Source organism: Echiichthys vipera, assembly GCF_963691815.1.
Source record: "Echiichthys vipera genome assembly, chromosome: 7".
NCBI lineage: Eukaryota > Metazoa > Chordata > Actinopteri > Perciformes > Trachinidae > Echiichthys > Echiichthys vipera.
Window position 1 is genome coordinate 28015947 of NC_139832.1, and position 67500 is coordinate 28083446.

General features: G+C 41.9%; 4 protein-coding genes across 4 annotated transcripts in view; 3 read left to right on the plus strand and 1 right to left on the minus strand.

The window, feature by feature from the left end:
* Positions 1-2728: 2728 nt before the first annotated feature.
* LOC310949476 (putative E3 ubiquitin-protein ligase HERC4) lies at positions 2729-12855 on the plus strand (the record flags this gene model as incomplete). Its single annotated transcript, XM_083916950.1, has 23 exons — positions 2729-2945; positions 3382-3499; positions 4043-4119; positions 4674-4895; positions 5088-5179; positions 6738-6868; positions 7035-7159; positions 7296-7372; positions 7458-7576; positions 7707-7766; positions 8126-8231; positions 8451-8649; positions 9191-9339; positions 9487-9603; positions 9749-9847; positions 10002-10166; positions 10282-10428; positions 11136-11302; positions 11494-11560; positions 11682-11752; positions 12072-12255; positions 12366-12474; positions 12638-12855. The coding sequence occupies 23 exons, from the start codon at positions 2729-2731 to the stop codon at positions 12853-12855; spliced, it is 3036 nt and encodes a 1011-aa protein (XP_083773076.1).
* Positions 12856-15682: 2827 nt separating this feature from the next.
* LOC310949477 (putative E3 ubiquitin-protein ligase HERC3) lies at positions 15683-30360 on the plus strand (the record flags this gene model as incomplete). The annotated part of the gene is made up of 23 exons (XM_083916951.1): positions 15683-15899; positions 16052-16169; positions 18191-18267; positions 20040-20261; positions 20354-20445; positions 21372-21502; positions 21914-22038; positions 23097-23173; positions 23264-23382; positions 23506-23565; positions 23646-23751; positions 23881-24070; positions 25726-25877; positions 25991-26107; positions 26242-26340; positions 26853-27005; positions 27730-27870; positions 28032-28201; positions 28353-28413; positions 28515-28585; positions 28686-28869; positions 28986-29079; positions 30140-30360. The coding sequence occupies 23 exons, from the start codon at positions 15683-15685 to the stop codon at positions 30358-30360; spliced, it is 2997 nt and encodes a 998-aa protein (XP_083773077.1).
* Positions 30361-36928: 6568 nt separating this feature from the next.
* Positions 36929-55602, plus strand: snrkb (SNF related kinase b). The gene is made up of 5 exons (XM_083917151.1): positions 36929-37110; positions 38140-38547; positions 39532-39926; positions 48970-49111; positions 52218-55602. The coding sequence occupies exons 2-5, from the start codon at positions 38312-38314 to the stop codon at positions 53311-53313; spliced, it is 1869 nt and encodes a 622-aa protein (XP_083773277.1). The 5' UTR covers positions 36929-37110; positions 38140-38311; the 3' UTR covers positions 53314-55602.
* A 1299-nt stretch (positions 55603-56901) lies between these two features.
* Positions 56902-67500, minus strand: part of ano10b (anoctamin 10b) — an 18140-nt gene continuing 7541 nt past the window's right edge. The window contains exons 8-16 of the mRNA XM_083916681.1: positions 65796-66131; positions 63073-63255; positions 62787-62842; positions 62621-62695; positions 61422-61586; positions 61154-61345; positions 60921-61058; positions 60725-60841; positions 56902-60638 (exon numbers count right to left, since the gene is read on the minus strand). Of these exons, the coding sequence (XP_083772807.1) occupies positions 60618-60638; positions 60725-60841; positions 60921-61058; positions 61154-61345; positions 61422-61586; positions 62621-62695; positions 62787-62842; positions 63073-63255; positions 65796-66131 (1283 nt within the window). The 3' untranslated portion in view covers positions 56902-60617. The remainder of the gene's footprint in view (positions 60639-60724; positions 60842-60920; positions 61059-61153; positions 61346-61421; positions 61587-62620; positions 62696-62786; positions 62843-63072; positions 63256-65795; positions 66132-67500) is intronic.

Here is a 67500-nt window from a genome sequence, read left to right on the forward strand (position 1 = left end):
AAGTGCCCTCTCGGATCAAAGATAACAAGCTAAAGTGTCCTCTAGGATCCAAAACGCAAGCTAAAGTGCCCTCTAGGATCCAAAGCGTGTGCTAAAGTGTCCTCTAGGATCAAAAAACATGAGGTTAAGTGCCCTCTAGGACCCAAAACGGGTGCTAAAGTGCCCTCTAGGATCCAAAATGCATGCTTAAGTGCCCTCTAGGATCCAAAACACAAGCTACAGTGTCTTCTAGGGGCTAAAACACAAGCTAAAGTGCTCTATTCAGCGGCAAGGACGCACTATATGTGCCCTTTTTTTGCTTTTAGCCCCCCCAAAAAGTCTGCGCACGCCACTGAATGACACCTCTAAGATCAAAAACACGTGCTAAAGTGTCTTCTAGAATCCAAAACACAAGCTAAAGTGCCCTCTAGGATCCAAAGCGCGTGCTAAAGTGCCCTCTAGGATCAAAAAACATGAGCTAAAGTTCCATCTAGGATCCAAAGCGTGTGCTAAAGTGCCCTCTAGGATCAGAAAATTTGAGCTAAAGTGCCATCTAGGATCCAAAGCGCGTGCTAAAGTGCCCTCTAGGATCAAAAAACATGAGCTAAAGTGCCCACTAGGATCCAAAACGCGTGCTAAAGTGCCCTCTAGGATCAAAAAACCTGAGCTAAAGTTCCCTCTAGGATCCAAAACGCAAGCTAAAGTGCCCTCTGGGATCAAAAAACGCGTGCTAAAGTGCTCTCTAGGATCAAAAAACGCAAGCTAAAGTGCCCTCTAGGATCCAAAGCGTGTGCTAAAGTGCCCTCTAGGATCCAAAGCATATGCTAAAGTGCCCTCTAGGATCCAAAACGCATGCTAAAGTGCTCTCTGGGATCAAAAAACACAAGCTAAAGTGCCCTCAAGGATCAAAAAACACAAGCTAAAGTGTCCTTAAGGATCAAAAACACAAGCAAAAGTGCCCTCTAGAATCAAAAAACGCGTGCTAAAGTGCCCTCTAGGATCAAAAAACGTGAGCTAAAGTGCCCTCTAGGATCCAAAGCGTGTGCTAAAGTGCCCTCTAGGATCCAAAACATATGCTAAAGTGCCCTCTAGGATCCAAATTGCATGCTAACGTGCCCTCTAGGATCCAAAAATACAAGCTAAAGTGTCCTCTAGGATCCAAAAACACACGAGCTAAAGCCCCCTCTAGGATCAAAAATCACAAGCTAAAGTGCCCTCTCGGATCCAAAACGCGTGCTAAAGTGCTTTCTAGGATAAAAAAACACAAGCTAAAGTGCCCTTTAGGATCCAAAAACATGAGCTAAAGCACCCTCTAGGATCCAAAACACGTGCTAAAGTGCCCTCTAGGATCCAAAACCCGAGCTAAAGTGGCCTCTAGGATCCAAAACGTGAGCTAAAGCGCCCTCTAGGATCCAAAACACAAGCTAAAGTGCCCTCTGGGATGCAAAACACAAGCTAAAGTACCCTCTATAATCCAAAACAAGACCTAAAGTGCCCTCTAGGATCCAAAATGCATGCTAAAGTGCCCTCTAGGATCCAAAACGTGTGCTAAAGTGCCCTCTAGGATCCAAAAACATGAGCTAAAGCACCCTCTAGGATCCAATGAACGTGCTAAAGTGCCCTCTAGGATCCAAAGCGTGAGCTAAAGCGCCCTCTAGGATCCAAAACACAAGCTAAAGTGCCCTATAGGATTCAAAACGCGAGCTAAAGTACCCTCTAGAATCCAAAACAAGACCTAAAGTGCCCTCTAGGATCCAAAACGTGAGCTAAAGCGCCCTCTAGGATCCAAAACACAAGCTAAAGTGCCCTCTAGGATCCAAAACACGACCTAAAGTGCCCTCTAGGATCCAAAATGCATGCTCAAGTGCCCTCTAGGATCCAAAACACGACCTAAAGTGCCCTATAGGATCCAAAATGCGTGCTCAAGTGCCCTCTAGGATCCAAAACACGACCTAAAGTGCCCTCTAGGATCCAAAACACGCTAAAGTACCCTCTAGGATCCAAAATGCGTGCTAAAGTACCCTCTAGGATCCAAAATGCGTGCTAAAGTGCCCTCTAGGATCCAAAACACGACCTAAAGTGCCCTCTAGGATCCAAAACACGCTAAAGTACCCTCTAGGATCCAAAATGCGTGCTAAAGTACCCTCTAGGATCCAAAATGCGTGCTAAAGTGCCCTCTAGGATCCAAAACACGACCTGAAGTGCCCTCTAGGATAAAAAAACATGAGGTTAAGTGCCCTCTAGGATCCAAAACACGACCTAAAGTGCCCTCTAGGATCCAAAATGCATGCTTAAGTGCCCTATAGGATTCAAAACACAAGCTACAGTGTCTTCTAGGGGCTAAAACACAAGCTAAAGTGCTCTATTCAGCGGCAAAGACGCACTATATGTGCCCTTTCTTTCCTTTTAGCCCCTGCCCTTCAAGAAGTCTGCGCACGCCACTGAATGAACCTATGGATAAATGAAAGCATACAGTATATGAATAAATGTAAATAATATGTAATTCTATACTTAGTTTCGGGTCTTAAAACCCTCCACATCAAAGAGCAATCCGTAGTTTCACTTTCATTTCCCTCCTTTTAAAGGGAAAGGCTCAGGTGTCACCATGACACCGGGTGTGGTGTCGTTTCGTTTCACTCCGCTGTTTCATAGGTTTTGTTCTTCCGTTGCCGAGTCTAAGTTTCGTTTCTGACAAACGTTCGTTTCTGATAAAAACGAGCTGTCGGTCCTGCAGAGGCACTTTCGCAGCATGTTTTCATGGGGAGAGGACAGCCAGCGGGGCTTTTGGGTCAAAGAGGGCTCGAACCTCCCCACAGGTGATGGAGTTGACTTTTTAAATGTCAGTTATCACATCAGGGACCTGTCTGCGGGTCACAGTGTGCTCGCTTTTGTCAAAAGTAATGGAAACTCGTTCATCATCCGCACAAATGAGAGCAAAGATGGAAGAAGAGTCAGAGGGAAACAGAGTGAGTACCAGTCATGTGGGGTTCCTGCCTGTATTCATCATTACTGAGATGTAATAATAATAATAATAATAATAATAATAATAATAAGTCCTTTATTTATCCCGCAAGGGGAGAGTCAATTTTGTCACTCTGTTATTATTATTATTCAGGTTACACACACACAGACACAGACCCGAAATACACACACATGCACATACAGGTTCGGTGCCTTGCACAACAGCACATCGGCAGTGGAGAGGAACCTGCACCTCTCCAGCCACCAGTCCACGCTCCATTCATGGTCCACACAGGGACTCTAACCGGCGACCCTATAGTTCCCAGCAGAGTCACCAATGGACTGAGCTACTGCCGCACACCATAAGTTAGGAGTAAGTAAGGTGGGTTTCTTCTGTGCACTCATGTGACACATGTGCTCCTGTGTCCTGTGTCCCTTCAGAGTTTGTCAAGTGTAAAGAGAAGATGGAGGCTGTGAGTTGTGCTGATGATGTGGTCACACTGCTGTCTGAGGGAGGAAGAGTTCTGTGTGTGGACACGACTCACGACAACATCCCCAAGTAAGGAGAGACTCCACTCAAGTTTTACTGGCACTCACACTGAAGTTGGGACTAAATGTGTGTAGTCAAGGACACTATGTTCACACCAATTTGTTCCTTCAATTTTTGGTGGGATTTGTAAAACTCTATATTTCTGGAATCCTTACAGACCGAAGAATCAGAAAATCTCTGATTGACATTTCATTACTATGATACATTTGGCTCCTGGAAATGGTGGACTATCACACTAAAAACGCCAGAGGCTAATTTGCTGTCGTCTTGCCTTAGAGTTCATTAAAGTGAATCTGAGAGAAGAAAGAAGAAAAGTTGTCATGCAGCATTTTTAGATGGTTCAAAGGGTTCTAAATGCAAATCCACCATATAACACTGAAACAAGGTCCTCAGTTTCTCACAGTTTTCATTCAAAAATGGACGCCTTGCTCTCAGGCGAGAAAATACTGGTAGATAGGGTAAAAAAATGTAGAATGATTTTGAGCAGTGTGAGTTTTTAAACACAGTCACCTCTGATAACTAAAAATCTGAGCTGTGTTCTTGTTCTTTCAGGCCGCTGGAAGCTTTGTGTAACATACCAGTATCCCAGGTTGCTTGTGGGAGCCAGCATTCAGTTGCCCTGACCAAAGGTACTGTAAACGGATGCAGATGTTCACGCTGAAAGGAAGAATATATCTATGCTGTGCTGCTGGTATCTAGTCATTCAGACAGGTTTGGTTTTGTATTTGGAGATAACTATGTATGGCATGAATCCTATTTTATGTGTGGTACTAATCATACATATGTGCTAGGATTATCCAGAGTTAGGATATTGTTTTTAGAAAGACATGTTGCTCTATATTTTTCATTTAAAATGAAACTTTTAATTGTTCCAGGTTGTATTGTTTATGTGTGCGGTTTTGTGTGAACCAACCCTCTATGAGTTTATTAGGATCCTCCTTATCACTGCAGCAGGACTGTTAGTAATAATTCTTGGGCCCTTACTCATAGGCAAAATAATAAGCCTAAGATTAAATGAGTCAGTGCTTTGACAAAGTGAAAAACGAAATACTGTAAAAGAAAGTGAAGAAGGTGTAGTAGTGGTTGAGACCAGTCCAAGTAGATAAAGTCAGTTTGAGAAAGTAGATCACGGTGTTGTAGACTGTACCATGGAGCCCACAAAGTCCTGGTGATTTCCCCACAGATGGTCAGGTGTATTCATGGGGCCAGGACTCCAGAGGCCAGCTGGGTCTGGGGAGGAGCAAGCCCGGTGCCAGTTCCCCCCAACACCTCCGATCTCTGTCAGCGATGCCCCTGGTCCAGATCGCTGCAGGGGGGGAGCAGAGCTTCGCCCTCTCTGTCTCTGGAGGTGTGTTCAGCTGGGGCAGAAATGACTGTGGACAGCTGGGACTGGGACACACAACAGGTACTGTGGCAACAATTTAAGATTTCTATTCGCTTCACTTGAATTTTTATTCAGCTTGTCTGTTTTGATATACCTTTTAAGTTATTTTTTTAAACATCACAGTAACATATCAGTGTAGTAGTAGTATTAAACATATCTATAAGCTACTATTTCTATGAAGTGCAAACTCAAATGCTAATTTCTTTTCTATAGACAGACATACACCTACTCCTGTTCATTACCTGAACATGAAGAAAACTATTCACATTTCCTGTGGAAAGGACCACACTGCCATTTTGACAAAGGTCAGACTCTTGCTCTGTACTCCTCACTTGTAACTTTTACTTATTGCTGGAAATTCTAATGTATTCATCAAATAACAGCCATACAAACATTTTTGTGCAGTGAGACTGAACCAAAACAGTGACGGTAAAGGCCATAAAACAAAACAAAATGAGCTGAAAGCCACTAAAACGCTCCATAGACCTGAGAAGAACTGTAGACTCGTATGAAAGGACTCAGTGGGTCCATCGCTAAAGACACTTTTCATGTACAAGTAGTCTTTGGATCCCTGAGAGGATAAGATTTACAATGGGATTTTATAGCCAAAATGAAGAAAATAAAAAAACTAACAGATTCCTTTGTGAATACAACATAATCTAAATTCTTAGATTCCCACAGATATGTAAACTAGAGATGGTATCAGCTGCAATGTCAAATTTGGCCAGGGGCAATGGTCTCCTCCCTACTTTGTACCCCCTACTTCCGCCGCCCTTACTCAGACCACACACATCTTTGAACTCTTTCATTTCCATCCCAACTACACACCTGTAAAGTTTGGTGACTGTTCTGCAAACCTGTCCACAGACAGACAGACAGACAGACAGACAGACAGACAGGCAGACAGACAGACAGACAGACAGACAGGCAGACATATACACATGAGCGCTGTGGTCAGTCTAAGAAAATCTTAGTTGATTGATATTCAACCTACTCTTCAACCAGTTGTTTGGGGGGGAAAAGTCTGCACACAGTGATGAGGTGCCGAGCATCTTTTCTGCACTTTTGGAGTCTTCTATGGTCACAGAGAGAAGAACATGTTTCAACTTCGAAGCTGTCCTAAGCTGTCCAATCACAGTGGAGGAGGCACGGGACAAATGGGCTACCACCTCCACTTCCTAATAATAATAATAATAATAATAATAATAATAATGGTAATAATACATTTTATTTGTATAGCGCTTTTCAAAGGTACTCAAAGACACAAAGCAGCAGTTTTTACATGAAGCAATAAAAACCAATACATCAAAACAATGGCAAACAACAACAAGCAGGCTACAAGTGATCACATTAAAAACAAGCAGGCTGCACTTAAGAAGTATATTACAGTAAAAGGATGCAGAATGATAAAACGGCTAAAAAGCAGGCACATTTAAAAACAAGAAGTGATGCAGAGATTAAAGGAAATAGTGGGTCACTGGGGGTTGAAGGCAGTTCTGAAGAGATGGGTTTTGATGAGTGATTTGAAGGTGTGCTGGTCGGTGCACTCACCGTGGGTAGTGAGTTCCAGAGGGAGGGGGCCGCACTGTCCTACCATAATACATGCTCACATTTATAAATGCTGAACAACGACAACAACAACAACAACAACGGGTGATAAATGAATCCCGCTGGACTGTATATATATCTGTCTATGCATATATGTCTATGAAAGAAACACCAGCGATTGTCCGACGAAGAGCAGTAGGTGTCTCCAGGAGGCACACACACACACACACACGAACACACACACACACACACACACACACACTTGTCATGGCTGGTAATAAGAAGGTAACTTTGGTTGTCTGGTTGCTTTCTCAGGGTGGTGCAGTGTTCACATTTGGCTCTGGTCATTATGGACAGCTTGGACACAATTCATTCAGAGATGAACTACGACCTCGACTTGTTGCAGAGCTCTGGGGGGCAAAGGTCACCAAGATCGCTTGTGGACGGTAAAGTATATCACCTCTCATCATAAGGCACTAATCCTGAGAATCGAATTTCACTTATCAAATATCACAAGCGGCCTTGAAGCTGCTCCAATGAAAAGTACAATCTAAGTATATTTACCTTTCTGATGACATTAAAGATGTTGTTTGTAATTTATCACCTCTTCAGAAATCACACGTTAGTGATGACAGACTCAAAGAGGGTCTACTCCTTTGGCTGTGGAGAGCAGGGGCAGCTGGGACATGGAGAGGAGAGTCATCCGTCTGTGCCGCTACCTGTCCAACTGCCACAGGGTAACTACATTTCTGTAGTTGTCATGAACGTTGCGGGGAAATAACACAAAGACAGTAGTGGGTGAATGAAATAATGTGAATGCAAAGACTGGTTTTTACAAAGGAGATTACAGTTATTCGATTATTATTATTCCAGACTTCGCTGAGGATCCTCAAGTTGAAAACATCTTTGCAGGAGGAAACTGTTCATTTGCAACATGCACGCCTAATGAGGTATCAACACAAAATCATACAACACAGGCCGTAATGCTTGGGGGTATAAACATGTGAACATCACCTCAACTCGTTTATTTCACAGGACGTTCATAAGGAGGCAAACACTGACGGTGTCAACAAAGTCACGCGACATTGCCTTGATGACAAGATTGACAAATGGACCTCTGAATGTGATCCGAAGTCATGGAAAAAGATCAAACAGTAAGTATGTTACATGATCTCATGTATGTGTGGAATCCTGATGTTTTAGGACAGAAATTATGAATTTGAATCCAAAGCTTTTTACACTGTTTTCTCAGTGCAATGGACTAAAAATGTTCAACCCTCACAGGGAGATTCACAGGATGTTTTCCTCTGCATCCGGTGCGAATACAAGCTTCCTTGAGCAAAGGTCTGTGCATGATCATGGCTTCTTTTCAGAATTATAACATTCATAGTCGTAGGCATGCTAGTGGCATGGCTCTGGGGATGGCAAAGTCGCTCTGTTGGTTAGTCAGTGACTGTGATGATCCTCTGACCTCTGTCCATGTAACCATCCTCAGGTCCAAATTTCAGTTTATCCAATAATGTGGCTTATGACCATCAGCCTCAGCTATACCTTGTGTTTAGTGCTAATTGCTAGCATGGTCAATGTGAGCATGTTAGCATGCTAATGTTAGCATTTAGCTCAAAGCACCACTGTGCCTGAGTACAGTTTCACAGAGCAGATGGATGGACGTAATCTCAGTCTTTTTCTCTTTGTGTTTTTAGCAAAGATAAACATTTCCAGACTTCACCAAAGTACTCCGGCTTGAACTTGTCACTTGCACGGCTCGCTTTCAAGAAACTGGTAAAGAAGGACAATGTTTTTGCAGAGGTATGTAACTAAAATGTACTGTATGGAATGTGCCGTTACATCATAAACTAATTGAATAGTAGTAATAAACAGTATGTCTTACTGTTTGAAATGGCATCGTGAGATAACCTCTATAATTTCAAAACTTGTCTACCATAACCTGCTAACTTGTCTGGGGTATTTAAAAAATGACCAGATGGTCCAGTTATATTTCCCTTACGGTCCTTTTCAAACCAACAGGTTGAGGCTGCTGTCCTGCACTTGCTCTCCTCTCTTGATAAGAAGCCAGCAGGAGTGGAGGGGCTGAGGATCTTCCTGCTTCTCAATGAGCTCCTGCATGTGATCCAGAGACGCAAGCGGCCACAAACGAGCACAAAGTTGGCTGAGGCGGTTGCTGCTGCTGTGCTAAACTTGTCTGCTGATAGTCTCCAGGTCATAGGTACTGTCACCAACACATGCAACATCAGCAAAATATCTTGTTTATTTAATTGTATTGCTTGTGAAAATACATCATATACACTTTACATTAAAGTGAATTTTTATGAAATGCAAATGCCATGTTTGACACTATTTATTATGTGCATATTTTCTGCGACAGTCATTCAATGTTACGTTCAGCAATAACCTCTCCATAGGGCAGTTTTTATTCATAGTGACAGAGTTTGCCATTTCCGCGCCGGATTCAGATTGCATACCTATTCAGGAGGGATTCACAGGAACCGATGCATGCATTTAATCCAATTTTATCTCATGTAACAGCCTCACTCTTTACACTGCACATGTACAGGGAATATTTCGTACTGCTCTGTCTTCACACTAAAAGCATTCCACAGTAAAAACTCAGTGAGGCTTTTATTGTGAAGCTGTCACAGGAAACAATATTTTCATGCGTTATACCTTGAGTTTTAAGGTACAGTATGTCCTTGGCATCTGCTCACTGACATAAATTTCGCCATATATCTGTCTACTGTCTTCTCCAGGGGACTGGTGGTCCTCACTGTCGCCCTCCACCATGGTCAGACATGTAAATGTGTGGAAGCAGGCCCTCTCAGTGATCCTGTCCCTTCAACCTGTTCCTCGCAACTCAGGAGTCAGAAACCTGCTACTAGTCCTCCAGTATATGTACAACGTTAGTATCAGTTAGAGGCTGTATTTTCAATGAATATGAATGCCACAGCATAATCCAGAACTAGACATCCTACTTATTCTTACTACAGAATAAAACCTTTTGCTTTGTTAAACTTTTCCCCTAATAAATGTAAAATTTGTTCTCAAGGCCAACAGCAGGACTGCAGGACCACAAAAGATGCCAGACAGCAATTTTTGTTTGTCGATTGACAAAAAGTTTTTGCATGAGGATCTGCAGCTTTGGCATTTACGGTCACAACGCAGGGTAAAAAACGACAACACATTGTTAAATAGTTTATGAACTAAAGCCATTACTACAAAAAAATAAAAACACGATTGTCTGTGATATTGAATGGTTGTTAAAAGCATGCAAGCACTTAACGTGAAGGACCTGCTTTTCTCTCTTTCAGAATGTGCACAGTGAGCCCCTTATCCTTTGTAGCTTTCCAACTGTGATGGATCTGGAGTCCAAGAAATTTGTTTTTGACCTGAATGCTGAATCCACCAAGGTAGCTGAAGCCCTGACCTGTGTCTCATAGCCTTTACACACAATACTGTCAGGGTCAAGAAATCTGCAGGAAATTCGTTTTGTTTTTCAGTGCGTGTTCACACACAAATGTCAGAATAAGATATGAGAAATTCAATCTTGGAACTGTATTCCAGATGGCAGCAAGGCGTAACGTCTTCTCAGAAATGCTGATGGTATTTGGATGCTGTCCCCAGCAAGACCTGGTCTTTCAACTGGATTTGAGGCGAGCATCAGTTTTGGAAGATACCTTTGAACTACTGGCTGCTTCTCACTACAGTGACTACATGTTGCCACTTTTGGTAAACACGGTTTTGATTTGATAGTCAAAGTCTTACTAAAAATACTAGTTACTCTTTTATAAGCTAGCCTACTGTAGCAGGAGGAAAACTTAGCGTGTGCCCTTTCGTCCTCTAGGTTGTTTTTGATGAAAACTTTATAAGCGATGATGAGCCGATGTACAGGAAAGACTTTTTTCACCAAGTGTTTCATGAAATGATGTCAGCTGAATCTGGGATGTTCATGTTCAACGACTCCAAAACTCTGGCATGGTTCCCCTCCAATGTAAGACTTTAGATCCTCATACAGTGACATCAGAAATCACTTTGTTGAACGTATCCCCTTCTGATGGTGTAATAAAAATGAAGACAATATTACATTCAGATCTTAAAGTCTAATTCCGGCGCAAAATCAACCCATGCTCTTTGTCGACATTTACATACATCAAATAAGCCATCGAGACAGTTTTTTCCTGTATGAACTATTAATGGGAAAATACAGTAGAGTCGCTAACAGCCGGACGTGGCTAACACTGATTAGTTCGGGGAAGCACGTGAAGGCGTTAAAACATCTTTTTTAAGCACTAATACTGCTCAAAATAACAGCAAACCTCTGCAGCAGCATGAAAAGAGTCCCTACACAGAAAACAAAGCACCAATAGGCTCCTTCCTTTTGGATTGCATTTGGTAATCCACTTGAATGGACTTTACTATGAGAGGAGCTGGTACCTGGGCCACTTGGTAAGTCTTTTAAAACACTCTTTTCTCATTCTGATGCTGCTGCAGAGGTTTGCTGTTATTTTGAGCAGTATTAGTGCTTAAAAAAGATGTTTTAATGCGTACACCTTAATGCCCGGAGCTAATCAATGGCTTATTTGATGTATGTAAGTGCTGAAAAAAGATGATGGGATGATTTTGCTTTAAGGTCCTGCCTATTGCCATCGTATCTCTGTCTGTTTTTCTGATATAAATGATCTCTTTCATTGACACTAGGCAACACAGGAGGACCACAGATACTTCATGTTTGGGGTTCTGTGTGGACTGGCTTTGTTCAACAACTGCATCATACACTTACCCTTCCCACTGGCTCTGTTCAAGAAGCTGCTCGATGTAAAGCCTTCACTGGGGGATATGATGGAATTCAGCCCATGCGTTGGAGAGTAAGAGCAAATTAATGTACATTTATGATTCATAAAAGCTTGTGCTGTTGGTCAGTGTTCACTTAGATGAATAGAATCATGTGAACATCATACAGTGGTCATGTTGACTTTTACATAACTTCTCATGTCGTACTGTAACCATCGTACAGCATCTTTAATATTAAGTTTTATTCCTTTTATTATGTTTCAAGGAGTCTGCTGAACATCTTGCAAGACTACAAAGATGACATCATAGAAATCCTCTACATGGATTTTTTAGTATGCGTTTTACAGATGGTCCATGACTTGCCCTTTTTTATCTTCAACTTACAATCTATTATCATTTCCCAAAGCAGTGACATTAGTCACCATCTTCTTCTTTCTTATAACTGATCAACAGATCAACTGGGATGGGGCAGAGGTCGACCTTGATCCTAAAAATCCTAAAAAGCCCTTGACAGGTCAAAATAAGTAAGTACCATGAAAGATTTTTGACTTTATTATAATATGGACTGAATTAATATGTTTTGTTATTTGACAAATAAAATACAGAAACCATTAATACATGAGCTCACAATAAACTGTAAAAACACATGCACTTTTAATACGTATTGCACAGAACGTAAAGCACAGAATTGGGGTATCGCATATAAATTTCACTACTGGAAAATGGCTCTCAGAGAGACAGGGTTTCAATCACACGTGTTTGTGATGAGTTGAACAGAGCAGTTAATAATTTCACAGATGTCTGGAACTTTCTGTTGACTTCAAATGTTAATATGACCAACAGGAAGGAGTTTGTGGATGCCTACGTGAATCATGCCTTCAACGCATCAGTGGAGAGTGTGTTTCAGGACTTCAAGCGAGGCTTCTTCCAGGTGTGCGACCGGGATTTGGTGAAGCTGTTCCGACCAGAGGAGCTGCAGGAAGTGCTGGTGGGGAAAGACTTCTATGACTGGGCAAAGCTGAAACAGGTACAGTCCCAAAACAAGAACTCTGCGCGGATGTATCCCATTCTCATGGTTGGTTTGAATACTACAGATGATGATAACAGTAACTGTAACAGTCTGTTCACTGTTATCAGAACACAGGTTATGAGGGGGAGTACAAAACCACCCAGCCTCACCCTACCATAAAGATGTTTTGGGAGGTTTTTGATGAACTAAGTGAGGATAAGAGGAAAGCTTTCCTTTGTAAGTATTGTACCTGGTTTTATCATAATAAAGGGCAGGCATCTAAAAACTGGAATCTAATTAAGTTAGATTCCAATATCACTGATTATATTACTATTGTTTTAGCACCCAGAGCTATTTCACAACAAGAAACGCACTGATTACTACTTCTCCCCTCCACTAGGGTTTGTGACTGGTTTTGAAAGGGTGCCTGCTCTGGGCATGGAGGACATCAAGATGACCGTCAAAGTTAAACAGGTGAAGGACCTCTCCTCCGACCAGCACTACCCAGAGACACATACATGTTTCTCAACCCTGGAGCTGCCATTATACTCAACCAAGGAGGTCATGCAAACCAAGCTGACAGAGGCCCTGAGTTACAATAAAAAAACCTACAAGTGAGGGTTGGACTGCACCGTGTCCGCATCCGTACTGAACAGAGGACTTAACACTCTGATAGATCACTTTGTAAATGGCTGACTGAAGAGCAGCCTTTGTAGCTTCTGCTAGTTTATCTGTGTATTAGCAAGGTTGAAGGGTTTACAATTTTATATGGTATATGGTATTTTCTGGGCCAAATTGAACCATGTGTTCCATACATAATAAATGTGTACAGCAGGGCTTATATATCTTTATTTTTGAGACTGTGCATTTTGTTGTCTTTTAACATGAGAGATGATCCAAAACTAACATTTCAATTTATTCATGTTGGAGCAATGAAAGGTATACTTCTATGCGTCTCATCTGTGCAATGACTAATAAAACTTGATAGTGATAATCACTGCACTGTGAAGCTGGTTTAGTTAAACTGCAGCTAGTTGAGGTGAAATGAGATGTGCATAGAGCCAATGAGATGTGTCCGTATATTTGGTAAGAAAAATCCTCCATCTTTGATGGTAGGTAAAAACACCACCTGCCCTTATACTGTTCAGTGGTTTACTCACCTTGGATGTATGGCAGTATTTCATAATTTGGCATTGTTATGGGTTAAAGTGTTAAATGACAATTATAGTGATGGGCCACACCAATATGAGTCAATCTTCTTGAACTGCCTGTTTTTAAATACTTCCAGTCCACTTATTATTTTTCAACCGTGAAACTATCCAGCTCCCTTTTCTTTCACATTTTTAGAATAAAAAATGGTTGCATCAATGAACTATTGATGCTCTCTTAGGTGGAAGATACTAAAAAGAATAACTAACCAAATAAAATGTTATTTTTGAACAACTGAAAATAATACAATGTATTAATTTTATATTAGCAATTGCAGACTTGGAGCTGTCATTTTTTTTGATCAAACACAATGTAAATATTAAATATGTAAAAATGCTTAAAATGCTTTCCCCCCAGTATCTCATTGGTAAACAGAAAAAATATATATTTTTATATGTATTTTTTGTTTGTAATTATTGTTTTCTAAATAGTAAGTGTCATAACATAAATAAAAAAATGGCTGAATGCATTGCTTGAGAGACTTAACTGTTTAATAGTGGAGGTTGTCTGAGGGCCCTCTTATCCCTTACAAACGGCACAAAATGGTTGAGGCCGCCCATCACGACTCAGCATGAGAATCTGTCAGCTAATCTACTGACCAGTGAGTTAGTAATGTCTCCCCTCAAGAAAATAAAGCTTGGGTCCCGGAATAGAAAAGAGAGAGAAAAGAAAGTGAGGACAAACAAACCAAGGGAAAACAACTTCTTTCAAAAGAAAGGTGGCTAGCTATGTTCCCCGGGTCCTATGTTCCGGTTATGGTGAAGCCTATTTGCCTATTACATTCATTTATGAACAAAAAAACTAATTAAATTGGCCATTTTATATTTGTTGTCATGAAAGTTATGTAACGTCTGAATAAAGATAATTAGATCAAGATAGGAGGCCAAACAAAAATCAGTTGGCCGGATTAATGAGAGTGAGTGTGACACTGTAGCAACCATGAGTGAGATGTAGAGACACAACAAGTGTTATAAATAGTGGTTGGACTCTGCATGTATGGTTTAGAGAAATCTTGGAGATCATCCCGATGGCCACTCCGCCCCTGGTGTGTGTGGAGGTGGGGGCCCGCAGAGACTGCTTATGTATAGCACCCGGAATTCTGTGCTACACCCCTGCATGATGCTCACAAATAATAAATGATCAATTCACCATGTGGTTTTTTCACACTCAGCTCATCATCATTTAAGGAATGGTTACTCGCGGGTACTTCAAAGGTCATTGTATTGTAATAGTGAAATGAGCTGGAACCCTGTATAAAAGTGGATTTCAGCTCCATGCAGCCCAGCCTCTCTAACTGCTCCATGCTGAGTATGTGAACCTTTCACCAGACTGCCCTGATGTGAGTGTTGTAGTTGTTCAGTATTGCTATTTACTCTGTCATCAAACACAGTCTACACCAGGGCTACTCAACTGGTGGCCCCTGGACCGGATCCGGCCTGTGTGAAAAAGTCATTCATGACCGCTGTCCTTTCTCGTATCCCTGAGAATGGACAGGGAAGTTTTAGTTTCTGTCTCTGTGAAGCCTGTGTTTACTCTGCAGCCATATCTGAGTGTGAAGAGGAATAGGTAATAAGGCATTTTCAAAACAATCATTCTACTCTGCATTTATGTTACGTTCATTGATGTTTCATATATGCTTGTCAGCCTAGTAAAGTAACTATAACTGAAGTAATCAGATAAATGCAGTGCAGTAAAAGTAGAATATTTCCACTGATTTGTAGTGGAGTAAAAGAATAAAGGAGCATGTAAATAAAATACTTAAGTAAAGGAGAAGAGCCTCAAGCTTGTGAAAACCTCTGGTTCACAGGTTTGTTCATTTAACAAGGATTGTTTTTGACAAGTTGTTGCACTTTGAGGCCTTTTATACTATTTACATTGATAAAAAAGACAATATATGCACCTCTATGTCGCTGTAGTGTTGTACAATATCCATTAAAGTGATGCTCAGATTTTTACAGCCCCTCATTTTGGATCAGTTTCGATTTCATTGAGCAGCCCTGCTCTACACTGTCTGCCGTCATGCTTCAACATCAACTCCACTTTCACTTTCGTTTTTCTTTTCACCTGACTCACTGGCCGTGTCATTTTCGTTTCATCATGGCTCTATTGTGTTGTAAGTTTTCTTTTCCCGTGCGCGTGGCCAAGTTTGTTTTCATAACCAATCAAGTTTCGTTTCTGACAAACGTTCGTTTCTGATAAAAACGAGCTGTCGGTCCTGCAGAGGCACTTTCGCAGCATGTTTTCATGGGGAGAGGACAGCCAGCGGGGCTTTCGGGTCAAAGAGGGCTCGAACCTCCCCACAGGTGATGGAGTTGACTTTTTAAATGTCAGTTATCACATCAGGGACCTGTCTGCGGGTCACAGTGTGCTCGCTTTTGTCAAAAGTGATGGAAACTCGTATATCATCCGCACACATGAGAGCAAAGATGGAAGAAGAGTCAGAGGGAAACAGAGTGAGTACCAGTCATGTGGGGTTCCTGCCTGTATTCATCATTACTGAGATGTATTAAATGACCTCCCCTCACTTCCAAAGCTCTGTCAGAAGGAGGGTTTCTTCTGTGCACTCATCGTGACACATGTGCTCCTGTGTCCTGTGTCCCTTCAGAGTTTGTCAAGTGTAAAGAGAAGATGGAGGCTGTGAGTTGTGCTGATGATGTGGTCACACTGCTGTCTGAGGAAGGAAGAGTTCTGTGTGTGGACACGACTGACAGCAACATCCCCAAGTAAGGAGAGACTCCACTCAAGTTTTACTGGCACTCACACTGAAGTTGGGACTAAATGTGTGTAGCAGGTGCGTCACTAGCTCGGGAAAACATCCGGGGCTGTAGCCCAGAAGTCAGAGTCCTTTGATTCTGAAGTTACCAAGTCAGTCTGCTTTAAGTTTGATTCTGAAGTTATCAAGTCAGTCTGCTTTAAGTGTGATTCTAAAGTTATCAAGTCAGTCTGCTTTAAGTTTGATTCTGAAGGTATCAAGTCAGTCTGCTTTAAGTTTGATTCTGAAGTTATCAAGTCAGTCTGCTTTAAGTTGGATTCTGAAGTTATCAAGTCAGTCTGCTTTAAGTTTGACTCTGAAGTTATCAAGTCAGTCTGCTTTAAGTTTGATTCTGAAGTTATCAAGTCAGTCTGCTTTAAGTTTGATTCTGAAGTTATCAAGTCAGTCTGCTTTAAGTTTGATTCTGAAGTTATCAAGTCAGTCTGCTTTAAGTTTGACTCTGAAGTTATCAAGTCAGTCTGCTTTAAGTTTGATTCTGAAGTTATCAAGTCAGTCTGCTTTAAGTTTGATTCTGAAGTTATGAAGTCAGTCTGCTTTAAGTTTGACTCTGAAGTTATCAAGTCAGTCTGCTTTAAGTTTGATTCTGAAGTTATCAAGTCAGTCTGCTTTAAGTTTGATTCAGAAGTTATCAAGTCAGTCTGCTTTAAGTTTGATTCTGAAGTTATCAAGTCAGTCTGCTTTAAGTTTGATTCTGAAGTTATCAAGTCAGTCTGCTTTAAGTTTGACTATGAAGTTATCAAGTCAGTCTGCTTTAAGTTTGATTCTGAAGTTATCAAGTCAGTCTGCTTTAAGTTTGATTCTGAAGTTATCAAGTCAGTCTGCTTTAAGTTTGATTCTGAAGTTATCAAGTCAGTCTGCTTTAAGTTTGATTCTAAAGTTATCAAGTCAGTCTGCTTTAAGTTTGATTCTGAAGTTATCAAGTCAGTCTGCTTTAAGTTTGATTCTGAAGTTATCAAGTCAGTCTGCTTTAAGTTTGATTCTAAAGTTATCAAGTCAGTCTGCTTTAAGTTTGATTCTGAAGTTATCAAGTCAGTCTGCTTTAAGTTTGATTCTGAAGTTATCAAGTCAGTCTGCTTTAAGTTTGATTCTAAAGTTATCAAGTCAGTCTGCTTTAAGTTTGATTCTGAAGTTATCAAGTCAGTCTGCTTTAAGTTTGATTCTGAAGTTATCAAGTCAGTCTGCTTTAAGTTTTATTCTGAAGTTATCAAGTCAGTCTGCTTTAAGTTTGATTCTGAAGTTATCAAGTCAGTCTGCTTTAAGTTTGATTCTGAAGTTATCAAGTCAGTCTGCTTTAAGTTTGACTCTGAAGTTATCAAGTCGGTCTGCTTTAAGTTTGATTCTGAAGTTATCAAGTCAGTCTGCTTTAAGTTTGATTCTGAAGTTATCAAGTCAGTCTGCTTTAAGTTTGATTCTGAAGTTATCAAGTCAGTCTGCTTTAAGTTTGATTTTGAAGTTATCAAGTCAGTCTGCTTTAAGTTTGATTCTGAAGTTATCAAGTCAGTCTGCTTTAAGTTTGATTCTGAAGTTATCAAGTCAGTCTGCTTTAAGTTTGATTCTGAAGTTATCAAGTCAGTCTGCTTTAAGTTTGATTCTGAAGTTATCAAGTCAGTCTGCTTTAAGTTTGATTCTGAAGTTATCAAGTCAGTCTGTTTTAAGTTTGATTCTGAAGTTATCAAGTCAGTCTGCTTTAAGTTTGATTCTGAAGTTATCAAGTCAGTCTGCTTTAAGTTTGATTCTGAAGTTATCAGTTGTCAGTGTGTGGACACGTCATAATTTTGCGTTTTTTTACTGCTACAATGTTGCGTCTGTGGCTGCTGCTAATACATAAAAGTCTACTGTGCTGGGCTATTTTCATCATCGATATGTTTTTTTGATGATGGCAAAGAGGTGAAATGATTTTGAGCAGTGTGAGTTTTTAAACACAGTCACCTCTGATAACTAAAAATCTGAGCTGTGTTCTTGTTCTTTCAGGCCGCTAGAAGCTTTGTGTAACATACCAGTATCCCAGGTTGCTTGTGGGAGCCAGCATTCAGTTGCCCTGACCAAAGGTACAGTAAACGGATGTCTGCAGTCGGCAACCTGTGGCTCGCACCTGCATGCTGAACTGAACACTGAACATAGCTGACCATGTCATGTGCATGTTGGTCCAATAGTAATTATTCATGAAGCAACCGACGGCAGATTCATGCTGCACAGTCGAACCACAGCCAGCTTAGCTTCCAGGGAGCTAACATTAGCAAGCAGGCTAACGCAAACCAGCTAGCTGTAACTTAGCGACACTGCATTGAGCTGGTGTTGTTTGCTCTATAACGTTAGCTAATAAGTTCATTTGCAAGTCAGTCAGCTCAGCCCTGAGAGTCTGGATGAATTGGCTGATGTTATCTAGGCAGTATTTTTATATGTCAGCTAGCTAGCAATTCATCCACATTAGCAAGCAAGCTAACATTAGCCACCTAAAACCATAATATATCTCACATGTCAGCGTTTCCTCTAGGTTTTTTATCAGCTCTGTGGGGGAAGGTTTTTCTTGTCCACACACGCTGTGCCTCCGCTACAAACTCTCTACAGAGGCTTCAGCCTAAACCCCAGTAACGGGGGTCGGATCCCGGACCGCCCCGACTCCCAGCCAGAGGATAGACGCCAACATTAGGTCCATGTCCAGGCCGCCGCTGTAGAATGTAAAACGGAAACACAGCATGCGTGGACTCTGCCGGTTCATCTGTTGACGTTAGCGAACTCCATGTAAACATCACAACCTTTGGAGTTTCCCTCAAAATTGGTGCCGGAACCTTTACATAGAAGTCAGTTCACAGGCTCAACCAAGAGCAAGGTCTCAATTTTTAAGCTGTATAACTATTTATCCCTTGGCAATAAAAATACATTTAAAACGTTACACTCAAATCAACTCAAACTTTATTTATATAGCACTCTTCATACACAAAGTGCTTCACAGAATAAAAAAGAAAATTAAAACAAATGATAACAACCCCTCCCCCCAATTCACAGACAGGACAACAAATTACTCTCAGAAATAAAGAATACTGAATACAACAGAACTAAACAAACACAGACTAAATAAAACTGGATGAGGTGAAAGCATGGATGAGGAAACACCAGAGGACGAACTCAAGGGGGTTGTATTAAAATACATTTTTAAACATTACAATAAAAAAGCTGTGTAAAATATCCCCAATTTCAGTCAAAAGCAACTAGACTTGGTTATCTGTCTAGGAAGACGTTTCACCTCTCATCCATGAGGCTTCATCAGTTCATGTACGCATCTGACCAGGCTGGGACTGGTCCAACTAACTGGTGTGGAGATCCAGGTATTTAACCTCTCACAAGGCCGATGATGTCACTGGGACCCTTTGTGCTCCAAGTGCCAACGACCGTCGTTGACCTGGACAAGTGAGAATATTCACAGGCTGTGTAAAATAGGTTAAAATAACCACTAAATAAAAGTGAAGAAAAATAAAACTAGTAAATTATCAATGAAAGTATATAGCAGGTTTGAAAATAAATGAATTGAATCAAATCAAAATTAAAACCTTTGATCACTGCATCAACATTTGCATCTCACAACTTTATTTTGTGAACCCTCTGTTGTGTTGCCTGAGTGGAAGAAAAAAAAAAAACCTCAGCCAGCGTTGAGACAGGATAGTAAAAGTTGCCTCAAAGTCCAATAGTGACTCGGATAAAGGCCAAGTACAAGATAATAACAATTATTATGTAATTTTATAACACTACAAAGTGGTTTGCAATAGGCAATGATGCAGCGTGTCAGGAAAGTGTTATGAAAGTCCTGGTGATTTCCCCACAGATGGTCAGGTGTATTCATGGGGCCAGGACTCCAGAGGCCAGCTGGGTCTGGGGAGGAGGAAGCCCGGTGCCAGTTCCCCCCAACACCTCCGATCTCTGTCAGCGATGCCCCTGGTCCAGATCGCTGCAGGGGGGGAGCAGAGCTTCGCCCTCTCTGTCTCTGGAGGTGTGTTCAGCTGGGGCAGAAATGACTGTGGACAGCTGGGACTGGGACACACAACAGGTAAAAAAAAAACAGTCATTATCTCTTACATTTGTTAAACTATGTAATGCTTCTGTCACATGTAAACCTGAATGTTAATTTCTTTTCTATAGACAGACATACACCAACTCCTGTTCATTACCTGAACACGAAGAAAACTATTCACATTTCCTGTGGAAAGGACCACACTGCCATTTTGACAAAGGTCAGACAAGAAAGTATTCTCACACTCTCATGTCGTTACTGCTGGTAAACTGTGTAAGAGTGAAAAGAACTCGCTCTATAAAAGACACTGAGCTGACTTCACAAATACAGGATTAATCAGCTGATGTCCACTCAGTGATGAAAGAAAATATGCATTTAGGGATTCAGAGCACTGACCGCCAAATTTAACAGACATTACCATGAAACAGTCGGACATTAGACGCTGAGATTAAAAAAGGTTATGAAGAGATAAGAAAGAACAACCATAAATTCCTAATAGTGATTTTAAGAAATCCCCCATAGTTGCGACAATCAATCCATGTGAGGACTTCAGATGTAAAATCGTTGGTATTAGGTCCGGTCTTTTAGAACAAAACAATGTTGCTTTTAACAGTCCTGAACCATCACTTTTATCTAAGGAGACAATGGAGCATTTTGTCCTGGTTGATGCAGAAACACTCGGTAGAGTTTTCTCCCGACTTGACCCAAAACCTTTAGACCCAACTCCCACATCACTCTTAAAACAATTTTATGCGTTCTTTGAGTTTATATATATATATATCAAATTACAGCTTAACAACACACTTAAATGTTTCTGAAAGTTATTTATGTGAGAAATATGCTATACAATAACAAAGGTTTGAGTAGTATTTGATCAGCGACGCCTAGTTTGACAATTCCGTAAGCCTTAAAAACTGAACAGACCTGCAGACTGGACAGTCATGCTGTCAGGCATTAGGCCAGATCAGCTGAAAGTCTGTCTGTATGGGAGAGGGGCCAGACCTATCTGCCAGAACAGTGAAACGTGAGTTTGGCAGATTTGTGTGGTATCCAGGGTAAACTTTCCAAGCAATGCCTTAAAAACAAAGAGGAGGCAGTGTTAACAATAAGTAGGACTTAACTTTGGTTGTCTGGTTGCTTCCTCAGGGTGGTGCAGTGTTCACATTTGGCTCTGGTCAATATGGACAGCTTGGACACAACTCATTCAGAGATGAACTACGACCTCGACTTGTAGCAGAGCTCTGGGGGGCAAAGGTCACCAAGATCGCTTGTGGACGGTAAAGTACAATTAAATGATTACAATTAAATGAACTTAAATGCTAATGCAATTAGTCTGAGCTACTTCAGCTTATTTACAATGCACTTCCAGCATTGTTGGATTTTTCTCTTTAACATCTTTGAATTGTGATTGTTTTTGCTTATGAATAGATTTTTTTAACAATTAAGGTGTGTGAATGCCTCTTCCTGTTTTTATTTTTAATATTTGGCTGCAACTTTCTGTTACTGGCTCATATTCTCAAGTTGCATTTCACATTCTTTCTGTTGCTCATGCCCCCTCCATCAATAACACCGAGATTATTACACTAGTTATAGTCTAGTGAAATAGAGGCTTTGAGGCTGCAAAACTCTGTAAAAAGCATCATGTTGACATTAAGACCCTGCTTGTGCCGTATTGTTTTCATGATCAGAAATCACACGTTAGTGATGACAGACTCAAAGAGGGTCTACTCCTTTGGCTGTGGAGAGCAGGGGCAGCTGGGACATGGAGAGGAGAGTCATCCGTCTGTGCCGCTACCTGTCCAACTGCCACAGGGTAACTACATTTCTCAAATTGCTAAAGTGATTGAAGTCAAGAGAAGTTAAATATATTTAAAGTGATTGTATTAATCACTTAGGAGACATATATGTGATTGTAGAAAGGTGGGTCTTAAAGCTATTCGAACAGTTCAAAAGTCCCACCCTCTTCCCCTGCCTGACCTCTAACGCCTCCTCCTCCCCCGGCACGTGCGTTGAGAGAGAAATGCTGCATTCAAGTGCAATGGAAAGTCCGAAGTTTCTGACCTCCAACTAGGCAAAGCACACTGGAATCATCAAAGTGGAACTTCCTACTATTGAATTTGAGAGAGATATACCTACCCCGAATTCACTAATAGAAGGTTCCACATTGACAGGCATTACAGTGCACTTTGCTTAGTTGGAGGTACTGGAACGCAGCATGAGCTTGGCAAATCATTTTATTCGGACCAAATTAAAAACATGGTCAGATTTTTATCAGAAATATATAAGAATTGAATATTGATGAGTTTTAACACCTGGTGGATTTCTTTTACATTTTTGTGTGCCATACACTGATTAGGAATATTTTAAGATTACATAAGAAAAGTGTAAAAATGCCAGAAAGGTAAAAAGTGCTTTAAGTCAGGACTTTTAGAAAATGTATGTTGTATAAACACAAACTTCATTAACAAACCATTGTATTCTTTTTTGTATGTTACCTGGTAGTAAATTATTTCTGGCTTCATACACTACCGGTATTTTTGCTGTGTTAAATTCTAAACGTCAGCCAAATAAAATAAACATCATTTGAATTTAAAAACAGAAAATTAGTGTGTACATGAAATCCTGCATTATGAACTATTCTTATGGCACTTTTTGCAATATGCACAATGATTGAAGGGTGCTTTTAGCACTACTCCATACCTAAATATGGCAGTACAAGTGAACAATATAGAGTGTACAGCACCCAGACATCTTTGCTCACACATATCTAATATGAGGTTTCCAGCAGAATATGTGATCTAATATCACATCTAACAATGTAGTTTCATGAACTCTTTCTATATCAACACCGTCTCTCCTCACTTATTCCAGAGAGCACCAACGGGCCCATGCCTGGAAACATCTATGCAGGAGAAAACTGTTCGTTTGCAGTGTGTACATCTGTTCAGGTACCAACGCACATAATACAGTATACTATACACTATAATTATGGGAGGTGTTTCTAAACAAACATGAACTATTTCTTGCGTCTTTCACAGGAGGTCCATGAGAAGTCAAACAATGACAGTGTTGACAATGTAACAGAGCTCTCTATTGATGACATGATTGACAAATGGGTCTCTAATTGTCATTTAAAATCATGGAAAAAGATAAAACAGTAGGTATAGTGCGGTCCCAGTTATGTTCTCAGTGTATAACTGCTTTGTTGAATAGTGCAGTGTTTTTTGACTAGACTACCAAAGCTATTGTGAATGTTACTGACCATATCTAAACCTCACAGGGAAATCCCCAGGCTGTTTTCCTCTGCATCCCGTATGAACCAAATCTTCCTTGACCGAAGGTAAATACCATGTGCATGATGTCCACTTCTTTGTATCTGATGAATCACATCAGATTTACATTCCCTTTTTGTCTTCATAGCAAAGATAAACATTTCCAGACCTCACCAAAGTACTCCGGCTTGAACATGTCACTTGTGCAGTCTGCTTTTGAGAAACTGGGGAAGAAGGATGAAGTTATGGCAGAGGTATGACACTGAAATGTGACTATGTATGTTTGGTATCTGATTAGAAATTTATTCGGAAGATTAGGAAGTTTACTTTCAAAACCTTTTAGTATTAATCAGCTCAGTTTTTACTTTAAATGTTCTCAACAGGTTGAGGCTGCTGTGCTGCATTTGCTCTCCTCTCTTGATGAGACCCCAGTGGGGGTGGAGGGGCTGAGAATCTTCCTGCTTCTCAACGAGCTCCTGCATGTGATCCAGAGGCACAAACAGAGCACAGAGCTGGCTGAGGCGGTCGCTGCTGCCGTACAAAGACTCCCTGCTGAAAGCGTCCAGGTCATAGGTACTGTGAGCAATAACTTTTTGAATGTTTGAGATGCTTCATTTGACGTTAATCAACAACGATGGCGTCTGAATTAAGGAGGGCAGGGTTCTCTCTCTGTTGCAGTTAACAATGACATGTTCTCCATCGTTAACAAAGACAGGGCTTCCTGTAAATTGAGAAATACAAAAAATGTTTTAACACCCCAGCCCAGCGTCTACATTTTTTTGTTTTTAAGTCGCAGTCGGCAACATTTGTTTAATCATATTCACTGAAGCTGACACTATGCTCTAATAGAACAACATAAATCATCTGCCTCTACGTGCACGTAGAGCCTGTTGTTTGTTTTGCAAAAATCCGCGCCCGTGTCATCCTGTCCACTCAGCACAGTTCACAGTTCGTGCACACACTACAGATCCCCCCTCCCCCCTCGTGCATGTTAGAATATCACATGCACAAGCCTCAAGCTACGCATACGCTAAATGATGTTAGCAGTTAGCCAGTCTACCTCTGTGTAGCGTGTACCCCAGGCTGTTTATTTATGAGAGAAGACACAGGCGCCTTAACAGGAATCTGATGCACGCACGCTGACGAGCATTTGATGGGAGGGCCCGGAGGAGCTCGATGGTAGAGGGGGAGGGGCGTGAAAGTTGTAAACATTCGAGTGAACTCGATCTGCCAGACTTGCCGACTGCAGATTTAATCAAATGCCTTGCAATAAATTATAATAATAATAATTATAGATTTTCTCTGATTAGAATCAATTAATAAAATCATGAATTTAAAAATAAGCAATAATATTGGGCAGCCTCTCGGTCAATGAGTAGAGCGTGCGCCCCATATAGGCTCAGTCCTCCTCCCCACTCCTATCACTCTTCAGTTGCTATTATAAGAAATAAATAAAAATAAATATTTAAAATACATGCAAAGAAGACAGTAATCAGGTAAATGTGCATTTAAAACAAGCATTGGAAAAGACAAACATCATTCATTTTATTTAATTATTATGTGTTTAAATTATGGCTATGAAATGCAACTTTTTGTCATCCCATTTATCAATAATATCCCTCCCTTTTATGATGGCTGGCTGCTATGTGTGATGTTGCGCTGCCACGCTTTGCTGTGTGCAGGACCTGTTGGCAGGAGACATTTGTGGGGTCAGAGTAGAACAACTGGCCAGTCACAGCTCTTTAATGTTGAGGTGGCACGCTGTTGGCACCTCTTTACTTTAAAGCTGGAAGTCTAAATTAAAGCTGTTATGAAATAGAAATCATAAAGGTCAAAGCAAGACACACGTTGTAAAATGAATGTGATGCAGACATCTAATTTAAATGGAAGTCCGTCTGTCCTTCGGTTTTCTCCACAACATCTGATCGACTTTACACTGACCACCCAAGGTAATCCAATGTCAGCTGTAAACTCTTGAGATCAACATATTTATTAGTTATACGTTATGTACACACTGTGTAGAGTTTTGAGAGGAGACCTTTAATCGCTGTGAAATCAATGCATTCTTATTCTATCAACTTATTGATTGATTCTAATTTAAGACTAGTAAAGACTAATTATTATGAATAATTACTCTGATGGCATACTCCTCACAGGGATACATCATATCTGTGACATCTGCTCAGTTGCACATTAATGTCTGGATATCTCCATGTTGTCTTCTCCAGGGGACTGGTGGTCCTCACTGCCGCCCTCCACCATGGTCAGACATGTGAATGTGTGGAAGCAGGCCATCTCAGTGATCCCGTTCTTTGAGCTTGTTCCTCAAAACAAGGAGTCAGTCAGAAACCTGCTACTAGTCCTCCAGTATATGTACAACGTTAGTATCACTTCCTGTGAAATTTTAAACCACACCTTTTCTACAAAGAATGCTTTCTCTTTCCTACCAATCTTTCACCTAGTTGACTCAACCTAAATATACATATTTTAAAGGCCAACAACAGGATTGCAGGACGTCAGAGAATTCCACATAAAAAATATTGTTTGGAGTTCCGCCAAATATTTATTCAAGAGGATCTGCGTCTTTGGCGTTCCATGGCAACAATCGAGGTAAAAAAAACAACAACTCAGGATGGCAATCAAGTCACTCCCATCTCTATCTTTTAATATAGCATCCATTCGTGTAAAATTATTTTGTAAAGAAACCTTTTTTAAAGGCAAATAACTGATCTTCTCTTTTTCAGGATATGGATTTTAAGCCACTTATCCTTTGTGACTTTGCATTTGTAATGGATCTGAAATCAAAGAAAATGGCTTTTGACATGAACGCCGCACTAACTCAGGTAACGTGAGACTGGAACTTTGCTTCATGGGAAGTGAGCCATACAAACAATACTGTCAGGAAATGTCCAATATATCAACATTTAATATCATGTATTATCAATGTATTTGTCTCAATGTTAGAAATTCTGGTTCCTATCCCGTTAACAAAGTAGCAAAATGTTTAACCTGACAACCTATTTTTCATAGCAATGTCATTTTAAAGCTGCACTAATCAATATTTTATTATGGATCAAACAACAATGTGTAATGTTGCTTGGGGTGGCAAACCCACGAATCCCCTGAAGTGAACTTGGTGGGATCAAACAGAGCTAAATGAAAGGGAATATTGGACACAGTAAATGCTAATGTTGCTCTGTGACTGCTTAGTGTGTAAATAAGAAACTGTTTGTGATAACTTTGGGATAACAAAAATAATGATGCAGTTTTACTAACAAAACACATGACATCAAATTGCTTAAAATTAAGATGGAAAAAATATGATTAAAAAATGGTGTTTTGAACTGTATTACAGCAAGAGCACCGGGCAAACATGGCTTGTCTTTTTCCATGGGTTCCTGTGTCAAATTCTTATTTTGAACTGAAGCTGAAGCGAGCGTCACTGATGGAAGGCACCTTCAGACAACTGGCTGCTGCTCAACACACTGACTTCAAGAAGCCACTTGTGGTAAATAGTTTGTTTTGACCTGATAATTGAAGCTGAAGTCTGTAACTTTGTAATATATGAAACTAAGTTTGAATGGGAGCCAACTAAGCAAGAAAGAGTACCACGTAAATGCAAAAACGGTCTGGCGCCGGATGTGGCACCTTTTTATGCTGCAGGCGTTGATGAGGGAATTGGACACAGCTGGGCAGAACCACGCCTTCCAGCTCCGACAAACAAACTGAGGGGAAAGACACTTGTTGGGAAAAACAGACAGAGGGAGACAAACCAACACAAAAGGAAGAGGGAAGAGACTGACAGGACAGGGATCCTGACAGACAAACCAGACAACTTTCTGACTTTACAGCTAAAGAGTACACTGTTTTGCCTATTCCTCAGAGATTTTGTGAGGAACATGCAAAACAGTAAAAGAATATGGATTCATATAGGATCAGTGCTGCCTAGTTTCACAGTTTGATCAGAGTTCAGAGCAGTCGGGCGCGGTGGAATCTAGCAAAAGCTGTCAGGAGCAGACATGGAACAGTAGGTGGAGGTAGAGATTCCTGACTTTTGCACCGATCGTCTTGTCACATTGTGCTGTCAGGAAATATTAAAAAAACAACTTATTTAAAGTTACTGACTTCAGCTTTAAAGCCTTGCCAAATGTCAAATGTATTTGTATAATCCTAAATTTATTTTGTCCCTCTCAAAAGTGTTTACCTAACAAGAAGAAAGTTTTGTCTCTCAGGTCTATTTTGATGAGGACCCGAAGGTCACAGATGTCTACAAAAGAGACCTTTTTCACCACTTGTTTCATGAAATGGTGTCAACTCAATTTGGGATGTTCATGTTCAACGACTCGGAAACACTGGCATGGTTCCCCTCCAAAGTAAGACTTTATACTTTAATCTTTATACAGGAACCAGTGACCACTGAACCATAGACTCAGGGTTCTTTTTATTTAACAGCTTAACTGCTAATAATAATAAGCAACAATGGACTATATACAGTAAACATCAATTTGAATTGTTTCTACTTTTGTCAACACAGGCAACTGAGGAGGACAAGACAAACTTCTTCCTGTTCGGCCTGCTGTGTGGACTGGCTTTGTACAACAACTGCATCATACACTTACCCTTCCCACTGGCTCTGTTCAAGAAGCTGCTCGACGTAGAGCCGACACTGGAGGATATGATGGAATTCAGCCCAAGTGTTGGAAAGTCAGTATTCATCTTTATTTATTCATAGAGATGTGTTGTTTTAAATGGATTCCTGAACTGCCATAATATATTAATATATTGTAAGAACTCTACAGTAAGAAAATAAACCTATCTTTTAATAAAACATAGTTTGTTGTTTTGCTTGTTAAAGGAGTCTGCAGTATGTCTTGGACTATGGAGATGACCTAAAAAACCTGGACATGGACTTTGTGGTTGGTGTTTTACATCAAAACATTGCATCTATCTTTCTTCCTGTGTTACAAAGTTTTTCCAGTGGTATCACTAACCTCCTCTTTTAATAACTGATGAACAGGTTTACTGGGATGGAACAGAGGTTGACCTGGATCCCCAAAATCCTGAAAAGCCAGTGACGGGTCAAAATAAGTAAGACCTTAAACATATTTAAATGTGTATGTGACCTGCACCCAGATCAGCTCTGTCGCAGAGAAATGTTGGTTGACATGAAACTTGAAACTGTTAACAGGAAGGAGTTTGTGGATGCCTACGTGAATCATGCCTTCAACGCATCAGTGGAGAGTGTGTTTCAGGAGTTCAAGCGAGGCTTCTTCCAGGTGTGCGACCGGGATTTGGTGAAGCTGTTCCGTCCAGAGGAGCTGCAGGGAGTGCTGGTTGGCCAGGACGTCTATGACTGGGCAAAGCTGAAACAGGTACAGTTCCACACACGGGCTCCTTTTGTTCACAGATTTACTACAGCTTCACATAATTGATCCTAATCTTTCAGATATTGTAACAGTCTTTCAAAAAATGATTTCAATTCAATTAGAACACATTGTGGGATCCTCGTGTCGGCTCCACCATGCAGATGTTTTGGGAGGTTTTTGATGAGCTGACCGAAGACCAGAGAAAAGATTTCCTTTGTAAGTATTACAAATTTTATTAGAGTCTAAGGTTAATAAAAACAAGTAATATTTGAGCCTTTGTAATATATGGTATATTGACTTTTTTTAACGATTCAGACTATATATATATATATATATACGATAACTCCCTGACAATTTAATTATGGTCGGATTAAAGCAATAAAGTGATCACTGCAGCTGTCATGTAAATATAATAACAGTATCTTAGCCCAGTTACAAGTCTAATAGGCTCATAACTGGAGTAACCAACATTAACTAGTATTCGGACAAGTTGCCTTCACACCACTGATTTCTTTCAGTGTTCTAATTCTACGTCACAAACAACATTATGGTTTTTAGAGGCAAGAAAACCTCATGTCATTTTAAATCAAGTCATTGTTAAAGTCATGTTCATTTGAGCCCAAACATTAGGCCTTTTTCTGGCAGATATTGTGAAATGTCACTTTGGGAAACAACCCACTCGGCACACAAAACACTTGTTGGACGATTCTGCCAAAAACAACACTTTGTTCAACGTTCTTGATTATTTATTGATTTTATTCCTACACTGTCTGAATGGTTGGCGGTGACGCACTGCTCACATTGGTCAGTTTCTATGCAGGCCTACGGTGGACTGAACAGATTCTTTTTGGTCCTGTTGGTACCAGGTACAATGTTAATAATAATTACCCATATTCCAAATGGTAGACCATAGCTTTAATCAAGCGCACTTCAATTTAGGAAGATGCACCATGTAAGCACCCTATCAATTAGTATAGGGGAAGTCTTAAGAACAATATTTTAAGTATATTTGGGCCCAAGATCAGGTAACAGGACCCACCCTAAGATCCCTATCATGTCAGCTGATATTGTGCTTTCATACAAATCTACATACGACAAACTGACTGATGCTCAGTGGACCTGAAGCACAGGAATTTGAACACCTCAATGGAATGCAGCAATTATTAACATCTTCTGGCTGCCCTCATTCACTCTTCACTAATGATGGTGATAAATAGATTATAATCGACAAAAAGTAATTAAAGAGCCTTACTTTCCCTCCACGTGTGTTCTTCAGGGTTCCTGACTGGTTTCAGGAGGGTTCCTATTCTTGGCATGGACCAGGTCCAGATGAAGGTTCGACCCGCGCTAATCCCGAGCGGTCAGCACTACGATCAGCACTTCCCTACGTCTCTGACATGTCACTCTATTCTGGAACTGCCTTTATATTCATCCAAGGAGATCATGCGAGACATGCTGACAGAGGCCCTGATATCCGAGAGAGGATTTTCAATGTGATGGTGTTTCAACAGCTGTACGTGTACTGGATCTGTGATCTGTGATCATTTCCTAGACTACCTCAGGATTAAAACAAAATCACTGTACTGGATGCCCATGACTCTTGTAAAAGTGTACTTTGAAAAGGGTGACCAAAGAGCAACATTTGCAACCATTTTTACACGAGCTGTGTAAGAAAAGGCACTTTAAATCCTGGGATTTTTTTGTTTTGTGAAGATAATTTAACTCATCATTTAAGATATTTATGTTCATATCATGAGTTTTACACATTCATAGGAACACAGTCAAATATTTAACTGATGTGTTTTTTTTCTCAGATGAAGTTGAAATCAACAAAACTTCGTACCACACAGCCAGTTTATTAGGTACACCATACTAAATCTAATACAATGAATGTTCTGGCTAATCATGTGTCAGAGAAGGGCCAATTTAACTGTCTGGTGATTGCAATTTGTGGTTCTGTTTAATTGTATTACGTATTCAAAGGAGTAAATGGGTTTGGGGACAATACTTATTACATTGGTGGAAGTCTATCACTGTGTTTAAACAAGGGGTTTTGAATGAATGCTCAACGCAAATGCTTTCTTTCAGAAATGTATGTTGCACTTCAGTCCTGCCTGGGGCTATTGTTTTACTGTTCTGTCATGATTATATTTTGTTTGCACCTCATACCATGTGACCAAAGTCCATTAAAAGACGACACCAACAACAGCTAAGAATAAAAACATACTTTTTTCACATAAAAAACATAAAGCTTGAATTTGAAAATCTCTGAACAATAAAAAATATATTCCTACTTTTGTCATTTGTAGGATTTTGTTTTCATGAGGTGCACTGAGCTTACTTCCCCTTCGTCTGTTTACAGGCGACAGTCAGAGGCACAGAACACAAACACAGATGTGATGCTTGTTACTACTGAAATAAAATATCTATATGTAAGTAGTAAGTAGTATATAGTGTGGCGATATTTATGGTTGTTAAAAATGAATGTATGGTTTACTCCCCCCCTACAAGTATTGCCTGTGTGCAATACTTTATATAACAGAGCTGGTGTCATTTTTCTACTTTCGACATCAGAACACAGACTTCAAAACATTATTGGATTTAGACTTAGTGGAGAAACCTTTGATAAACATTCACTTCCTACATCCAGTCTGGTTCCTCCACCAAAAGTCCACCACAGTGACACACAAACCTCTGACTGTAGAGACACGGCCCTCTGACTTTGACCCTCTGAACTAAACCTACAAGCCCTCAAGAAACAGCGTCACCACCTATTTAACCTTTGAATTTCATTACAATACGTTTTTGAACTTCTCTTTGTGCAAAATATTTTTTGCAAAACTTATAGTATTTATGCTTGCATGCTTAATATGAAAGAAAGGAAAAATAAAAACGTTCTCTGAAATAATACGTATCTTAAGCATTTGACTTACTTCCAACATCCAGTCTGGTTCCTCCACCAAAAGTCCACCACAGTGACACAAAGTCATCGAGCTGCCGTGCACAAACCTCTCACTGTAGAGACACGGCTCTCTGACTTTGACACATTCCCAGTTTACCCAGTGTGTAAATCACATTTTAAACATCTAACCAGTTACTCCGTAAACTATGAATACATTTTTAACATTCTCTTTGTCAAATGTTAACCATCTAAAAGCATGTTCATTTATCTTACAGTAACATCAATTCAAAAAAAGGTTCACCCTAAAGAAAAACTCCAATAAATCCTGCCAAATGTAAAAAATACCCATAACACATGTTTATTGTTGATTATGATCAATGAAAACATAATAAGTTTGTTTAAATGTGTCCCACATTGATGTTGATTTGTGTGGTGGTGACTTTGAGAAAAATTCACAAACTATTCTGAAAGAACAATTGTCCATTAAACTCAAACCAAAGACTCAGAGAAATGAGTACTGACACACCCATGATCAATACTCTGATAGATTGATTGATCCATTGATAAACAGCATCATGGGGTGGCTGTGACTCAGTGGTAGAGGGGTCCTCTTCCTTTTGAGAGATCGGCGGTTCGATCCACAGCCTTGCTCAACAGCACCTCAGCAGTGGCCAGGAGATGAAGTGGCACCTCTCCAGCCCCCATTCCACGCACCAGTCATGGTCCACACAGGGACTCGAACCGGCGGTTCTCAGCCGAGTCACCTAAGGACCGAGCTACTGCCGCCTGCTTCAGCTGGAAGCTACTACAGAGACTGTACACACACACACACACACACACACACACACACACACACACACACACACACACACACACACACACACACACACACACACACACACACACACACACACACACACACACACACACACACACAAACAACACTGTTTACCATCGCACAGCCTGCGTACAGAACCCACACAGGCCTACCAACCACACAGAAAGAAAGAAAGAAAGAAACCACTAGATGGCCCCATTATTCTGCAGGTTGGCTGCTTAGAGGAAACAAAGAGCAGCAGGATGAGATCATCAATCAGCAGACCCGTGCAGACTTTTCAGTACAACAGTGCTCTAACTCCCAGATCTAGATGTCTTACCAAGACAACGACATTTGATACAATCAGATGCAGCACTGGGATGCCAGTGTGAGGTGATGCTAATCTTCATGTGATGCCAGATAAGATACATGGACATGAAAACAGGCTAACACACAAATACAAACTTACCCTAACATAATGAGGTCACTATAGCCAGTAGCAGATTAAGGTGGTCAGGGGCCCCGAGGCTACTGTTTGTTTGGGCCCCCCACATTATTAATCATGCTTTATCAGAAAAAAAACCCTGCTAGAACAGAAGAGAGATGGAGATGAATTAGCTCAGGTGAATTAAATCTCAATGTCTTCTTCTTCTGTGCCTTAGTGTCAATGTGTAGTTATTGTTGTTTTTATATTTCCCTGTGTTTATATTGTTCATATTTTTTCTACAATGTATTGATTCTTAGTGATGCTGCTTCTATGTTTGCTATCCACTTGCTGCCGTATAAAGGAAAGTTCCCCTTTGTGGGACTAATAAAGGAATATTTACCTTGGAAAATCCTGTTAATTTAGCAATTTTCTTGAGTAAACCTTGGTGCCGCTGTTCTTTCAGTCGTGGTGCTTTTCTTTTTCATGCTCCACTATCACATTTCCTTTCTGACATTTTGCTGCTGTACTGTCTAGTAACAGGGAGTGACTTATTTCCACCTCATAAGTGCAATCATTTAATCTTACTGCTCATTTCTTACAGATACAGTCAAACATATTTGATAGTATACATTTCCTCTTCATTTAACTTATTTGACTTCATTTTCCGTGAATTTTATTTGACCTGTATCATTAAATCTACCTCATATATATTCGACTAAGAGTTTATTGGGTTTTTTTTTTATACTTTCTGTATTTATTTAGCTAAGAGTTTATTGGTTATCCTATACTTTTTTTATACCTTCCTTGTGTTTTTGTAAGCTGCTGGAAACTCAATTTCCTTGCGGGAGTTCATCCCAAAGGATCAATAAAAAGAAGTCTAAGTCTAAAAGTCTCTAAGTCTAAGTCTCTAAGTCTAAGTCTCAAAGTCTAAGTCTAAGTCTAAGAGCCTACTCACACTGTCTTTTTGGCCGCGGCCAAAACCGTTTTTTCAGCTAAAGCCTAGTACCTTTAAGCAGTGTGAGTGCACCCGTTCCGTGCACAACTGCGGACAGCGGGCCCTCCACGGCCCGCTTGAAAGAGGTGGGCTTTAGCGGAGCCGTTTGCACATGTACGAGCACGAGCGTGCGCACGTGTACGAGCACGAGCACGAGCCCTACGGCAGTAGCGTTATGTCCGCCTGTTCGGACATGTAAATAGAAGGACGGACCATGCGCGGACATTTAACAACAACAACAATGGTGGGGAAAGGTTCACGTTGGTGTGGTGCGGAGGTGGAGTGTTTACTGCAGATTTGGTCGGATGAAAATATTCAAAAACAGTCGACAAGACGCACAAAAACTCTGAGGTCTATGGAAAGATTTGTAAACAAAGCCACACACACGCGATCAATGCGTGTGACGTGTTACGGCGTGATGTCGTATGGACAGCAAGAAGCATTGGCTGAGGCCCTGGTAGTGTGAGTACAAACGGGGCTGGGGCGCGGGGGGGAGAGGGAGGGGGGACAAGTACCCTAAAGTCCGGGTCTCGGTCCGGGAGGACAGTGTGAGTCCGCCCTTAGTCTCAAAGTCTAAGTCTAAAAGTCTCTAAGAGCCTACTCACACTGTCCTTCTGGCCGGGGCCAAAACCGGTTTTTCAGCGAAAGCCTAGTACGTTTAAGTAGTGTGAGCGCACCCGCTCCGCGCTCAACTGCGGCCAGCGGGCCGTCCACGGCCCGCTTGAAAGAGGTGGGCTTTAGCGGAGCCGTTTGCACATGTACGAGCACGAGCGTGCGCATGTGTGCGAGCACGAGCACGAGCCCTACGGCAGTAGCGTTATGTCCGCCTGTTCGGACATGTAAATAGAAGGACGGACCCTGCGCGGACATTTAACAACAACAACAATGGCGGTGAAAGGTTCATGTTGGTGTGATGCGGAGGTGGAGTGTTTACTGCAGATTTGGTCGGATGAAAATATTCAAAAACAGTCGACAAGACGCACAAAAACTCCGAGGTCTATGGAAAGATTTGTAAACAAAGCCACCCACACGCGATCAATGCGTGTGACGTGTTACGGCGTGATGGCGTATGGACTGTTTTTGAATATATTCATCGACCAAATCTGCAGTAAACACTCCACCTCAGCATCACACCAACGTGAAACCTTTCACCGCCATTGTTGTTGTTGTTAAATGTCCACGCATGGTCCGTCCTTCTATTTACATGTCCTAACAGGCGCACATAACGCTACTGCTGTAGGGCTCGTGCTCGTGCTCGTGCTCGTACACGTGCGCACGCTCGTGCTCGTACATGTGCAAACGGCTGCGCTAGAGCCCACCTCTTTCAAGCGGGCTGTGGACGGCCCGCTGGCCGCAGTTATGCGCAGAACGGGTGCACTCACACTGCTTAAAGGTACTAGGCTTTAGCTGAAAAAACGGTTTTGGCCCCAGCCAGAAGGACAGTGTGAGTACGCCCTAAGTCTCTAAGAGCGTGATCACACTATCCTTTTGGCCGCGGCCAAAACCGGTTTTTCAGCTAAAGTCTAGTACCTTTAAGTAGTGTGAGCGCACCCGCTCCGCGCTCAACTGGGGCCAGCTGGCCCTCCACGGCCCGCTTGAAATAGGTGGGCTTTAGCGGAGCCGTTTGCACATGTACGAGCACGAGCGTGCGCACGTGTACGCGCACGAGCACGAGCCCTACGGCAATAGCGTTATGTCCGCCTGTTCGGACATGTAAATAGAAGGACGGACCATGCGCGGACATTTACAACAACAACAATGGTGGTGAAAGGTTCACGTTGTGTTTACTGCAGATTTGGTCGGATGAAAATATTCAAAAACAGTCGACAAGACGCACAAAAACTCCGAGGTCTATGGAAAGATTTGTAAACAAAGCCACACACACGCGATCAATGCGTGTGACGTGTTACGGCTTGAAGGCGTATGGACAGCAAGAAGTATTGGCCGAGGCCCTGGTAGTGTGAGTACAAACGGGGCTGGGGCGCGGGGGGGAGAGGGAGGGGGGACAAGTACCCTAAAGTCCGGGTCTCGGTCCGGGAGGATAGTGTGAGCGCGCCCTAAGTCTTAGTCTCTAAGTCTAACTCTCTAAGTCTAAGTCTCTAAGTCTAAGTCTCTAAGGGCCTACTCACACTGTCCTTCTGGAGTCTCGAAGTCTGTGTCTATTGACAACAAACTGACCTTATGAACCCGGCCACATGAGGGTAGCTGACTGGGTAAATGTGTTCCATATCTATCCAATCAGTGACTTCATTTTAAAGTTTCTAAGGGCTCCAATACGAGGTGAGTTTTTCCCTCCAGTGTAATAAATAAAATAAAGAAATAGTCTGGCTCATCTGGGGCCCCTGCACACCTGGGGTCCCTGGGCTGCAGCCTAGGCCAGCCTGTGCATGAATCCACCTCTGACTATAGCTATGTGACACAGTGGAGCTATAGCAGTAGATCCAGCCTATGTGAAGCTATTTTCTAAGGAAAAATGGGGTGTGTAAATAGAAAACTTTTTTTGTTAAGGCTCTCATTTCCTTCGTGGCCCTCAGTCTTAGCCTACATAGGCCAAATGAATACGTCCTTAGCCCGTTTAGAAGCATGTCAGGAATGTACGTTATTGTGTTGCCCCGGCTGTGCTCTACAGCTCCTGGTTCCTCCCTGGCGTTTAGAGAAAGCACACATTACTCACTTACATAATGTCTCGGACTTCCGAAGCATCCATTCACTCATTTTCCTCTCTCCACTGCGCACGAGAGGCTCGCGACCGCTGCCTGCTGCGCCGCGGGAGCGAGTCGGAATGCATTGACGTCAGAAGGAAGCGGAACACGCGCGCATATGGGTGCACGCGCGCGCACACGAGCCGTTCCGTCCCGCTCAGTCTTGTGTATAGTCTCTCTGCGGAGGGGGCGCGCGGTCACACGGCTCGAGACTCTGGCATGAATCGAGGCGGGAGGACGGTCATGAGGAAAGTATGCGCACACATGGACCGCGAACATGGAGTGTTATGAAAGAAGAGGAGGCGGCGGCGCTGTCGTTGTCTACGTCTGAATTCAGCGGCGATAACAAGTGTGAGGCTGTGGGGTGAACAGCTCACAGCTACGGGATATCTCTCCACAACAATGGTAAGTTGGCACCGAGGTTACTGTTTTCATAGCTGCCTGCCCCCCCCGCAGCGGCACCGTATCCCCGCGGTGCTGTCAGTGTCGGCGAGGTTGTTGGTAGCGTTTGTTTGGAGGTGGAGGTGTTGCAGCCAGGAGGGGGACTACATGCGTATGTTCCAACTCGGGACTGCAGTTGAGGCCAAGTAGAGAACAAGCTGGCCTTAACAGAAGTGCGGCAGCCCGCAGGCGAGATAACGCAGCGTGTTTGGATCTGATAAAACTGTAGAGCCAAGGATATTAACACGGAGAGGCCTGCCTCTGTACACTTGGCCCCGTGAAGCTGGGAGGGGGCCTTTAAAGGTGGGATAAGGCTGCTGTTGTTTTTAATGGGCAGAGTGATGCTGCCGTAAAGTGATACATAATTGATGAGGACGGAGAGGATGAAGATAACAGCGATGAAGTTGACATTGGTAATTGTATTGATGATGACCATGGTAATGAAGATGAGGATGGCAGCAGCTGAACTTGTTACCCTCGGGAACATGACATCATCAGGTCTAATACCACCTTCTGACCCTCTTAGCCAAACTAATGACACACAAACTTACTCTCTATCTCTCTCACACACACACACACACACACACACACACACACACACACACACACACACACACACACACGGTTTCCTATTACAGTATTGATTGTGCATGCCATTTGTGCGGGATGGGTGTTATTTGAGATTGAGCCAAACACAACCCTTCAACATCACAAACAATAAGAGAATGCTGTACCAGCTACCGCTCTCATTGTACTACAGTATAATCTCATACACTGCAATCTAGTCCTCACTACTTGATTTAAACGTGATCCGTCTTCCCTGCCTTTGTTTAAAGGTGTGAAATATCAATCTATTTCGGGTTCGGTGCTTGAAAGGATGAGGCATTAGCAGCAGCTGACTTCATCTAAGCCCTTCTCCCTTTGGGCCAGGGCCAGAATCATCAACAGTGTCATTTATAGTCTCATTGTGTTGTCTTTTCTCTGTCCTGCCAGATAACTCATCATCAGTGAGGAACTTTGCTGCCCTGCACCCCTTCCTCCCTATGTCCCTGACACCTTGACACAACTATTTTCAGTCTCCTATTCCCTTTGATCCTTCTCTCTATCTTCCTGAGGCCTTCCAGTTCAGTCCCCCCTCCCCTCCGAATCCCCTCTTTGTTTAAACATGGACTCCTCTGGAGAAGTAACGTCAGCCCAGGATGGACACCTGGAGCCCAGGAGCAGCCCCAGTCGCTCAGATCTCAGTGGACTGTACCATCTGGGTCGGACATTGGGAAGGGGCCACTATGCTGTGGTCAAACTGGCTCGTCATGTCAACACCAGGCAACTGGTTGCTGTCAAGATGATCGACAAGACTAAACTTGATGTTATGGCAACAAGCCACCTCTTACAGGAAGTAAGGTAAATAATGCGGATTATCCAGATTAGTTAGACAGAGGTTTAGATTAAATAATTCAGTGTAGAAAGGGGGTGGCACTATTTTTTAGGTCTGACTGAATGGGATTTCAAACGGATGTGCTGATGTTAGACTGTGTGATCCATTTGAAGCCTGTTTGAGACAAAAAAGGAACAAAAAAAATTTTTTAAAGGGATAGTTCAGCTTTTTTGAAGTTGGGTCGTATGACGTACTTATCCAAAGTCAGTGTTTCCTGTTATTGCTGTTATAATCACTTTTATTTTCTTGTTTTTGTTTATTGCATTAACTGCAGAAAGTCTGACTCAGACAGCTGCATCATAATAAAGTTCACAGCACAGTTGTGCTTATATGGAGGAATACTTTGAGAAAATGTAGTGCCAAAGAAAAGGGCTGTCTGACAGGAAGGTAAAGCAGGGAAAATATCGTAAATAAAACGTTCACTTACTGTCGCGACACGGCCCACGGAAGCCCGGGCATCTGTGCTCAGTTCTAGTTTTACGCGGCTCATCTATTTTTCTCTCTCTGTGTGCGGCACAGCCCGCCAACAGGTGAACGACATAGAACTAAGTATAAAATAAGTTCATTCGGTTTATAAATGATTAAGATACATACCTCATTTTACCAGAGGGCACACTTAGTTGGCTGCACATACGTTCCCCATGTAGTTTGGCTATTAAACTGATATTATATTGATATTATATTATAAAGTGATATATTTAGGTTTTTTTAAGGTGACTAAAGTAGGTTTTGCTGTCGCCCCTGTCCACAACTTCAGCGTGCTAACAGTCATCGGCTGTAGGTAACACACTGACTATGGATAAAGTACCTCATACAACCACACTTCAAAAAAGCTGGACTATCCCTTTAAGGTGTCCAGAAGATGTCGCACTATTCGAATAAACATTATTTAAAACAATTATTATTCTGTTCTCAGTTCCCCCCCGACTATAACTGCTCATTATTTGCAGGTGCATGAGGCTGGTGCAGCATCCCAACGTGGTTCGCCTCTACGAGGTCATCGACACGCCCACCACACTCTACCTGGTCATGGAGCTGGCCGAGGGGGGCGACCTCTACGACTACATCCTCCGCCATGAGGGTGGCGTGGCTGAGGCCACCGCCAAGCGCCATTTCGCCCAGATTGTGTGTGCTGTGGCGTACTGCCACCAGCTCCACGTGGTGCACCGGGACCTGAAGCCCGAGAACGTGGTGTTCTTTCCCCAGCAGGGGACGGTGAAGCTGACAGACTTTGGATTCAGCAACTTATTTCAACCCGGGACAATGTTGGCCACCAGCTGTGGGTCGCTGGCGTACTCCGCTCCGGAGATTCTGCTGGGAGAAGAGTATGATGCTCCAGCTGTGGGTGAGAAACAGAAAAATGTTTTTTTTTTCATCTGGGAGTGTTGAAACGGAACTATTGGTCTAGATCGGTGGTTACTGGTATGGGCGTCAGGACCCTCACAGTGGGTCACAGGAGGTCAGGTTGGGAACAACAGTACTTGCCTAGATTGCCTTGATAAGTATGTGAAAGCTCATATACGTTCAAATCATAACCAGGGGCTATATGCAACATCTTAACCATTGGTCTGAATCTAAAACCTTAAAGTGAAAAAATGCAGCTTTCTGTTTATACTACAATCCTCATCAGACCCCACATTAGAAACCTGTTGATTCTATTCCGACTGAAACGCCATGATAAAACAATTATCAATGCATCTTGGCACATCAAAATGTTTTCTTTTCTCTTAATGATTTAGTTAGTAGTCAGTTTAATTTATTTTGTCAAATTTAAACATGCAACAGTGGCTCATTTGCCATTGGTCTTACTGTAAGATTTAAGGCAGCAGTAGGTCAAAAGCAGGCAATAGGAACTCTCTCTCTGAAATGAGCTGTTATTGGGTATTGGCCAATGTCCCCTGTTACAGGCTACTTTTTTTTCCCAAAAACCTAAAAACAGAGCCAAAAGGAGGTGCAGAAGTCTAGTTTACCCTCAGGACATTTTTCTTACAATATGTTAAAAGACTGTTATGGATTTTTTGCCCGACAGTGCCAAAAATAAACTGCCTACCCCAGGTTTTTGAAACTCAAATCCTGGCATATTGTCACTCAGAAAAAAAAATCAACAACAATAATTCTGATTATTGACTTTGCTGCATGGAGACACCATTTGCCCTGTACCACTACACTGATCACTTTAAGGACTTCAGACAGTGCAGTTGAGAGAAAAGTCTTACTTTAAGCTCTCTTTAGTAGCTGTTCTAGGGCTTCAATCATACAACTCTTATGTGCAATGGAGACGAGATGAGGTAAAGTTGTTTCGTCCTTCGGTGTTTCCAAGGTCAAGATACCTTTCCATATTTCTTCTATTTGTCTGTGCCCGTGTGTATGTATGGATCTTTGTGTGTGCATGTCCATAAAGGATTAGCGTGTATCTGGGTCAGTCTAAGCAAGCCAGCCAGTCATGAGCCAACTGGGCACGTTCTGCAGTGGAGCCAAACACTGCAGCTCACCACTGGTCTCACACTGCATGACAAGCAGTGTGTGTCTGTGTGTGTATGTGTCTTGCATTAAGGTTTATCACCACCATAGTTAAAAGGTTGGTCTGTACTTGCTAGGATCAGTGTGACGTTAGAGGTGAGCTGGCAGATTTAGGATTTGGCATTGATCAGAAGGAAATCTGAGGGATTGGCTCTCACTTCAGGGAGGTTGGTGGTCCTATCTGTTAAACTGGACTGGGATGGATTTTGGCAGGGTTCGGGTTGAATGCATTCTGGTGACTACAAAAGCATCTGCACTGAATACAAATATATCCCTGCTGCAATTAGGAGCTTTTCTCATGGAAGGATCTACTGTACACCTACATTTGTTTTTCTGCCTGTGGTGTCAGAACCTGTGAAAGTGTTATTTTACAAATTCTTAAAGTCCCAAGTTTTCTTTCTTACATAGTACCTTGTGTTGTTGTCTATAATAGTCTATTCAGGTTGGTTTTCTCCCTTAACCGAGGGCATGGAAGGCAGTGGTGAATGAAGAAACCCCGCTCACATGCATCCATACCTTCAACGTGACTTATTTGTTGCATTAGTTCCTTTTTTCATGTTAGTTCCTGTTTCTAAAAGTGTCCCCCCGAAGGGCGTCCATTTGAATCTATTTGTGTTATCGTTACATCCTACAAGACGGTTTTGTGCTTCGACTCAACTCAAGTGTAGTTTTCTGCTCTATTTTAACACGATTCAGCCTGGGGATATCATGATTACATGACCACTTTGTTAGAAATGTACACTTCCATCACCTACACACAGCCATAAATATATGTAGGTGTGATAATCCTGAGCTGCACAGAGGAAGAGATGTCCCCTAGTGATCTCAGCTTAGTAAGGTGACTCATAAAGCCGACTCCACACACACACACACACACACACACACACACACACACATAGACTCTTCTCTGTGTCTGATATTTCTATCTATAAACAGACTGCTGTTTAATTCACTGTGGTTCCTTCACTGCTGGCAGTATTTGCTGTATATGTGTGCTCTGTTTTAGGACATGGTTCGTGTGTTTGACGATAGTCATATGATGTGGAGGAAGAAGACAAGGGTCAGTTGACTCTCTTGCCCTAGACAAAGATACACACTGCCTGCAGTTACGTAATAGCTGCCCATTAGTATGTACATGTTCTTGTTTTTGAGGTCTTTAATGTCGTAATGTTAATGGCTTCACATTAGGTTCACAGACATGAAGTCAGGAGAAGGTCATCAGCACTGGTGTAGTACATGATAAGTGATAAATGTGTGTGTCATCCATTTTCAATAGCTTTTTTTTGTTCTAGTGATTTGAACTTAAGATTTGGACAGAACTGGGTCAGCAGGGTTTTTCATAGACTAAAGAGGCCACAAATTATTGGTGTATGTATATGAATGTCCTCTAAATATGACAATATTTGTTGAGTTATGAGGGAGAAGTGCTTAAAAATACAATTACAGATAATGTCAGATAACAAGGGAAGAGGACCTATGGAGGACTATATTCTGAACGGGAGAAAGTTCTGCTTTCAGCAGATACTGGAAGCCCTCTGGGCGCCAGCTACACACTCTTACTCACGATGTGAGGTGTAAATAGCAGTGAATGTGGTTGTGATAGGTCATAATAGAAAGATCCGCCGTACAGCGCATTATCTGCTAGGAAAAGTAGCTGATTGTGATGGGTGTGCATTTCTGGGTCTTTCAGTTTTTTTGGTCCACTGTCTTAGCCTAGAGCCCTAAGAAAACTTTGTTTCACAAAACAAAGGTTTTTGCTGAAGTGCCTTGGTTATTTAAAAAATAATAATTTATAATATTAAATATACTTTAATATATTTATAATTTGTTCTCTAATTTTGTTTTTATATATTTATATATACTGTATATATACAGTGTATACTGTGTATATATATATATATTTGCTTAATGTAGGCTATCCATGAGGGCGAACTATAAACTATGTTTTCCCAGTACATTCTTGGATTACCTTTTATTTTTAATTGCATTGTGAACTTAATAAACCCTCCCATTCTGTGTGGTGAGCTCCTGACACTGTGGCGTCCAAAATAAGAACAAAGTGTGGAATAAAAACATTTGTTCGTAGATTGGCTTCCTGCATGAGGTCCATCGTTACATCTATTATAAACATTTGAGTGAAGCAAAATTGAGTTTGATGGAAGAAAAAAGTGCTTTCTAAAAAAGTAATTTGCCGATTTTGATGAAGTCACATTATTTAAAGAGTATTTGTGAGATGAAGAAGATTCCTGGTTAGAAATCCCGGCTGGGGCCCCGTGTCTGTGTGGGTTCTCTCCGGGTTCTCCGGTTTCCTCCCACAGTCCAAAGACGTGCACCTGTTAGGTTCATTGATGGCTCTAAAATTGCCTGTAGGTGTGAATGGTTTTCTGTCTCTGTTCGTCTCTATGTGCCCTGCGATAGACTGGCGTCCTGTCCAGGGTGTACCCCGCCTCACGCCTGACGTCAGCTGGGATCGGCTCCAGCCCCCCGCGACCATGTTAGGTACAAGCGGTTGAAGATGAATGAATGACAGTAATCAGGTCAAGTTGGGTTAGAGCTCTCTGATGTTCGGCCCGGGTTCCACAAAGTGCGATGTATTGGGCCGCAGTGAAGTTTCATTTAGAATAATGACTTACATGCCTCCTCTTTGGCTGGTCGCACATTATATGCACCACTTATTTCTCTACTCCAGGGGTTGTGTGTGTGTGCGTGTGTGTGTGGGGGGGCGATTAGGGCCTCCCCCGAAACGTCCAATTTAGATCAAGAAATAGCTGGATAACCCGAGAGGTTTTTCGGACAAAACCTCTTTGTCTGTGTTTTCATATCAACCTGAAGGCTGCTGAACAGTTTATAACATCAAGAAGATAACAACTATAGACAACAATCATCCCTCTCAGCATCAAACCCCAAAAATAGTCACATCACTTTCGGGGAAAATTGTGGGAACAGCATGTGAGTGAGTATGTACGAATGTATGAATGTTAAAATGTAAACATTTTACATATATTAATTGGTTTTTATTGCCAATGGGCAAACGGTTTGTTACATAACTTCAAAATTAGGACCTTTAACGACTTTCTTGGTTGTCTATAACAGCCTGTGGACTGATATGTAAGGGTTTCTGGATGGATTTTCTAGGAAACTCCAAATGATGTGACATTTTGCACGCCCGAGTTCCCATGCCTCTCTTCAGCAACAGTAATAGCTAAATAGAGATGCTAAAGTCTACACATGCTGTTCTTCTGTTCCACATTCTGCAGCAGCAGCTAGGAGGTGGACCTAAGGTTGGCAGCTGACCTGTAATAGCAGCAACCAGTTTGCTCCTCCGGTGGAGAGTCAGGATCAGACCACCGGTGCTGGCTGAAGGTCTGTGGGCTGCCCGCCGCTGCAGACTGTGTAGCGGAGGCACAGCATGTGTGGATTCTGGGTTGTGGTGGTACAACAAAACTCTTTTCTCACGGAGCTGATGAAAAAAGATCAGGAAATATATTTAGGTTTTTGCTGGCTGATGTTCGCTTGCTTGCTAATGCAGCCCAATTGCTAGCTAGATGAATATACTGCCTTGATAACGTCAGCTAATTCCTTCAGATTCCAATGGCTGATCTGGCTGGCTCACCGTTTGCAAATGACTTCATCAGCTAACGTTACAAGGCATGCAACACCAGATCCATGCAGTGTAGTGAAGTTACAGCAGGAGATGCACCGATCCGATATCGGCGCAGATATTGACTAATTAGCTATGCTGGCCTCATTCATCCGATATCCGATCCACTCATTTCTTTTTTATTAATATCACACACAGCAATACGGTTACAGCGATCTAGTCACTTCAATTCTAGGGTTTCAGATTACATTTTAAAATATCTGTTTGCAAGGCACTTTACATGGAAGTGTTATTGTATATGTATCTTTGCTGCTATAGTAAACTTTACAATATTAAGCACATTTATCGTTACCTTTTTTTAAGTCTAAATGGTTATGTCAAGCCTGATGCTTTCACTCACTGCTGTCACTAGAGGGTGACTAGATAGTCATAAAAATAGTTACAATGATGCCTTAGTCTCTAATCAGACGTAGCACATTTTGGAGGTTGCAAAACACGAGGCACTCTGCTCTGCCTATCTTGTTAAAGACGCCCCGATCAGACAGAGCATTTTCAGTCGCGTCTTTTTTTATTTTTGCTAGGCAACCACCGAATCACCTGTCCTCAGCCTAATCATTAATTACTGTGAAGTTGAATGACATTAGGCGCTCTTCTGTTCTGAGTTGATGTTTTTTCAACTCAAGGCATTCAAGGCGCTTGTGCAAAAACGCCCGGCGCATGGAGTGGAAAAACATAAGACACTCAACAACGCAAAAGCAGCAAGCAAAACGTTTGACTCATTGGAAACACCTATATCAGTTAAAGAAAATGACACATCTGCTTTATTAGAATCATCGTACCAGAGTTAGAATAATCATACAATAAGATTTGTTAAGAGCATGAGGACAATGGCTTCATAATTGGTCCTGAATATCATATTGTGTGTTTATCAGTAGTTTGGCATACACAACGTGCAGTGCTGGATACAGCATGACATCTGGCCACACTGTCCGGTATCTGTTTTGTAAGGGCACCATCCGCTTATTTATAACCGAGGACCGCAGCACACAGTTTCCATTTCAGCTCAGTGTGTCTTCACTGCGTCTTGCTGTCATTTAAGGTCTCTTTTCTCTCGTCCTAACACTGCAGCTGGGTGTGCAGCAGGGAGCTGCAATTCAGCAGTCTAACTTATTGTTTTGCCACCAACATTAGCTACAGTACTCTGTTTCACAAATGTCTTAAAAAACATGCATGCAGGCTGAAATTCACAGCATTGTTCTCTTGTTATAAGCAAAGGAAGTCTACTAATTTTTACAGTGTGAACAATGAAACACTGGGGGGCTGTGCCGTCCATCTCAGCTGAGAACGGAGAAATATCTGTCTGAATCGTGTTATGACCAAGCAGTCTGATGTGTGTTTCTGTAGTTATTCTGTAGCAGCCTTGTGTCTTTTCTCAGGTGATAAACAGTGAATGGCCATGCGTAATGCCATTGCGTGCAGACCTGGCTGGCTCCCCCTTTATTCATGCTGTAGTGTGAGACTAGTTTATCAGTGACTGATCACTTGAATGCACCATTTAATTTAGTTACTACCATGCAATGAATGCTGGGATACTCCAGTTTTGTCCTCCAAATGTGGGCAAAAAAGGACTGGATTTCTGTCTAAACTTGGAGCTCCCTGTGGAACGGGGATGACTCTGCTGACCCTTTATGACGTATTTGGTCTTAAGATGCGCACTTCAAAGTCCTAAAAAGGAGCACAGCCGACTACAGAACCAGGATCATTCGCTCCTCGCAGTACGGCTGAACTCTGTGCACAAATATCTCCACATCTGGTGTGTGTGCGTGCATGCGTATGTGCTTGTTTGTGCTGTCAGCAGTCCACTAATGCATGGTGAGAATGTGTGATATTCCCCAGCGAGCAGAGAAAAGTACACTCCCAGCACTCAGTGGCTTCTCCTCCCTGTTGCATAACTTGAGTAGACTGAAATGAGCGAGCCTGTGGGCGTGCACATCAGGGCCATTGTTTGGACCATCATGAGTATGATGTGGGACAATGGCTGAGTGTTTAAATTCCATGGGACTGGTGCGTGTGAGAATCTAAAAAGATATGGATTTGAGTGACGTGCAGTGTTTAGATTTAAAGTATGAGAGTTTTTCAGTATTTTATCTAATCTGCTCTGGATATTATAATGAACACGTTTATTTACAAAGGCTGGTGTTTGATTATCTGGCTTTTTTGCTGATACGACTGTATTATTGCTCATTAATCTCATTGTAAAGTGTTTTGAAGATGCAAATATTCCAGATCTCTACAATGCAATGATTATCTGTATCCTTAAACTAGTACATATTGCACTACTACATGTGTTATTTTAAATAGTGTCAACTAATTGGCAGGTTGATGGCACAAGCAAAGATGCTGCATTCTTGTTTTATCTATGTATATTCTGAGAAAAAGATGTTGATATCATCACTTTTCATCATAATAGATGTCAAGATGATAAGTTATACTCACACTGTTGCCAAGTAGTCAACTCTGTGAGGCTTTACTGAGGCTCAGTGATGCTTTGAGGTAAATGCTGATGTCAGCATGTAACATGGTCGCAATAACAATGCTCAGCAGGTTTAATGTTTACCATGTTCACTCAGTTTAGCATGTTAAAATGCCAACAAGTGCCAATTTGCTCTAAACATTAAGGACAACTGAGGCTGATTTGTTATTAGTTTAGTCAGGGATTTGGTCTTTAATCAAAGTATTGGACAAAGTGAAAATGAAACCTTTAGAGTCCCCAAAGTCATTTGGATTCTTGCTCTTGGGATCATAAACGCTTGTGCAAAATTAATTTATAAATCCATCCAATAGATATATCAGTCTTGCCATGAGTGCTAGACAGACTGAATGACTTACCATCATTTCCATCTATATAGCTACAGCTCTAGCATGGCTAATAAATAATGAGACAAAATGTTCTGATGTATTATGGTTAATTAAAGATCATAAATATATGTAAAGAAATACATGATTGGATGCAGCAATGTGTATAAAATGCGAAGAACCCCTCTAAAGTAAAACATCCCTTTAGTTTCTCTTGTCTTCTGATCTGACTTGAGTCCAGCAGACACGGGAGAAAACCGAATGTTTGAAGAGAAATGATCAAACTGACAGTTAAAGTGGTAATGTAGTGAGAAGTCGGTCATCCACTTTTTTTCTTTTTTTTAAGTAAACGTGCTCCTGTGTTTGAATCACTTTTTATATATATATGAGTGCAGTGGTCCTTGTAAAACTCTATGGCGACAGTGACAAGACCATGGTCAACCATAACTGGAATTGTCTTTGAACTGAATCAAGAAACAAATGATATATTAGCGGGGCAACATTTACTAGATATGTTTGCTGGCTTTATTTATAGTGTCAGGGTTAACGCAGTGTGAACAGCATGTGTGCTGCTCCTTTCCAGTGTTTGGCAGAAACAAGGAGACACAGCAAAAAAGGGAAAGCAAGATCATTCTCAGAATAGCAATACACCACAACAAGCCCTCTGTTTGTTATGGCCTTCAGCCCTCAGCTCCCAGCTCCCTTTCTCTGCATGTGTGTGTGTGTGTTTCGCCACAGTGTTCTCTTGCTTGGTTCAGGCTGTTCTGCGTTTGCATGGTCCTCCTCTCTCTGCATGAGGGTGAGAGAGGGAGGGGGGAGAGGAGGAAGGAAAGGGAGGAGACGCGGAAAGAACACACTGTCAGCACTGTCGGTCAGCACCAGGAAGCCTGTGTGCGTGTGTGTGTGTGTGTGTCAGTGTTTGAGTGTGTTTGAGTTTGAGTCAGGGGTCAAGAGCACCAAGCCCAGCCGTCTGCAGCTTAGGCCTCAGACTTAACACATATCATCCAGCTGTTACTCATGCGCTTGCCTCTTATATTTTTCCACTTCATTGAGGAATGACCTAATGTCACATTATGTACCAGTCAGCAAGACTGCGCTTTGTTGCTCACACTGACCTCTAACCTCTCTGTCGGGGATGCGAAGGAGGCAAAAGAAAAGAGAATGAATATGTAATGTTTGTTTTATTTGAGGTTGAGTCAGATTTCCACCTCATCTGTGTGCTGTTTTAGAAAATAACTGCAGGGGTGTTTTCAAGTCAAATTCAAAAGGGACATTTATTTTTAAATATCCCTCATGAACTATGCTGCTCACAGAATTCTAAATATGACCTGACAGCAGAGGGATTGTCTACTTTTTAAAGGCCTGACATGATTTGCTATTTAAGGCTATTTTGTGTGTGTGTGTGTTCCAGATATCTGGTCTCTTGGGGTGATCCTGTACATGTTGGTGTGTGGAGTCCCACCCTTCCAGGAAACAAACGACAGTGAGACTCTGGTCATGATTCTGGACTGTCGCTACTACGTCCCAGAACATGTTTCAGACGACTGCAAAGAGTGAGTACTGATATATGACGCTAAGGTTAGACCGGAGCAATGTTGATAAGATCAAAGTCCGACTCCAGACACATTTTCAATGTTGTGATTGACTTGTTCTTCCCACATATAAGATGAGTAGAAGTATTGCTGCTGTTAGGAAATGTGCTAACTGTTTAACACCTGTAATTCTCAGACAGCTAGTACAAACGTTGGTGTTTTCACTTGGATTATTGTTCATTATCGCACCCAAGTCTGAGCTTACAAAACTCCAAACAGCTCAAAACACTGTAGGGCAGCTATCCTTCCTCTTGACTGTTCTTATAGATCTAGTGTTAACTGAATGCATTCTTGTCTTGGATGGCTGAAGGTTATTCATAGGTCATCCAGCAGTTTATTGTTATTTATTAGAAACATTATTCACAACAAATATTCTACAGCGCTTTCTAATCAGATTGGTTATATTGGCTGATGTTCACCACTACAGTTGCGGCGCTTCCACTCAAGGTCTACTTGCATTACCACGACCAAGAACTAATTCCATGAAAAGCACTGTTGTACGTTTATAGAGCCATCTCGTTATGGAACACTTTTCCTTTAAATATTCGGACTGTGGAATAGATGTGGTGGGTCACCCTGTCTCAGGAAGCTGCTGACCGTAGAATCATTTCATTAGTTTGCGTTTCAGTGAATAGTGTTAGTGTCCTAGTTATATCAGAGGCTTCTCCACCCTGCTGCAAATACAGCTCTTGCTATAACAGTGAATACCTTATTGGATTTAAACAGTGAGTGTTCTCTATCAAAAACATGCTTTTATTTTCTTAAATACAAAACATCTGTCTCTTCTAAAATCGCATTTCAATCTTCTCAGAGGCACACAGACACACCCCTGGAGCACATGTACTCGTGTGTCTTCTGACCCTCTCCCCCCTCAAACACACGCACACAGACACTCAGCTCACAGGACTACAGGGTAAACAATACAGTTGGATCTGCTGCTGTGGCTTGTAGAGGGAACAACATTACTTTTACTTTTTTTGATTAACAACTCAATTCAAAAGTCAGTCTTCCAGATCATTTCACTATCTCACTGTTGACTTGACAGAGAAATAATCAATAGAGGAAGAGAGAGGGCTTATCAAATCCAAATGAAAATTCGGATCCACATTCAGAGAGCACTGACCCTTCTTACGCCAGCCATTAGAAGATATTGAAAAGTAATTACAAAAGTCTTAAATATATTCTTTCACCTGTCAAAGGCAGGAATGTTTTTTCTATCTGTATTCAGGCCTCACTATGAACTACAATCCTTTCTGTAATCTAAATGTCACTGTCACTACTGCTCGCTATGACCCTATGGCCTAGTCCACACGAAGAAGGGTATTTTTGAAACCGAACTTTGACGGCCTCCGGTTAAAAAAAGAGTCCTGTCCACACCACCGGTGTGATAAAAAATATCTCCGTCCGAACCGCAATATCCGCCTCCGTCAGCTGGTCACGTCTAGAGTGCTCCACAGGTCTCCATGGATACAACTTACTGTTTACTGTTGCAAAATGTGACGTCAAACAATGTCGACAAGAAATGCATTTATCCTCTGTTTTCCTGTCCACACATGCCGGCTGAAACCAGACTTTCCAAAACACTCACACTGGACTCCGGTTTCACATCCCACAACTGTGTTACGTGTGGCTGAAAGGAAAAACCGTGCAGAGACGCATGGTTTCAAAAATACCCGCGTTCGTGTGGACAGCCCCTGAATCATTTTGAATTGGTTAATCCCTTTCAGGTTGTGTTAATTAAATGACTGACACATTACTGTCCCACTGGGTGACGTGTTACTTCATTACCATGTAGTAGGGATGGGAATCTAGAACCGGTTCCAGCTGATTCCAGGTACCAAACTGGAATCAGAATCATATGCCTCGGAGCTGATCAGTTCCTTGTATGTTGTTCTGACAGTTGCACATTGCAACAACAACAATGTCAAACGTCTGCGTCTACACTGGAAAAAGAAGGAGTCATGGTGGAGATGAAGAAAGGGTCCAAAGCTTGTAATGTAAAGTAAGGATGGAAACACCTCTTACTTCTCCCGTGGACTGACTTCTTCCATAAAGAAAAATGATCAGGATTCAATAAAGGAATAGATAAAGTATCGGACCAATGAGCAGAATTGATACTTGACATTTGTATCAGTAAAATCTTATCAATTCCCATCCCGGCCATGACGTTATTACATTATTTTGGTGGCATAAATGCTCACTAGAGCAACAAATGTGTCTTAATCTGCAGCTGAAAATAGTCTCCCCAGAATAGACTTTAATCCTGTGTGAATCATGTTTGGTAAAACAAACGGAGCCTAGATGTTTAAGGAAACGACTGAGCCTTTTTACTGATGAAATTATATTTTTTGTGAGCTTTTGTTTTTTAGTATTTTAGGCAGGAATGAACGGGCTTTGGACCAAAAGACCACAGATGATGGACTAACACGTTTTTCCTGTCTTTTCATTTTATTGTCCTTGTTGATACTTAGAACAATATAGAACAAAACTAACCTTCTCCTTTAAACATGGGCACATAAACAACCAGGATGGTGAAATCGGTAATTCAAAAAAGTAGTGAACCACCTCACTGGTGGTTAGTGTGGAACATAATGAACCATAAAACAGAACAACAGCAGCACAGGTTGCTTGTGTAAAGCAACAGCTGTATCTATATTTAGCTCCTGCTCTGAAAGCTCCCTGAATGGACGCCTTTATACTCTATACTAATTTCCTGTTCTCTATAAGGCAACCCAGTGGTTTGTGAGATTATCTGCAGCCGCAAACCCATCCTGGAACATCTGAACCAGTACTGAAGTCATATGACTGAGCCCTAGGTCACATGATGGTATATTTGATGTCAGAAAAGCAGCAGAATAGAACGAAACAACCTTCCGGACATCAGAAACTCCTACAGGTTCCAAGCAATTTCAGTAAGATGTTACAGTAAGGTTTGTGGAGATGACCTTGATCAGATACAAATGAGGTTATTCTCTGTCAGTTTCCTGTCAGGCTGCAAAAAATAAAGCCAACAAACAGCAGCTAATATCCTTCCCATGAAACAATAAACCTCTCTTTTTTCCATCAGTCTGATCTCCAGGATGCTCCAGAAGGACCCGTCTCACCGCGCCTCACTCGAGGAGATCGAGGCTCATCACTGGCTGCAGGGGCTGGACAACACCCTGCTCAGCCCAGAGGCCCCACCGCACTGGCTCTCAGGGGCCCTGTCTCCAAGCTCTCCCCGTTCAGGAGTACCTGAGTGTGGGGACTTGCTCGCTGCGAGGCCCCCGCCTCAGCAAGCTTTCCCTGGCCCCTGGCAGCCCAGCCTAAGCTTCACCCTCCGTCCACCTCCTGCTGAAGAGCCTCCGGTCGCCAAGAACCTGCCTGCGCTACAGCAGATTTGTGAGGAAGAAGAAGAAGAGGAGGAGGAGGAAGAGGAGGGAGAGGAGGAGGAGGAGGAGGGCAGTTTGAGAAAAGAGGGTGAAGGGTTGGTGTCTTTGATAGTAGCAGAGCCAGAGAAAGAAGCTGAGGAGATGCTCGAAGGTGCAGATGATCTAGATTGCAGTGAAGAGGAACAAAAAGAGGAAGAATTAGGACGCTTAATGGAGATAATGGAGGAGGAAGAGATGGCTATGGAAACTGAGACAGAAGAAAGTGAGTGTGTGATTTCAAATCAGCCAGTCAGTCATGGAGACAAACCAGTCAGTCAGACATCTGAAGTCCCACCATCGTCTCTGCCTAGTTTCGGTGTACCGTGCTGTCGCGGACAGCCGGACTCCACAGAAGAAGGACAGGAAGAAGAGACGGAACCTAACAACAACACCAACAAACCTCCTGCTCTCCTGCCTGAATCCACTGTGCCCTCCATCCCTGCGTCCTCTTCCAGACTCATCCTGAATGAGAAGGAGGCACCAAAAACAGGAGGAGAAGGAGAGCCTGAAGAGAAAACGGAGGAGGGTGGGAGAGATGAACTCTTAACAGACAGATCTCAACCCCACAATGCACCGGGGACCCGGGATGAGGCCGCGCCGAGGGTGGAGCAGGGGAAGCGACACAGCATAAAGCTACGTGAGAGAATCTTTCAGTTCCCTCTGTGTGAGAAAGCTCTGGCCTTCAATATACCGACACACAACAAGCCCAAGATCCTGCCGCTGGCTCAGTACAACTGCTGCCATGTGCTATAAGTGAAACCAGCCAGTGCGCTGCCTGTGATGTGCTGCTCGCTCGCTGGGGACATGCAGACTGTTTAGCAGTGAGCAGGTGGCTGTTTCAGAGCACACTCCTTGAGAAGGGGCGAACCGCTGTGCTCCGTGCTGAGCCTGTCTGCTGCAGAGACCTTAAGGAAGCAGAGCAGAAGGCCCTCAGCATGCAACAGCAAGCATGCAGCATGGGACGTGTACAGCTTCATACCTAAACTCACTTCCAGCATTGTGCTCATTTAACAAACATTGTGTTAAGCTAACGGTGGTGTACAGCACAGTAGTCAGACTGAACGGAAACCTCATGCATTAACATGATAAGCTTTTTTGCTTTTTTGCGCTGGGCTCACCTCGAGGTTGGGTGCAGAGACCCAGTAAACGGCTAAATCACGTTAGTGTTAAACCAACCGTTAGCTCGTAAACGGCCTGTTCACAAACCCGGTGTGATGCTTATAGACCTCCATCATTACTTTTTCTTCCCAGAACGTGATACGACTTTAATGTAATGTTAAATAGTTTGGGAAACTCCAACACACAAACAATACGTTTTTCCTCCATCTTTCTAACCGGCTAGATGACGCTCTCTGGTAGCCTAGGAAACGTAGATGTCACACTCAAAGCTTCTATCTGATTGGTTGCACTTTTGAAAGGTCAGCGGCATCAAGGTCAGTGTTCAACTGATTTGAACTTTGAGTGCAGCGGCAGAGAGGCAAATCTGAGCGCTGCGTGCCGCTACCTTGGGCGCTGCCACTCCTCCATAGAGAAGGAAGTTAGTGTATCCTGTATCACAAAGCTTCTTTATAGCATATAGGGGCCTTTACAGGAGCAACCGTAGAAATACAATGAGCAGACTGTGTCCAAACTGTATGTTAGAAACAATACTGCATCTACAGTACAGGAAGGAGGCAGACTGAAGAAAGATGACGACAGCAGGAGATAGACATAATGACTGCAACAGTCTGTACTGAATAAGCTTTAGTCTGTGTTGTTTGTTGAAAAGGTGCCTATGTAAGGGGTTTCATACTGTGTCATTTTGGTTCCAACTGTAAAAAGCTCTAACGGTCAGAAAGATCGAACAGTCAACAGATCCATGATTTCATATCTTTTTACATATGAACTAGAATAGACGTTTAACCAGCTTCTGCTACAGAGTAGCACTTGTTTCCTCTTCCCTTTGCACAACCTGCTTCTCTCATTGGTTCAAAAGCTCTTTATATAAGCTCTATTAAGGACGGACTGAGACTGTTATGATATAAGGTGATTTATGATATGATAATGTGTAATATATGCCGGACACTGAGATGATGATATGACTTTCTGTTCTCTTAATCCTTAAGTCTACTTGATATAATGGCTTGTCCTAACATACTGCATAATAGTATTGACAGGATCATCGGTTATTGATTGGGATGCAGGTCTTCCATTGTATTTAAACTTGTTCATTTTGTTCATACTAGACGGTTTAATATCTGATCATAAACATTTTATTTTGGATGAGCAGATACGGAGTTTTTATATATGACTTGACAAAGATTTTAATTCTCTTAAGAGATATGTGACTTTGTGTGTGTTCTTACTGTTATTTATCACAATATACCTCCATGTGTCTTGTATCTGACAGGACATTGTTCTCGTGTAACTGTAAGTACCTACTGAACGATGATTTGCACACAGTACGACTACTGTAGCTGGTGGATTTCTACAAGCGGGACCTTTGGACTGATGGGTAGATTTGTTAGTCATTTGGACCAACTAATGTCATATTGTGTAGCTGGGGAGTTCCTTCACACGGTATTATTTTACCATACAATGCCTCTGTGTGTTTCTATATTTTCTCATACACATTGTATGAGCTCACTTTTCCTCTTTCGAAGCTGAGACAAGAAGTGGAACATTTTGTAAAGTTAGAGAAGGCCAAAGCTGTACAATAGGCTACATCTTCCACCTGTAGTTCAGTATGCAGGGCAGACTCCAGTCAGCCACTGCAGCTTCACGGGTGCCACAAATGAGATTTTTAACGTGTGATCTGTGACCTATATAAGGAGCGGATGTCATGTCAAATCTGATTATCGCTCATGTTTCATCAGCCATAGAAACATAACATCTGTGCAGAAGAGGGATAAAATCCCATGATTTGTTCTTGCGTGATTGCAGCCCGTCTCTCCTCAGTGTGTGTCTGTGTCTACTGACCTGCATTGATATTAGGACCACGTCTCTATGGAGCCATGAACTTATTTTTCTGTATTTATTTATTAAAATGGATTAAAGCAACAAGATGAGTATGTGCAGTGTGTTGTATTACACAGTGTTGGTCTATCTATCTATCTGTCCATCTATCTATCTGTCCATCTATCTATCTATCTATCTATCTATCTATCTATCTGTCCATCTATCTATCTGTCCATCTATCTATCTATCTATCTATCTATCTGTCTATCTGTCTGTCTGTCTGTCTGTCCATCTGTCTGTCTGTCTATCTGTCTATCTATCTGTCCATCTATCTATCTGTCCATCTATCTATCTATCTATCTATCTATCTGTCTATCTGTCTGTCTGTCTGTCTGTCCATCTGTCTGTCTGTCTGTCTGTCTATCTGTCTATCTATCTGTCCATCTATCTATCTGTCCATCTATCTATCTGTCTATCTATCTATCTGTCCATCTATCTCTAGCTATCTCTCTGTGACACACATATGCACCCACCTGACTAAATATCACCTTTTCCAGACGGTTGCTTTACCCTGGGTGGGGCCCCCCGACCTCCAGCTGCCTTGAACCCCCCAGAGTCACTATGACAATGTGAACTGCTAAAATGAAAAATACCAGTAAAGCCTTAATCCAGCTTTTTACAAATCAGACATTAAGAGAGGGGTGATATAAAGGACAGGTGGGGAAAAGAGGCAGACCTGACAATAACAGACAAACAATGGAAAAATATATGCATAATTCAACAGAAATGCACAAAATCTCATGCATGGAAAGAATTTTGCCGGAAAAATGTAGTTTTAGATTATTATTTTTTTAATCACTCCACATATGCAGTGCTGGAGGAATTGTGGCAGTCAAATCACTTTCATGTTTTTGGGAATACCAAAACACAGATTTAATGTAAATATAAATACATCTTTAACCCACCCATTTACATTACATTTCAAAAGCATACAGCTCTCCAGATGCAAACAGGTATTGGCAAGTATTTGATTGGTATATTAGCAGCATATATTACTACAGACCTACCATAAAAGACTGAATAGATGTTCTTTCTTCTCTCATTGCCTGTTCTGTATATCCACCTGTATTGCCTGAAGATGTAATTACAAGGAAAAGAAAATGTATACAATATAAACTTCAATTTATTTTGTTGTAGTTGCAGTACAAAATATTCAATTTTAATTAAGAGTCTTGAGTTCAAAATCTTACTTAAGTAAAATCTATTATATCAGCAAAATGTACTTTATCAATACTCACTATGGTTGTGTAATGTGATGTGACTGTTATTGTTGTACAGCCGGGCTCAGGTTAAACCCTTTGTCAAACATGAACAAATACACACGGAGAATAAATTAGACTTTCTTTTATTATCTATTTTGACAGTCACTCATAACGGATAAAGAACATGAATTCATTTAAGGTTGAGTTCCTTCTGGGCATATTTACGTGGTATCAGATAGGTATACACACTTGTATACACACCTACGCAGATACAGATACAAGCATTTTAGTCAGTACTGGAGGCATTTCCAATAATGTTATCGGTATCAGAACAGCACTATAGCATTTATGTACTTGGATTAGTATTGCAAATGCATTAGGGCAGCTCAGTGGTAGAGCTGGCCCACAAGTCCCTGGGCAAGACACTGGACCCCTAATTGCTCCCTGTGCTGTTCAATGATTGGATCAGATGATGAGCCGGTAGCCTCTGCTATCAGTGTTTTAATGTCTGTGTAAATGGGTGAATGTGACGAGTAGTGTAAAGCACCTGGAGTGGTCAGAAAAGTGCTATATAAATAGGGACTGTATGGCATAGTTGTTTGAAGTTTGGCTTAAATGGTTAATAATCCCAAGTTCCCGAGTTTATTGCAACCTGTGAACATCGTCACCTCTGTTTCCAACCTGAAATCCAGATCCTGGGACTAGATCATCTAAAAGAAACACTTCAGAACAGAGCCCACACACACACACACACACACCCCTAGGTTTATGATTAGTGACAGGATATTCAGCCTGGTCATAAGGAAGTCTCACCACCATCTGCATCTTTACTGAGGCAGTAATACAGCCACCAGGGCTTGTGAAAAGCTGCATATTGAATAACACGGAGAGGGTATAGTGCCTCCTGGTGGCTGGAAAGAAAACTTGTTTCTTAAAATGAATAACTTAAACATTACACCACTGTGAAGCGAGTATGGAATAAAAAGTGGATTCATCTGCGCACACAAATCTGCCAGCAGTGAACAGTGACATAATAGTATGTAATAGACCGTAAAGTGTCGGACTAGAAGACAACGTAGTTGCTGCAGCACAGTGAGCTCAAGCGTCATCCTTAAAGGCACGTAGTAACGACTGACATCCACACATAAAAGAATGATACATTTCTTAACAAAGCACAAGTGTTTTTTTTGGTAGCTCCCCATTACTTTCACTTTAAACTGAATCTCAGCCCATATTTTACTTTATTCATCTGTGATAGAGTCACATAGTCCTATAGTCCTATAACCCCACTGTGATTATATAAGGAGAGGGCAACACCATCAAGGGAGGGTACAGGTGATACATTTCCTGTCGTTTTCTACTTCTAATGACTTCTATGTAAAGGTTTTTCCACTTTATTGGCAGTCTGACCCGCATCACTGCGTTTGAGACACGCGGTCCTACGGGAGAATACCTCTTCGATAAACACACTCTGTAAAGGTCACACCAGTACAGTAGAATAAGCTCCACGTTTTAAAGAAGACACATGAAGTCACACTGCATTCTTCTCTGTTAAGAAAGGATGTGACACTTTGCGGGCTCCCCAATCCCTCGCCTACAGCCAACAGTGATGGCTAAATGGAGTCCGCACATGCTGTTCTTCTGTTCTACATTATTCTGCAGTGTCCACAGATGGACCTATGGTTGGCGGCAGTTTGTTGTACTTGTGGGGAGTCAGACTCTGACCCTGGCTGAGGGTCTGTGGGCTGCCAACCGCTGCAGAATTTGTGTAGCCAAGGCACAGCATGTGTGGGCTCTGTGTTGTGGTGGTACAACAAAACCCGTTTCCCTCGGTACTGATAAAAATCCCAGAGGAAACACAAAGAATTGTAAACACAAAATTAAAGGTGCTGTACTCGAAATCCTGAAAAACCAGTCTGGACTGCTGCTGCCTCCACAAGGCTCTCACCAGAGGTTGATTGACAGTCAGAGTCTGGACCAGGAGGCAAACATGAAACTGTCCGAGCCATAATGGGGGCAGTGGCTCATACAGATCTGCAGAGGGTGGAGGAAACGGAGCGCTAACAGCACTAACCGGGGCAACACTCCCCAGGGGTCATCCCTATGTTCCCCGGGTCCCCTTTTCCCCCAAAAGGGTCCTATGTTCCCGATCGCATAAGCCTCTGCCTCCGCTGATTTAGTTCAGCATTTTGTTATAGCTAGAGGTTACGGTTAGAATCATGGTTTATTCAATTCAATTAAATTTTTATTTATAGTGCCAAATCATAACAGAAGTTATCTCAGGACACTTTACAGAGTAGGTAAAGACCACACTCTTTGACTTATTTATGATTTACATAGACCCAACAATTCCTCTGTAGAGTACGGTGGCAACGTAAACTTTCCCTATAACAGACAGGAACATGGAACAGACCCAGCTCTGTGGAGGACGGACATCTGTCTTGACCAGGGTTAGGGGGAGTGTCGTGGAATACAGCACTGATTGTTGAAAAAATAACGGAAAAAGGATCCGATGTTCCCCGGTCACATACAAAGCAGGGAACATAGGACCTGTGGAACATAGGTAAGCCCGGTCCAGGTAGCGCCAGCATGCAGAGCAGCCACGAGGTTCAGGGAACACGAAGGGAGTGGCCAACGGCTTCAACAACCCATTCTCATGCTCACTTACATGCACATGTGGCCGCACCGACTACTAATACAGAGAACAGAGAAACTGTCTCCCTTTCTTTACAGTGACTGAAATACGTCTTGCTGCAATTGCTGCCCCAATCCAGCAGCCTCTGTGTCAGCACTCCTCTCCTCTCTCTACGAAAGAGAGAGAGGGGAAACGTCTGTTGAAACTGAAGGAAAGTTGTCTGGCAGCAAGATAAAGCAGAGAATATATTCTAAATGTAGCGTACATTTGAACTGAAATGGATTTTTTAAGGTGGCTAAAATACGTTGAGAGCAGTAGATTGCTCATACAGCCACACTTCAAAAAAAGCACAACTATCCCTTTAATGCTCTGAATGTCGAGTACAACCCCTTTAACATAGTATCCCTTTCTAAAGTTGGCGTGGCTAGCTTGTTAGCGAACAGTTGCTAATTTACACAGTTACGGAGCAAGATTAGCATTCATTCTTTAAACTTCAATGTTAGCTCTGTTTCTGGGCTCCTGAAGGAAATCTCTGGATCCCTGCTAAATGCCCCATTGTGTTCACCAGCTAGTCTCTGACTGTTTCTGTCTGCTGTTTAGTAGCATGCAGTGGCATTTCCCTCAGGATAAATAAAGTTGTATCAATTCGTATTTTTGACAAATAATCCCTCCGGTGATGAGACTGTCCTCTAATTACGATCTGTAGTTTTTAGGTAATCTAAGCAAAAATACCGCTCCAGGCAAAAGGAGAGGGACATTTTGACCTTTGACCCTGCCCGCAACATCAAATACTGTCTTGTCCGTCCTGCAAATATTGACTGTACATACTGTAGCCATAGCGATTTTACAAAAGCTCTTCAGTTTTCACCCATTAAATCTGAACAGTCCCTGTGATAACCTGTTATCACGCCATAGTCTTATTTAAAAGCCATTCTGCACATGTGCATTTCATCTGCAGCCTAATATTGAAAAACAAACACTTTTAGCTGCTGTTTCCATTGCGAAATGAGTGTGCGTTTTAAATGGTATACACTGCAGAAGCACCGTGCGCATTAGTGAGAGCAGCAGAAACACTACAGTGCAGTATTAGGGTCACAGCAGTAAGCATTGTGGTCCCTGCTGGAGATCTCCTCTCCTCCGTGAGTCCACACAACACTGAAGTTGGTATAATCTTCTGGTCGTAGCAGCCCAGCATAAAGCAGCACTCAGTGCTTGGAAATGCATTACTCTTCAGACTGCAGTTTCTGGGAGAAAAAAAAAGAAAAGCTGTCACACAGATGCAGGACAGCACCACAATGGTAAATGAATAAATGACTGGTGGAGGGTTAACCTGCTCTCTCAAGGCCTGCATGGATGTGTACTCAATATGCTCTCTCTTTTTACGGATCCAGTCGGGTTCATCGGGGATCAGTACGGCCAAAACCAACTTAACCAAGATCAGGACATGCTGCAAACAGGAAAAGACAATAAAAATGTCTTTAAATGGTCTGTTTCCTCTTACGGGACCTCTCCACTCCCCCTCTTACCTCCACCAAAACAGCCAACAAGAGCATGTTTGTGCTGCTCATCCCACCCTCCTGACACAGCTCTTGTAACCACGGTGACAGCAGCAGCAGCCAGCAGTTGGACACGACGGACACAAAACTCAGGACCTCGAAAGCAACCTGAAACACAGGACAACGACGTGGATTGTTGACTCATTACTAAGCGTGACATACTGTGTGCGACTCATTTCCATTGTGCTGGGTTTTCTGCTGACCCGCCACACTCCCATGTCAGCAACAGGGGGGCAGAAGGGCTTCCGGAAAAGCTGGCAGATCTTGTAGGCATCTGATCGGATCTCTGTTAGGTTATTGATGAGCAGCAGCACGGCCGTCAGAGGATACACGCAGGAGAAAAGACTCAAATACCCAAACTGCACCAGGAGCTCGATGTATTCTGCAAACAGGCCCTGTGACAAAACAAGAAGCGGTGTCACGCTGAGTGTTTTCTAAACACCTTGCACTCTCTGAGTACCGTGCACTCACAGGGAAGACAGGGAGGGTGCTCTGGCTCCTGAATTTGTCCTCCGGTGGGTCGTCTTCACTCTCTGTCCTGTGGGGGGCGCTGATGAACCGGTCCACCAGGAAGGGTATGACCACCTCTGTCACCTGATTCACCAGCTGGGACACTATCAGCAAAGACGCTAGACGCTTGGGACAGACAAAGAGAATGAGTGAACTTATACTCACTGACTGGTCACACAACTCTGCACTCAAATGGTAGTAGGTAAGCAGCATTGACTCCATTATACTAGCGAATGCAAGTCAACTTACATAAATGTATGTAAAAATAAAAAAAAGGTTAATTCCTCCCGATAACCACTACGCTAGCTTTACTGTCGGACTAGAACTCAGGTGGGAGGGACAGATCCCTAAATAATGATTGGTTAGAGCAAAGAAAAACAAATATGTCCCCCTCCCAAAAGGAATATGACTAACATGAACACAATGTCAGATTAAATGAATGAAGCAAAAACCAAATGGCATGGTAGTCTATTTATTATTTATTAGCTTGTTGTGCTTGGCCTCTGGAGGGGGAAATAACCCTGATGATGTCATCAGGGCAAGGCATACTTACGACATTGTAACCGTAGTTCTGTTAGCACATGCAGAGCCATCTACCTAGGGCCCCTGTCACTCCTATAGATGAGAGTAGCACATGAGGCCACTGGTGGTAAATACAAACCCCGCCGTCATCTGTCCTGATTTCACCTATTTTACGTTAACCGGTCTGGAAACCTCCCGCAACGACTAACTTTAGACAGGCAGCTATGTTAAGTCGCTGCTGAGAGATGAACGGCTACGTTATATGGAAAAAATCAAAGAATCAGGGAATGTGTGTCCATACAGTTTTTAGGTGACGTAGGGTTACGGTCTCCTATGCTGCTCGCTGAAGAGGGTGTTGGATAGGGAGGCATGTCCGGATTGGCCGGCTTGGTTTATGCAAATGTCAGTGGGTGAGTGCATGCTGTTATTGGAGGAGAGTGTTACCCATAGAGTCGAGTAGAGGACTCGGCCTTTGCAAACAGAACTACAGTTATTATTGGTCAGTACTGGCTTGGATTTTTTTTACCATTCATTTTCTGTTTTTGTCTTCCTCAAGTCTCATTTGCTAAATCATTAGAGTCACTGCAAGAAGACACGACACTGAGACCAGTGGAACATTTGTAGAGCTCAGCTTTTACCTTGCGAAGCAAAGGCACATCCTGCTTGAAGAAGGCGATGTGGAAGAGCACTGCAAAGTAGTTGAAGAAGGTGAACTGGGGGAAGAGAGACAAGAGCCTGGTAAGAGAGCCTGCTGGGTTCTAATGGGTTCTAATGGTTCTAATGGAGAGGAGAGGAGGAGCTCACCACCAAGACTTTGGCCGTCAGATGGTTCTGGAAAGCAGATTCCTCTCTGTGGTTCTCTAAAGGTAAAATAGAAGGGAAATGACTGACTAATCATAAGCATTGTAAACAATAGTATTGGTAGGATTGCATAACCCCATCTCCCTCCCATAAACCTTCATTTCAACCTGACTGCATCTTTGCTGCTAATGCTATAATGCTTACCACCATAAGACAAATATTATTGACACTGTATTCAAAAGTTTATCATGCGCCATTCTCCCCATGGCATCCCTTCCATCTCACTCACCATATTCAGTCAGAGACCCCGCCACCATCTTGTAAACAGTTGCTAATACATTTGTATAGACGATGTGGAGCACTGAAGGTATGTAGAGCAAAGTCTGAGACAGCAGGGAGTCCCAGTCTGCGTGTAGCTGCTGCACCTGGGCCTCCCCCCAGTAGAAACAAAGCATACCTAGAACCACCAACCCTGTAGAAGGAGATGTGACAGAGCAGGAGACATGAGGACGGAGGTAGGTTTAAGGAACACGGCATACTTTTCTGCCTCTAACTGCTGTCACATGTTTCACACACTTCTGTATCACTTCATGCTCAGTTGATCCCTCAGCTGACTTTTTACTTGAATATCCGTTGTAAAGTTGCACTCCATCAGGTTTGAGATACGTTGTTTCTAGCGGCCTCTGTGGCGGTAAGATGTAGGCGAGCCCGTTCTTTCAGAGCCTCCATTGACACGTTTACGGTCACTTTGTGTGTTGACTTTCTTTTTTTTTGCTCTTTTGTAAACTTTACAGAAACAAATTCACCTCTCTACTTCCAGTCCGTCCCCTATATTGCTCCTATATATTATATATATATTAATATATTAATCCTTTTCAACCAACCCAGACCTGGTTCTAGTGCTGGACTACAACACATTTGTCCTGCTCGTCTTGAATACAATGGGTGATTTCATTTGAGAAGAAAGTTAGTTAGATGGCTAGCTAATGTTAGCCCGCTAGCGCTAACATTAGCTAGCCTTACCCAGCACAGACTACTTGGAATTGATCACAATGCAGTTAAAAGAAACGATTCATTTAAGCTTCCTGTGTTTTCAGACGTCAGAATCAAATGACTGCAGCTGTGTTCAATGAAAACTGCTGTTACACCAGACATGTACATGTTTATGTTTGCTTTCCGAGTTGTTAATAGTTCTTTGATTTTCTGAAAGGAACTGTGTTTAATTATTGTGCATAACTGTGAATAAACATTTTCAAAAACTTAGCTTAAACTGTGTTTCTCTGTTGATTAAGAAAACTAAAGAAGACATGTCTCTTTAGAAAAGTCATACATTTTGACTAAAAAACAACAATGAACCACAACATTTTTTAAAGCATGCAAAGAGTTGGTGGCGCTCTGGAACCAGTTTTCCTGCCCGAGAGCGGGGTCTTTAGCTGTGGAAACAGGAAGAACTGGTTCAAGATTGGACACCGGCTCTGAACCGGCCCTCAAAATGTCTTGGATGAAAAGAGTATGTGTTACCCTCTTAAATCCTTCCTATTATACTTCTGCCCTTACTACAAGCTTGACTCAGAAGTTGGAATTTCAAATTTCCGATTACAAGTGAACGCAGCGTAGGTTATGATCTGGGCAGACAGACCTACTACAAACTACTGTCAGCAGCATCACTAACATGGCGTCTTATTTACATCCAACAAGCAAATGTCTCCACAGACACCGATATTGTAAAACTCTGCAAAAAGGCAACAAGTGCTTTCATTAGTGGGTCATGTGATCAATCACCATTGTTTTAACTCACTCTCTGATAGATAGGAACTTAAAAGGAAGTGAAATAGATGAAACTCTTACGGAGTACAACTTTAAGTGCTGCTCAACCATTTGGGTTTTGAAAAATACAAATTACTAATCATGTAATAGTGTTATAAGGCCAGTAATATGCTAGTATAGCAACATATGGCAATTTGTTACCGTGGAATTTGTATTATTTCCAATATTAGTATTATTTCCAATATTTGTATTATTTCCAATATTAGTATTATTTCCAATATTAGTATTATTTCCAAGTATTCATTCAAGAAATTTGCCATTACTGTACTTTGACAATATCTCAGAAAAGGTGAGAAATTGTTTCATTAAGTATATAATGGGATAACATTATATTAACAACAGTGACATTTTTTTATAGCATAACAATCATGCGTTTCTAATCTGAGAATATATATGAATATAACATTTAATGTATCAGAAATAGGAGTAAGAAATAATCAATTTTAATCAAATTGGCCTAACTAAAGAATTTTGCCGGAAAAATGTAGCTAATTTGGAATAAATACATCCTCCCTGCAACCCTCTATTATAGTTTCAGAGGTCTCACTGAACAGATTTATGTAACTTTATACGATAAACAAATCTAATAAGGGTCAAATCATTTACTAGAAATGTGTGTAGATAAAGGTGAAGTTAGGCCAATTTGATTAAAATTGATTATTTCTTACTCCTATTTCTGATACATTAAATGTTATATTCATATATATTATCAGATTAGAAACGCATGATTGTTATGCTATAAAAAATGTCACTGTTGTTAATATAATGTTATCCCATTATATACTTAATGAAACAATTTCTCACCTTTTCTGAGATATTGTCAAAGTACAGTAATGGCAAATTTCTTGAATGAATACTTGGAAATAATACTAATATTGGAAATAATACTAATATTGGAAATAATACAAATATTGGAAATAATACTAATATTGGAAATAATACAAATTCCACGGTAACAAATTGCCATATGTTGCTATACTAGCATATTACTGGCCTTATAACACTATTACATGATTAGTAATTTGTATTTTTCTTTCTGTTTGACATATATTTTGAGTCTCAACCGTGGGGTAGAGGCCTATAGTTAAAAAACTGTGAGGTCTGTTAAGAAAAGAAATCATTGATGTTATTATTGCCCCAAGGAAGTAAACCATTTAAAAGATTATTTTATAATTCAAGTTGCACCTAGAAACAGCCCCACCACTGGGAGCGACACCAGTGCCATACGCAGGTCCCTCTGCCACTCAGGAAAGAGTGGCTCCATACGACCTGTCACGGGGTTGAGCCCAAGGGCGCCGTGGAAACCGGGTCGAGGCTCCGCGAAGCGCTCGGCGAGATGCAGGGTCCCCCAGCGGTAGGACAGGGAGGAGCTGCGCCGCTTCCACAGCTCCATAACCACCGTGGACCAAAGCATGCTGAAGACCGCCTGGATCATGTGACCGCCGACAGCTGATCCTGAGTCATCGACATTTTTGACCGCAGAGCCCGAGACTGACTCATCCATCTCATTCTGAGCCTCACCTGTGACGGACAAGAAGGACATCCACACGTTTTCGCAAATACGGCAACATTAGGGGATAATACTTTTCCTCTCTGTCTGTATCATTCATGTCTCATTAATGCATGTTACTAATTCAACTTATTTTCTCTCTTTCTCTCTCCTTTTCTTCCTCTCTCCGGTGCAGACAGATGTCCGTCCTCCACAGAGCTGGGTCTGTCTGACGTTCCTGTCTGTTATAGTGAAGGTGTAAGTTGCCACCGTACTCTACGGGGGAATTGTTGGGTCTATGTAAATCAAAAATAAGTCATAAATGAGTGTGGTCTACTACCTACTCTGTAAATTGTCCTGAGATAACTTTTGTTATGATTTGGCACTGTAAATAAAACTGAATTGAATTGAATAATACTAGGGCGGTACAGGGGGCATAATCCATCGCCAGAGGAAGCAATGGCAAAGGGAAAGGAGCACGACCTCAAGAAAGATAAAATCAGCCTGAATTTATCAGTGTGGAAGACCACGGAATCACTGACTGTCCTGTCAGGGAGCAGCCGTCTGTCCAGACAAAGCTGATATACTAAAGCTAATATTTTTAGCCACATAAGCGATGTCTGTACTTTGACATGAATGCTGTTTATACGTTAGCATTTTGAACATGTTTCATGCTCACAGGTGGCACGTTAACTTGCAAACAATTAGCTTGTTAACTCTAAAGTTAACATATGATACGCTAACAGCTTGTATGTAATGTCATGTTTAGCATGCTAGCATTTTACTCTGCTTGTAAATGTATGTATCCACTAGAAGTAAATATAGTATAAACAACTGTTTTAATAATCTGATGGTAGTGTTACGCAGCAGGGCTGTAGTGATTGAGTCCAAGACCACTTTTGAGGAGTTCCAGGCTGCTGATTTGGGATCAGTTGTACTGAACATTGCCTAAATTCTATGCATTGATTAGTCTGATGTTAGAAAATAACTCCTCCATCACTACAGTATATGAGCACTGGAAAGACACTATTGCCTATTGTGGTCTTGAACAGGACTCGATTTGGACTTGGCCTTGACTTGGTCTCGATTGGAGCTGGTCTTGGACTTGATTAAGCTGGTCTTGACTAGAGCCCTGATGTTTTGTATACTTAATGAACAAAATAACATAGATTCACATGCTCAAGGGACTGTATGTGGGGGAACCACCAATATGTGGCAGATGGCTGAAAACATTTTGTGAGTAAAGCCTGGTGTACTGAAGTCAGGTGACATGTTCTGATGGACTTATATTGTCGCTCGCACTGGTCTGCACCTTGCGTGCATGTCCTGAATCCTGAGCCTGAACCTTAACCTGAACCTGAACCTGCTTCTTGAACCTTTTTCTTGAGCTGTTCCTGTTTT

What these genes read in the sequence shown, in the direction of transcription:
- snrkb (XM_083917151.1), top strand. Translation starts at nt 38,312, where the DNA reads ATGGACTCCTCTGGAGAAGTAACGTCAGCCCAGGATGGACACCTGGAG. An exon ending in CACCTCTTACAGGAAGTAAG is followed by an intron (nt 38,548 to 39,531) that starts GTAAATAATGCG and finishes CATTATTTGCAG; the next exon opens with GTGCATGAGGCTGGTGCAGC. An exon ending in GTATGATGCTCCAGCTGTGG is followed by an intron (nt 39,927 to 48,969) that starts GTGAGAAACAGA and finishes TGTGTGTTCCAG; the next exon opens with ATATCTGGTCTCTTGGGGTG.